Genomic DNA, 70,867 nt, shown 5'->3' with positions numbered 1-70,867 from the left:
CAGCAATTACCTTCAGTGACTGTGCCTGGCATCGCCTCCCTTCCTCCAGCAGACGCTGCCAATGAGCCACTGCTTCCTCTGGGAAACCCAGCCTTTATCAGAGCCTGTCCTTCGATCTCTGGGGAAAGGAAAAGGGACAGATGGACCATTTGGGCGGTTGCCCAGCAGGAAGGTGTCATCTTCAGGAGGAAAAGCTTGTCTAAGTCATGGATGAGATTCAGGATATAAACCAGGTTATTGGGGCTGCTACAGGGCCCACCCTCCTCCAAATATTTGCCCCTCCAGATGTGCTCATTGACTGGGAAATTGCAGGGGACCTCAGCGTGTGCATGGCCCATGATGCAGTTGGGGCTCCCTGTCAGCTGGTGCCAAATGCCTTCCTGCAGAGGCTGGGGAGAAGCTGCAGCCAGCCCAGGCTGGGAAACAGCACTGCAGGCCGTGACAGCAGCAGCAGGGCAGCGAGGCTGCCATGGATCCCTTCCTGCTCTGCTGGGCAGAGCCTGTTCAGATGTGCAGGAAAAGCCCCTGGCTGCTGAGTCCCAGGGGAAGGCTGAGGGAAATGCACCCACCTTGTCCCGTCTGCAATGTTTTCTTCAGCACTGGCTGAATGAGTCTGGATGGTTTCAGGGATATCTTGTCTGCAGTATAATGGATCTTTCCTGTCGGGGGACCTTAGAGAAAAATGTTTCAATTTCCCAGGAACAGATCCCACAAAAACAATGCTCAGCCTGTGGGGTCAACACGAACACACTACACACCCCTGCGGTGAGCGCTGGGCTTGCGGGCAGTAGCCATAAAAGGTGCTGGAGAAGTCCTCCCTGCAGCCACACCTGTAACTGAACAGCCACAGGAGCTTCTCTCATCTCTGCAGATCTGCACAGGCAGCACTGAGCCGCAGGAGCGGTGAGGGGATGGCCCAGGGCCAGGGCACACACGTGCGTGGTTCTGTCCTGGCACCTGCAGCGATGCCCCCCTGGCCGAGCTTTGGGCTCTGAGCTGGCAGCTCTCGCAGGAGGAAAGGCCTTGACCTACCCTCACCATCTCCCAGAGGCTCAGTAATGGCTGTGGGCTGGGAAGCTGCACCACCTTCACCAACAGGTTCAGCTGCAAAGAAAGGCAGGACAGAACAGCTCCCGTGATACTGTAGGAGATCCTCAGGCTGCACCCAAGGCTCAGCCCAGGGGCACAGTCCTGGGCCCGGCCCCTTCCCTCTCTGCTCTTCTCTGTGACTGCACAGAGCACACACAAGGACACTCTGGCATTGCACATGGGAGGAAGATGGACAGCTAAATCACCCTTCCTCCCACTGACAGTGATCCTGTGGGATCACTCAGGGCTCTAGAAAGGGAGCAGGGCAAGGCTTCCAGATTCTTTCAACCCTGAGGTGATGTTGAGGGAAGTGGAAGATGGGGGAGCTCTTGTCACATTGATTATTCTCTCAGAAAAGGTACACTGAAAACGTTCCTCCAACATAATCCAATAATTTAATCTCCTTTTCCAGTAGGGCTTCCAAATAATCCCCATTGTCATCCCAATCTAGAAGGGAGCACAGATGGGAATCATTTCCATGGTGTGCTGTGGTCCCCTTCTGCCTTTAGGAACTGAGCATTGGAGGGGGGCTGGTTTAGGCCGTGGGATCCAGGAGAGAATGGACATGGCCAAAGGTGCACAGGGGCTTGGGCTTGCTGCTGGTCACAGTCCATCCATTTTTTGCAGGCCCTACCAAGATCCGTGGAGGGGAGGCTGGAGCAGGCCGGGGCCCTGTGATCTCTCTTCCTCCCACAGAGGAAGCCCTCTCTAAAGCCCAGGAGAAAACTGCAGAAGGCAGTGCCACAGATATCCCTGCCTCCCTCTGTCCCTCCTGCCCTCCCACTGCTGGGACAAATCCCCCAGCCCAAGGGCACATAGCCAGGCTTTCTCAGGACACACTGCAGCCTTGCTCTCCCCCTCTGCCCTTTCCCCACCATGGGCACCCTGTGCAGTCACTCCCAGGTTTTGGGATGTGCCTCCCAGGCAGGGACCCCAGCAGGACTGCTCAGTACCCGAGTGCCCTGAGCATAACAATTCCTCTGGGCTGTGCCAGCTCTGTTTGGGCTGTGCCTGCTCTGCCAAGCAGCAGAGAGGGCAGCTCAAGGCTCAGCAGGGCTCAGGCCCAGAGGCTCAGCAATTACCTCCTGTGACTGTGCCTGGCATCGCCTCCTTTCCTGCAGCAGAGGCTGGCACAGAATCACAGCCTCCTCTGGAAAGCTCAGCCCTCAGCACAGCTTCTCCATCCATTTCTGGAGAAAGGAAGAGGTACAGCTGGATCAGGTGGGGCTGCTTCCCATAGGGAAGGGGGCATCTTCATGAGGCAATGCTTGTCAAAGACATTGATATGGATCAAGAAAAGGCTCAAGTTCTTGGGACTGGGCCAGAGCACGCCTTTGTGGGTAGCACTCCCTTGAAAACAGCTGTGCCTCCTGATCTGCTCAGAGACAGGGAAACTGCAGGGGACCTCAGCGTGTGCATGGCCCATGCTGCAGTTGGGGCTCCCTGTCAGCTGGTGCCAAATGCCTTCCTGCAGAGGCTGGGGAGAAGCTGCAGCCAGCCCAGGCTGGGAAACAGCCCTGCAGGCCGTGAGAACAGCAGCAGGGCAGCGAGGCTGCCATGGATCCCTTCCTGCTGTGCCGGGCATGGCCGGTCCAGATGTGTAGGGAAAGGCCTCGGCTGTTGAGTCCCAGGGGAAGGCTGAGGGAAATGCACTCACCTTGTATCCCCTGCAGCATTTTCTTCAGCATTTGCCACATGACTTCAAATGGTTTCTGGTATATATTGTCTGCCATCTGGTTCGTGTTTTCTATTGGAGGATCTTAACAGAAAGTTGAGCCATTTTCTAGGAATAGATCCCACAAAACCATTGCTCAGCCTGTGGGGTCAGCAGGGACATGCTACTCACCCCTTTGATGGGAGCTGAGTTGGTGCGCATCATCCAGCCCAGGAGTTGGAGAAATCCTCTCTGCAGACATGCCTGTAACTGAACAGCCACAGAAGCTTCTGTCATCTGGTTCCTTCCAGATGGTCAATGATTAGGAGACACTGAGAACATACCTGCAGGAATGCCAGAGGGCTTCAAGGCGTCATACTGCCGGGCTAATGGAGAAGCCTTCCCATCACCCGCGTCTAGAAGCAAACCAAGATGAGAACGTTTCCATTGTGTGCCAGGGCTGGCTCTGGCCCTGGGCTCGCAGCAGGGCTCCCGCTCGGGGCTGCTCCTGTGCCTTGGGCCTCTGGGCACTCAGGGCCGGCTGCAGGAGCAGCTGCAGCGGGAGGGACGTTGGTGCACAAATCCCAATTCCCCAGGGCTGTGAATGAGCTCCAGAGGCCTGGAAGCCGAGGCACTTCCAGCTTTGGCTGCTACCGGGCCGTGCAAGGGCAGGGCCTGGGGGAAGAGCTGCTGCCACACAGCCCCGCCGAGGGCTGAGCCAGGCTGAGCTGGAACAGCAATTACCTCCTGTGCCCGTGTCCGTGCCTGGCATTGCCTTCCTTCCTGCAGCAGGGGCTGGCACCAATGAGCCACTGCTTCCTTTAGGAAATGCAGCTTTCCACTGAATCTCTATGTCCATCTCTTGGGAAGGGAATGAAGACAGTTGGATCAGATGGAACTGTTCCCCATTTTGCTGGGGACATCTTCAGGAGGCAGTATTGGTCAAAGATGTAGACCAGAAAAATGCCCAGGTAATTGGAGATGGGCTGTGGAGCTCAGGCCCAGAGTCCCTCCTCCAACAGTCCCTCCTCCAAACAGCCACTCTTTCCTGATCAATCAGGGGACTGGGAAATTGCAGGGGATCTCATGGTGTGCATGGCCTGTACTGCAGTGGGGGCTCCCTGTCAGCTGGTGCCAAATGCCTTCCTGCAGAGGCTGGGGAGAAGCTGCAGCCAGCCCAGACTAGGAAACAGCTCTGCAGGCCGTGAGAGCAGCAGCGGGGCAGCGAGGCTGCAATGGATCCCTTCCTGCTGTGCTGGGCACGGCCTGTCCAGATGTGCAGGGCAAGGCCCCGGCTGCTGAGTCCCAGGGGAAGGCTGAGGGAAATGCTCTCACCATGCCCTTTGTGCAGTTTCTCAACTATTTGTGTCAGGATGTTGTTTGACTCAAGCAATTCCTTCTCTCCTCTAGCTTTGTTCTTCCCTCTCGGAGGACCTTAACAGAAAATAGTTCCATTTCTTAGGACTGGATTCAAAAACCAGAGCTCAGCCTGTGGGGTCAGCAGGGACACACTACTCACCCCTGCGACGGGAGCTGGGCTTGCGGGTAGCAATCACCAAAGGGGATGGAAGAATCCTCTCTGCAGACACACCTGTAACTCATCAGCCACAGAACTTTCTGTCACCTGGTTCCTGCCAGGTTGTCAGCAATTATTCCTTGGTGGGACAGTGAGAATATACCTGCAGGAGGCTCCAAGGGCTTCACAACTTTATGCAGCCAAGCTAATGGAGAAGCCTTCCCAGCAAGCTCATCTGCAATAGAGCACAGATGGGAACATTTTCTATGGTGTGCTGGGATCCCCTCCTGCCTCAGGGAACTGGGCACTGCAAGGCGGTTGAGTAAGGCCGTGGGAACCAGATTAGACTGGACATGGCCAAAGGTGCACAGGGGCCTGGGGAGCTCTGGGCTGGCTCCTGGTCACTCTCCACATTCTATCCCTGCCCTGTGCAAGATCCCTGGAAGAGAGGATGGAGCAGCCCAGGGCCCAGTGGGAGTCTCTCACTCCCACACTGAGGAAACCCCCCCTAAAGCCCAGGGGAAGGATCGAGCAGACAGTGCCACAGGTATCCCTGCCTCCCTCTGCCCGTCCTGCTCTCCCACTGCTGGGACAAATCCCCCAGCCCAAGGACACATAGCCAGACTCGCTCAGGGTACACTGCAGCCTTGCTCTCCCCCTCTGCCCTTTCCCCACCATGGGCACCCTGTGCAGTCACTCCCAGGTTTCGGGATGTGCCTCCCAGGCAGGGACCCCAGCAGGACTGCTCAGTACCCGAGTGCCCTGAGCATAACAATTCCTCTGGGCTGTGCCAGCCCTGTATGGGCTGTGCCTGCACTGCCAAGCAGCAGAGAGAGCTCAGCAGGGCTCAGGCCCAGAGGCTCAGCAATTACCTCCTGTGACTGTGCCTGGCATTGCCTCCCTTCCTGCAGCAGAGGCTGGCACAGAATCACTGCTTCCTCTGGGAAATGCCTCCTTCTGCACAGGCTCTTCTTTAATTTCTGGAGAATGGAAAAGAGATATCTGCATCAGATGGCAACATTCCCAACACAGAATGGGGAAGGTGACAACTTCAGGAGGCAATAATTGTGAAAGGTATGGAGAAGCATCAGAAAACACTCAGAATGTTGGGACAGTCCGATGCTGGTCCCTTCTCCAAACATCCCCTAAACCTAATCTACCCGATAACAGGGGAATTGCAGGGGATCTCAGGGTGTGCATGGCCCCTGGTGCAGTTTGGGCTCCCTGTCAGCTGGTGCCAAATGCCTTCCTGCAGAGGCTGGGGAGAAGCTGCAGCCAGGCCAGGCTGGGAAATATTCCTGCAGGCCATGAGAGCAGCAGTGGGGCAGCGAGGCTGCCATGGATCCCTTCCTGCTCTGCTGGGCACAGCCTGTACAGATGTGTAGGGAAAGGCTCCGGCTGCTGAGTCCCAGGGGAAGGCTGAGGGAAATGCACCCACCTTGTCCTGTCTGCAGTGTTTTCTTCAGCGCTGGCTGCATGAGTTTGGATGGTTCCATGAATATCTTGTCTACAGTATATTGCATCTTTCCTGTCAGGGGACCTTAGAGAAAAATATTTCCATTTCCAATCAATTGTTCCCACAAAACCTGTGCCAAGCTGTGGGGTCAGCAGGGACACACTACTCACCCCTGCGATGGGAGCTGGGCTTGTCGGCAGTAGCCATAAAAGGTGCTGGAGAAGTCCTCCCTGCAGCCACACCTGTAACTGAACAGCCAAGGAGCTTCTGTCATCTCTGCAGATCTGCACGGGCAGCACTGAGCCGCAGGAGCGGTGAGGGGATGGCCCAGGGCCAGGGCACACACGTGCATGGTTCTGTCCTGGCACCTGCAGCGATGCCCCCCTGGCCGAGCTTTGGGCTCTGAGCTGGCAGCTCTCGCAGGGGGAAAGGCCTTGACCTACCCTCACCATCTCCCAGAGGCTCAGTGATGGCTGTGGGCTGGGAAGCTGCACCACCTTCACCAACAGGTTCAGCTGCAAAGAAAGGCAGGACAGAACAGCTCCCGTGATGCTGTAGGAGATCCTCAGGCTGCACCCAAGGCTCAGCCCCGGGGCACAGCCCTGGGCCCGGCCCCTTCCCTCTCTGCTCTTCTCTGTGGCTGCACAGAGCACACACAAGGACACTCTGGCATTGCACACGGGAGGAAGATGGACAGCTAAATCCCCCTTCCTCCCACTGACAGTGATCCTGTGGGATCACTCAGGGCTCCAGAAAGGGAGCAGGTTGAGGCTCCCAGATTCCTTCAACCCTGAGGTGATGTTGAGGGAACTGGAAGTTGGGGGAGCTCTTGTCACATTGGCTCTGATTATTCCCTCAGAAATGCACACTAAAAACTAGCCTCCAAAATCCTCCAAGAACTTCAATCCATTTTCCAGTAGGGCTTCCAAATAATCCCTGTTGTCATGCCAATCTAGAAGGGAGCACAGATCAGAACCATTTCCATAGTGTGCTGGGTTCACCGTCTGCCTTTAGGAACTGAGCACTTGTAAAAGTTTCGGATAAGGCCGTGGGATCCATATGTGAATGGATAAGGCAAAAGGTGCACAGGGGCCTGGGGAGCTCTGAGCTGGCTCCTGGTCACTCCCCAGACACTTTGCAGGTCCTACCAAGATCCATGGAGGGGAGGCTGGAGCAGTCCTGGTCCCTGTGGTCTCTCTTCCTCCCACAGTGGAGATTCTCCCTAAAGCCCTGGGGAAGGCTCCAGCAGGCAGTGCCACAGGTATCCCTGCCTCCCTCTGTCCCTCCTGCCCTCCTACTGCTGGGACAAATCCCCCAGCCCAAGGGCACAGAGCCAGGCTCTCTCAGGGTACACTGCAGCCTTGCTCTCCCCCTCTGCCCTATCCCCACCATGGGCACCCTGTGCAGTCACTCCCAGGTTTCAGGATGTGCCTCCCATGCAGGGACCCCAGCAGGACTGCTCACTACCCGAGTGCCCTGAGCATAACAATTCCTCTGGGCTGTGCCAGCCCTGTCTGGGCTGTGCCTGTACTGCCAAGCAGCAGAGAGAGCTCAGCAGGGCTCAGGCCCAGAGGCTCAGCAATTACCTCCTGTGACTGTGCCTGGCATTGCCTCCCTTCCTGCAGCAGAGGCTGGCACAGAATCACTGCTTCCTCTGGGAAATGCCTCCTTCTGCACAGACTCTTCTTTAATTTCTGGAGAATGGAAAAGAGATATCTGCATCAGATGGCAAAATTCCCAACACAGAATGGGGAAGGTGACAACTTCAGGAGGCAAAAATTGTGAAAGGTATAGAGAAGCATCAGAAAACACTCAGGATGTTGGGACGGTCTGATGCTGTTCACTTCTCCAAACATCCGCTAAACCTAATCTACCCGATAACAGGGGAATTGCAGGGGATCTAGGGTGTGCATGGCCCCTGGTGCAGTTTGGGCTCCCTGTCAGCTGGTACCAAATGCCTTCCTGCAGAGGCTGGGGAGAAGCTGCAGCCAGGCCAGGCTGGGAAACATCCCTGCAGGCCATGAGAGCAGCAGAGAGGCAGCAATGCTGCCATGGATCCTTTCCTGCTGTGCTGGGCACAGTCTGTCCAGATGTGTAGGGAAAGGCTCAGGCTGCTGAGTCCCAGGGGAGGGCTGAGGGAAATGCACCCACCTTGTCCTGTCTCCAGCGTTTTCTTCAGCGCTGGCTGCATGAGTTTGGATGGTTCCATGTATATCTTGTCTGCAGTATTTTGCATCTTTCCTGTCGGGGGACCTTAAGGGAAAAATATTTCCATTTCCCAAGAACTGATCCCACAAAACCTGTGCTCAGCCTGTGGGGTCAGCAGGGACACACTACTCACCCCTGCGATGGGAGCTGGGCTTGTCGGCAGTAGCCATAAAAGGTGCTGGAGAAGTCCTCCCTGCAGCCACACCTGTAACTGAACAGCCACAGGAGCTTCTGTCATCTCTGCAGATCTGCACAGGCAGCACTGAGCCGCAGGAGCGGTGAGGGGATGGCCCAGGGCCAGGGCACACACGTGCGTGGTTCTGTCCTGGCACCTGCAGCGATGCCCACCTGGCCGAGCTTTGGGCTCTGAGCTGGCAGCTCTCGCAGGGGGAAAGGCCTTGACCTACCCTCACCATCTCCCAGAGGCTCAGTGATGGCTGTGGGCTGGGAAGCTGCACCACCTTCACCAACAGGTTCAGCTGCAAAGAAAGGCAGGACAGAACAGCTCCCGTGGTGCTGTAGGAGATCCTCAGGCTGCACCCAAGGCTCAGCCCCGGGGCACAGCCCTGGGCCCGGCCCCTTCCCTCTCTGCTCTTCTCTGTGACTGCACAGAGCACACACAAGGACACTCTGGCATTGCACACGGGAGGAAGATGGACAGCTAAATGCTCCTTCCTCCCACTGACAGTGATCCTGTGGGATCACTCAGGGCTCCAGAAAGGGAGCAGGGCGAGGCTTCCAGATTCCTTCAACTCTGAGATGATGTTAAGGGAAGTGGAAGATGGGGGAGCTCTTGTCACATTGGCTCTGATTATTCTCTCAGGAAAGGCACACTGAAAACTTGCCTCCAACATCCTCCCAGAACGTCAAGCTATTTTCCAGTAGGGCTTCCAAATAATCCGCGTTGTCATCCCAGTCTAGAAGGGAGCACAGATCAGAATCATTTCCATGGTGTGCTGTGGTTCCCTTCTGCCTTTAGGAACTGAGCACTTGTAAGGGGTTCAGCTAATGCCGTGGGATCCACATGTGAATGGACAAGGCCAAAGGTGCACAGGGGCCTGGGGAGCTCTGAGCTGGCTCCTGGTCACTCCCCAGATTTTTTTCAGGCCCTACCAAGATCCATGGAGGGGAGGCTGGAGCAGTCCTGGTTCCTGTGGTCTCTCTTCCTCCCACAGGGGAACTCTCCCTAAAGCCCTGGGGAAGGCTCCAGCAGGCAGTGCCACAGGTATCCCTGCCTCCCTCTGTCCCTCCTGCCCTCCTACTGCTGGGACAAATCCTCCAGCCCAAGGGCACATAGCCAGGCTCTCTCAGGGCACACTGCAGCCTTGCTCTCCCCCTCTGCCCTTCCCCACCATGGGCACCCTGTGCACTCACTCCCAGGTTTTGGGATGTGCCTCCCAGGCAGGGACCCCAGCAGGACTGCTCAGCACCCGAGTGCCCTGAGCATAACAATTCCTCTGGGCTGTGCCGGCCTTTTCCGAGCTGTGCCCACACTGCCAAGCAGCAGAGAGGGCAGCTCAAGGCTCAGCAGGGCTCAGGCCCAGAGGCTCAGCAATTACCTCCTGTGACTGTGCCTGGCATCGCCTCCTTTCCTGCAGCAGAGGCTGCCAATGAGCCACTGCTTCCATTTGGAAACTCAGCCTTTAGCACAGCCTCTCCTTCCATGTCTGAGGAAAGGAAAAAATACAGCTGGATCATCTGGGCTGTTTCCCAGCAGGAAGGTGATATCTTCAGGAGGCAGTGCTTGTCAAGTTCATGGTTACAAATTAGGAAGTCTCTATAAAATATTTGGCTAAACCAGGGCTCTTCATTCTCCAAAGCGGTGCCCTTTTTGATAGACACAGAGTCTGGGAAATTGCAGGGGATCTCAGGGTGTGCATGGGCCAGGGTGCAGTTGGAGCTCCCTGTCAGCTGGTGCCAAATGTCTTCCTGCAGAGGCTGGGGAGAAGCTGCAGCCAGGCCAGGTTGGAAAACATCCTTGCATGCCGTGAGAACAGCAGCAGGGCAGCGAGGCTGCCATGGATCCCTTCCTTCTGTGCCGGGCGCGGCCTGTCCAGATGTACAGGGAAACTTGCCTCCAACATCCTCCAAGAACTTCAAGCCATTTTCCAGTAGGCCTTCCAAAGAATCCATGTCACCATCCCAGTCTAGAAGGGAGCACAGATCAGAATCCTTTCCATGCTGTGCTGTGGTCTCCTTCTGCCTTTAGGAACTGAGCACTTGTAAGGGGCTCAGGTAAGGCCAAAGGGGCCTGGGGAGCTCTGAGCTGGCTCCTGGTCACTCTCCAGACTCTTTGCAGGCCCTGGAAACCCCTCTGGATGATAGGGTGGAGCTGCTCCATGTGCATTGGGACTCCCTCCCTCCCACAGAGGAATCCCTCCCTAAAGCCCAGGGGAAAACCATCCCCAGCACTTCCCGGGGTGCAGGGAGCGCTGTCCTGGGAAAGGGCAGCCAGGCTGCCGGCTCACCTGCTCCCCATGCCTGTAGCGGAGCAGCCTGGGCAATCCTGACAGGCAGGGCCATGGCCAGGAGGAGCAGGAGGAGGAGGCGCAGGGCAAGGGCCATGGTGCCTTGCCCTGTGCCAGTCCTGCTGCTCTTGCTGCCACCACTGTCCTGACACCGCTGTCCCAATGTCAGCACCGCTGCTGCCACCGCCGCTGCTGCCGAAGCAGTTCTGCTCCAGGACTGCCTGCTTGGGCGTTGTGGTGCTCTGCAACCACGGGGCTCTGGGACCTCTGTGACCTCAGAGCCTGCTGTGACCTCAGCTTGCTGTGACCCCAGAGCCTGCTGTGACCTCAGGGCCTCAGCTGTACCCCCAGAGTGTACCCCCTTCTGTACAAATGGCCTGCCCTGACTGTAAATGTTTTGTTTCATCCAAGGGCCATTGCTCAGTAAAACCTTTATTTTGCCTGCTGACATTGCTGGTCAGACTGTGTCCCTGGAGATGCTCTTGATGCTTGCAGTATGAATTTATTTTATTGTTTCCTTGTTAGGTGGTTCGTTCTGTAGTACCCCCATGTTCTCCCTGAGTTTGTTCACCCCTGGGTTTTACTGTCCCTCAAAGCTGACCCTCATGCCCTTCCCTGCCCCTTGTTCCAGCTCTTTCCCTGCCTATCCTAGCAACCCAGTCCCTTCATCCCCAAACCTTCCCTGTCACTGTCACATCCGGCCAATCCCTGATTGCAACACCCCTTTGGAATGCCCCAATTCCTCAAGGCCCCACTGGCCCCTGTGACCCATCCTCTCAACTCTCCTACCCCAATGGGTTCCAGACACTGGATGTGATCCCCTCACTCCTCCCCTGAGGATTCCCTCTTGTTGAGCTGTGTGTATGCACCCCCTGACTTGTATCTTGCACTGGAGTGCCGGGGGCTCTTTGTTTCTGCTCTCTTCACCTGAAATAAACTCTTTTTTGTGGAACCTCAAGACAGAGAGCTGCCTCCTCTCTCCTCTGCCCGGTCCCTGTGGTGGCTTGTGTGTGGCATCTTAGAACAAGTGGCTCGAAAGGTTCTACCTCTGGTAAATGCCCATAGCGAGGCAGTTCCCCACTCCTGGTGTGGTGCCGGAGTTCTAAGAGCTAGACTGAGTTCTGGTAGTGACTTCACTAATCTACAGAATGCCCCTTCTTCAGTGCCTGCGCTGGTGCTCTGCCATCTCACACACCAGAGTGGGATTCACATACTGCAGCCCAGAGTTAGGTTTTTGCACCATTGAAATGTGTGTGGTCAGCAGGATTGCTGGGGATAAATCTCTGCAGAGCTAAACAAAATGTGTGCACCATCCCAGGCTGGATTTAAATAGGCACAGCAATTTTGGAAAGATGAGGACACAATAGCAGAGAACAAAGTAAAATTTGGCTGAAAATAAAAGGAGGAAATGCTAAAGGAGTGATTTGTGCACATTTGGGGATTTATTTGTCTTGAATGCAAAGCAAAATCAGAAGGTCCTAAGTGCCCGAAAGATTGGCAATGTGAATGTCCTCCATAGCAGAGTGTTGGACCTCTGGATCCTTAATACAATTTTATTGTGCTGGAACAGTGGCAGTTTGAGCTGGTGCCTCTGGGGGATCCTGAACAAAGAACCTTTGGGCTTTTATACCCTCCCAGCTGAAGTGTGATAGTCTGGGGCCTTCCTGCTGTGTCCAAGTGGCCGGTCACGGGCTGGCACCACAGGTCCCCAGGTCCTCTGCTGAGCCATCCCTCTCCTACAGTCAAGTTTAGTCTGTCACATTTGGCTTTTCTTTCTGATCCACCACTGCCACGGTGTCTGTCCTAGAAAATGCTTGCCCAGCTCAGCTGGACACCGAGGTCAGCACTGGCCACCTTCCCAATCCTCGGGAGGTAAGGTCAGCAGCTTTGGGTTTGGAATTCCTGAGCCCCAAGGAGACCTTGGCTACAATGACAAAGGCAAGGAGTTGTCTCTTGCAGGGGTTTGTATTCCAACTTTATTTGGCAGCTCAGAAGAGCTTCTACCCGTCCATCAGTCGACATTCTGGGTAGAACTTTCTAGAAAGAAAGGAAGGGCTGCCGAGTGATGGATGGGTCCAGGGCCGGTCCTCAGAAGGGCTAAATTTCAGGGGAGGAGGGAAAGGAGGATTGACCTAGGGATGGGAGGAGGCAAGGGAGGGCAGGACCACTTACAAGGCGGTACAGGACTAAGCCACTGAACAAATGGAACAAACTCAATAGCACAATACAACACACCACCAGGACCACAAGAGCACATTGTCCTGAGGATGTAAAAATGCCTGTCCTTGCTGGAACGTTACTGTTGTGTGACACCACTGCAGGCAGAGCGGGCAGCTGTAGGGATGTTGACTCTCTTCCCTGGTGCCAGCCCTGCTGCATGCATCAGAGCTCCTGGGCCTTGGTGCTCGCTGGGACGTGGCCCGGCACCACAGGGAGTTACAAAGCATCTTCAAGGAATCACCACACGTTGAACCACATGATTTAGTCTGGGATTTTAAGTTGTTTCTCAACTTGAAGAGACCCTAAACATGTCTGTAAAAGGCCTAAGCAAGTTCCTTAGGAATTGTCTCCCTGGCAAGTTCAGTTCTGTCCCCGAATGCCCCTCAGCGTTCTCAAGGCAGTGGCAGGAGCCAGGTGCTGACCCGGAGCCCCGTTGGGCAGGGAGAGCGCGGCACAGAGCGAGCCCTTGGTGCCCGGGATGGCCACAGGCCCGGGAGAGCCGGGCGGGCAGCGCCAGGGCCCCGCTCAGGGCCCCCCGGGCTCCTCTGGCATCGGTTCCGTCCCCTCGGGTGCTGAGCGGTGCCGGTGCCGCCGCTCTGCCTGCGGGGCTGTCTGTGCCCGGCCCCGATGGAGGCAGGGCTGTGGCTGTGGCCCCTGGGCTCGGGGTGCCGCCTGCCCGGCGCTCAGCACCGCCCGTGCCGTGCCCGTGCAGCGCGACCCGGCGGGGCAGCTCCGCCTCGGCCCCTCGCCACAGCCGTCCCGGCACGGCGGCTGCCCCTGGGCCGCGGCAGCCCCGAGCCGGACGGGCCCGGCAGGAACCCGGGAGGGCTCCGTCCCCTGCGAGCCTCACAAGAGACTCCAGCCCCACTGCCTGCAGCAGGAGGGACGCAAAGCACCGGCACGCTTAGGAGAGTCCACAGCCCTCTCCACACCTGAAATGAGGCCCCAAAACCCCGTCCTGTGCTCAGCAGAGACCCCCAGCGCCCTGCACACCTTGGCAGAGATCCCAACCCCCCTGCATGCCTCACATAGGATTCCAAATATCATGCATGCCTTCAAGTGGACCCCATTGCCCTCCATGCCTCAGAGGGATTCTAAAATATCCCTGTGTGTCTCACAAGGGACCCGAGCCTCTCGTGCACCTTATGGGGTCTCCAAAGCCCCCATGTGCCTTATGGGGAAGCCCAGGCCAGCAACGCCAAGTGTTTTGACCTGGAAATCAAGTGTGGTTGCAGCTGGGTTGTTGGAGAACAATTGTTGGAACAAGGCCATGATTCTATAGAATATCTGTTCCTAAAAACCTCTGTTTGAGACCCCAGAATCAGGCTATGTCTGTCCTGGGAACAGAGCTTGGAAACCCAGCTCTGTGTCTAGGCCTGGGGAGCTGCATTGTTGTACAAGGTCTGGGAATGAGACAATAAGGACAGGCATAGCCTTGAAGATATGCTCAACAAAGATGAACTGTCCTTGGAAGACATGACTTAGAGATGAGAACTTGGCTTGAAAATCTTAGCTACAGCTGTAACATCAAGTAGGATAAAGAAAACAAAGACCTGTGTAAATTAACCAATGAGGGCTTACTGCTGATTTTGCTTGTAAAATACCTATATAAGATAAGTGACGTTTTGATTAAAGGCTAGCTTGCTATCAATCATATTTATTGTGTGCTTGTTTCCCCACTGCCCACATCATACTGGCACCTGAACTCAGGGACTTGGTCTCTGCCCCAGGGACCTGGTCTCTGCCTGGTGGCTCTGTCACGAGGATGGTGAGACCAGTACAGCGCCGAAAAGCAGCGTTTGGCAGGCTAAAAGAAGACCAATGCTGGCATAAGGAGTTGCTCTCATGCCTGAGTCTGCAAAACTCGCTGTCCAGGAGGAGCTACAGTGCTTAGAAGGTACAAAAGGCTGCACTAAAAAAGGATAGATTATAATGGAAAGCAAAGTAGCTCTTCAATTGTTAACTATTTTCTTAAAGAAACGTGAATGAGCTGATATAGATCTTGATAAAGATCCACTGGCATTATACACCTATGGCCAAGATCAAGGCTTGTTTAAAGCCTCAGGGGATCTCTTTGATGAGAAAGAGAGGCTTGAATTAGGGAACATTCTTTGGTTTAAGGTGATTGATGATGATTAGGCTGCCCGGAAGTTAATGAAGGCTTGGTGTTCAGTCATAAATTGTTTGCAGAGCTATCAGGCAGAAAAGAAAGTTGCTGCTCTCACTACTGCAACCTTGGAAAGAGTTAATAAAGCAGGAATGCATTCCTTAGGGGTAGACTACAATCCCACTCCTCCAGTAGGGAATATTATTGAGATAAGGAGCAAACTAAATTAGAAACAACCTACTGCTTTTCCTGCTATTAATCCTGCCTCTAGTTCTACTCAGTTGCCCACAGATCCCCTCCCCGGGAGTGAACAATTAGCAACAGGGAATGAGAGACTCCCAGACAGCGAGGCAGAGCAGCTGCAGAATGAAATTGCTCAGAACCACCATAAAGGAGCTCTAATGATACCTACTGGTGCTCTTTCTAAACAACAAACTTTTAAAGAATTACCAATAATACACAGAATGGATTGGTTAAGTATCCAAAAGAAAGCAATAAGTAATAAGGATTATGACATGTGTTCTGCTATTACTGACACAGATTTTCAGGCTTTCTCTGTTGTGTGTACACCAAATCCAGCAGGAGGGATGACAGCTAATTATCATCCTGTAGATTGGAATTTGCTTTCACAATTAAGAGCAACAGTTAATGACTGTGGGTTACACGGGGAGCCTGCAAAGCAAATGCTTGGTTACATAGGGGCTCAGTTTTGCTTCTTCCAGAAGACATTAAGGGTATTATGAGAATGATTATGATGCAGTCTCAGCTGATGATGTGGCAAGCTCACTGGCTTCAACTGACTGATCGTTTTGCTGGAATTCTACAACAGCAAAATGTTCCTTTAGAAGGGGTGGCAGTTGAACAGTTGATGGGTACAGGACAGTTTGCCACAACTGAGATGCAGGCACAAGTAGGGGCTGAGAAATTAATAGCTGCTGTGCAGTTAGCTAAAGAAGCATTCCTCAAGGTTAGAACAACACCAGTGTCTCCATCCTATATGTCCATAAAGCAAGGCAGAGAGGAATCTTTTGCCTCCTTTGTTGATAGGGTAACTGAAGCTATTAACCAAGGCTGTGTACAAGACTTTATGAAAGGAAATCTATTACGACAGTGTATTTTAGAACATTGTAATGCTTCTACCAGAAGTGTTCTTAATACAATGAGCATTGAAGCATCAGTAGAGGAAATGCTAGAGAGAATGTCGAGAGTTCTTGCAGGTCCACAGGCAATGTTAGTTGAGGCACTTAGGGATGTAGGGAAAGATTTGGTGCAAGCCCAAATGCAAGCCTTTTCTTCTTGGATTCCATTGCAACCTATAAATAATTCTAAGCAACAACAACCTTGTCCAAAGTGCTCCAGGTGTAGGAAAATAGGACATTTTCTTTGTAACTGCAGAGAAGGGACAGTGTGGTGTAACAAATGTTCCATGAACTCCCACTCCACTGAAGCCTGCAGACAATCGGGAAACACGATGAGGAGCATGAAGAGCTGCGGCACAAAGACCCCAACAGTGGCTCCTGTGTGGCAGGTCCCAAACAGCTACAGCCAGCCAGCTGCCTCCGGCCAGCAGCAAGTGAAAGCCTCAGCCTGGACCTGGCAACCACAATAGACATTATGTTAATTGATAGAAAGCCTGTAAAGATCCCTACCAGGATCCAAGGACCAGTGATGCATAAAGAAAAACCTTGTGGTGCACTTGTTTTGGGTCGTTCTTCAGCAGGTTTGAAAGTACTTTTTGTACTACCTGGAGTAATCGATCCTGATTTTACAGGTGAAATCCTTATTGTTGCTGTGATATTTTATCTACCTCTGATTATTCCTGATGGCGGCAAAATTGCTCAGCTTGTACCTACGCTGCAGCTGACAGAAGCTGCCTCTTCCATTATGCAATGGCAGAGGGGACCAGAGGGTTGTGGACCTACAGGAGGTATTGCTTTATTATGTTTGCTGATGGAGGAACGGCCACAAGCTCCTGTTCTTTTGGAAAATGGCCAACAGAGGCTACAGCTATCTGCACTGCTGGATACAGGAGCTGACACCACCATTGCCAGCAAGGACTGTTGGCCTGCCAGCTGGCCTCTGCTCCCAATGCTCTCTGGTGTAGAGGGAGTAGGAGATTCAGCTTCAGTTTGTAAGAGCAAGGACAAAATTCCTTTATCGCTGGATGGTCCCACTTGTGTACAATTTGTTACTGTTATGTCATTACCACACAATGTTCAAGCATTAGTTGGCCATGACATTCTCATGCAATTAGGGGCTCGCCTTGTGACAAAAGATCGTTTTTAGTAGCAGTCACTACTTGGGCTTTCCCGATCTGCCTAACCTGGAAATCTGATGATCCAGTGTGGATCCAGCAGTGGCCGCTAAAGAGAGAAATCCTAGAACAAGCTCATTCCCTTGTTACTGAACAGTTAGAGCAAGGTCACATTAAACCTTCTACTAGCCCCTGGGATACTCCAATATTTGTTATTGAGAAAAAATCAGGAAAATTTCTTCTGCTGCATGATTTACGTGCAGTCAATGCCCAGATGGAAGCAATGGGGACCTTACAGCCAGGTCTCCCAAATCCAGCTATGCTGCCTGAGGGTTGGAATCTCCTTATAATTGATTGAAAAGTCTGTTTCTTTACAATTGGCCTTCATCTAAAGGATACCAAAAGATTTTCATTTACCTTACCCTCTTTAAATCATGAAGCACCAGCAAGCAGATATGAGTGGACGACCTTTCCTCAGGGAATGCGCAACAGTCCTGTGCTGTGTCAACCTTTTGTGGGTGCTGCTCTGTTACCTGTTGGAGCTGCTTTTCCTGACATGGTGATATATCACTACATGGATGATATTCTGTTAGCACAAGAAAGCTCGTTCACTGCTCAGCAGGAGTCTTTCATTCTTGCGCAGTTGCTGAGTAACAACTTGTGTGTTGCTCCGGAGAGAGTACAGCGCTCTGCTCCCTGGAAATATTTAGGCTGGGTGATTTCTGACATGCATATTTGGCCACAGAAAGTTGATTTGCAGCTGGAGTTAAAAACCTTACATGACATGCAAGGATTTATGGAGATATACAACTGCTTCTTCCGTTGGGGTTCTAATGAGATTATTCAAGTTGAGCACAGACTTTTTGTTCAGCAGATGCACAGGCAGGGGCTTCTTGGGCCACTGCTTTGGCACCTATATTTTTAAGTAGGGGATTGCAGGAAAAAAGAAGAGAAGCTCATCAACTACTGAAGAGAAACAGCCACTGAGAGGAACTAATGGGCGAAGAAATGTCAGGGGAAAAAAGGCAGAAAACAGTAGATCAAGACAAGTTGTCTTGATTTAGGGTAAATTTGGAAGAGAACTTTTGAAGGGTTGTTTTTAGAAAGAAGATTTATTTAGTGGTAGTTTTTGTGATAAGTTTTAGGACAGATTTTAGCTCCCGGCTGTAAAGTAGAGCATGTTTTTCACATTTAGTCTTGTATTGATTGGGTTCAGGATTATTATCTTTTTAACTGCTGACTTAGGTTCACTGTTTGGTTTAGCTATAACCTGAGTAGCTGGGCTGTTGACTGCAGCTTGAGTTACTGGGGTAGCTGCTGATTTATCTCCTTGCCCCCTGCTTCTGTCTGCTGTTCTACAGTATTTAGAAGTCTGCGATAAGCAAAGGCTAGGGCCTAGCTTATTGCAATGATCTTTTTCTCATTAAAGTCATCATGGTAGCTCTCTCTAGATATTTCCCCACCTCATCTGCATTCTGAATTTGTTCATATGAAAATTTCTAGGCTGGGGGGATTAGAAAATTCTTTCAGGGTTTGACTTATTCTCTCTTATTTTCTACACTACTCAGAATTCTTCCCGCTTGGGTCTACTTCTGGGTTGGGGGACTCATCAGCCCCTCTGGACATTTTAGCCCTCAGTCTAGAGAAGCTGTGGACTATATAGAGGAACTTTTCCAGATTAGATATGAGGAAAGTGGTCTCTTTAACATTCAGGGGAAACTGAACATTTTCAAAAAGGGACGTAACATATCCAAAGGAGAAGAAGAAAAGGAAAGGCTGGAAAGCTTCATCCCTTTTTTTTCCTCTAATAAACTGGGTGTAATTTCTAATAAACTCCCAAGACATGCTACTGGAATTGGGACATCAGGTAGGATGGAGAAACTATAAATCAAATATATCTTGAACTTCAGTACTTTTGTAAACTCCCTATAAATTATTATTACTGTGCCTAGCACAATAGCTATTGAAACCTATGCACCTCTACTGTAAAAGCTATGTATTAGAACAATAGTGGAGCTATTTTTAGAAAAGAAAATAATTCTAGTGACTAGAAAGGTATTACAACTTCAAAAAGGCCTTGGGACTAGAAACACGTGAAGGCCCCCACCCCGAGAGACATTACCACTTCAAGTTACATGGTTACTGACGGCTTTGTGCCACTACAGAGTAAGCACGAAGTGCAATCATTGCAGGTTTTTCTTCTTTCTTGGGCCTCACATTGGGTGCCAAAAATGGTTGGTTTAGGGTAAAATTAGTGGTTTTTTTAGAAAGTGGATTTAATTGGCCCATCCCCCAACCAGTATGGGAAAAAATACTTCTTTGGAGAGAAGTGGCAGTAAGAGAAGGCATTAACAAGAATGCAACTTCTTTATTGCTGAAGTTCAGTATTAAATTCTGTAATCTTAGACTAACTAATCCTATGTTTTTAACAAATAATCATCTACTCAATCCTAACTTGAAGAATCCTAAGAACTTAATCTTCTTTTAAAATAAAACAGCCTGAGTTCACAGATGTTTCCTTGCTGAAGCAGACGACTGGTGCCAGGACTCCACTTGCTGCTTGCCAAATTCAGATACTCATTGCTGAATGTGGGACAGCTTTTTGTGGAGGTGCTGGCATCTGCTCTTCATCTCAGAGTAGCTGGAGCTACCCTAGGATGGAGAAATCAAAAGAAAATTAGGGCATGTCAACATTTCTGCAGAGTTTAAAATTTCATGACCTTTTCTTTCAAATAGCCTTGAGGCAGACTCAGAGGCTACCAAGCCAGGCCAGTCTGGTTTTATTCATGTAAAAAAATAAAATTACTCTCAGTTTGAGTTTGGAGGTATTTTTCTCTGTGAGCCACCATCTTTCTGGGAAATTGGCAAACTGAGGCTGTTGTATTACACACCTAAGAACAAACTCTAGACAAGTCTGAAACCACAACAACAACAACAACCCAAAGCACAGCAGCTCCTAAAGAGGGCAAAACTCATTAACGCTTGAAGCCACTCTTCAATCCCTTCTCGCTCAAATCAACAGGTGTGAGGTTTATCAAGCTCATGATACAAACCCAAGATGAAGTGGCAATGAGAATAATCGATGCCATATGCCAACACTGTTACCCCAAAGCTTCTGCTCCTCTGGGCCTGGAGATCTGGTTCTCTTTGCAATGACAAAAACTCATTCCACATGGGAATAAACACTTCAAACCATCCTGAGATAAATATTTACAAGGAATTAATTTTTAACAAGTTTAAATTCAGTACAAGGACAGACAACAACATATGCCAGTTATGCATCCCAGGCCAGATGCGCCTGACTGGTGTGCAGGATAAGTTTGAAAATAAAACTCCAGATGCCTTTCAGCATTATGAGAGGTTCCCGAGAAGCAGCAGCTTCGACTACTGGCCTCTGCCCAGTGACATTTGCTAGCAAGAGCCCGAGCACAGGCCTCACTGCACTGCTGCCCTGCAGGGCCAGGCTTGCCCTCAGCCTTCCCCAGAGCATCCCTGGCTGTACCCAGCGGGGCCCAGGGCCCTGCCTGCTCCAAAGGCCACAGCTGCCCCAGAGCCCCAGAGCTGCAGGAGCCTGCCTGCCCTTGCCAACATCACTGCTCTGAGACAAGCTGGGAGCAATTCCCAGTGTTTTATACCACACACACCCACACCCATTTCTCCCTCCCCTCCTGCACTGCAAATACGATGAGGGGATGCAGCAGCACTGCTGCAGCTGAGCCTCTGCAGCTGCACTGCAGGAAGGGAGGGCCCATCCGGGCCTGACCCACCTCGGTGTTCATCTCAGCACTTCTCCCCACCTGGCCCATCTCCTCCTTTAGCTTTCTACCTCCTTAGCTGACATTTACTATTAAAGAATGTCTGTACTATTGACTCTGGAATATGGTCTTTCTTGCACCTCAATTCATGCAGAGGCTTAATCATCAAATCTTTACTCCATTGTTATCCACACTGGAGTTAGGAAAAGCTGCACATTGATACCTTCACGGAGATCCAAGGGACACTACTGCTTCAGCCTCCTGAATTCTCTTCACATCTTTTTTGACATGGTAGTCTTCAGCACATGAGTGCTGTCATGGTAGAACTCAGAAATTTGTGTCTTTCTTGAACCTTATGGGTGCAGGGGAAATGGAGCCGACATTTGCAGACAGGTAGGAAGTAGAATGGGATGTCACAGCCAGCACCCAGGAAGAAGAGTGGCCACCAGGTGCTGGCTGGAGGTAACTGAGCTACTGCTCAATCCTCTGCATCTTGCTCATCACAGGACTGGTCAAGCCAGAAGCCCAAAGCTGTTTCTACAACAATAACAAAACAGTTCATTAATCTCTGACTCAGGTCAGGTTTTGCTCCCATTCTAAAAAAAGCAGGATTTGTGAACTGGCAAAGGCTGAAAACACATGTTCTTTAAATTAAAACAGCTGTCAAACATGGAGGACCTCCAGGTAAATATCTGTTCTATTGCATTCCTAGTTTCTCATCTTAGGACTTAGCCAGTCTTTCTCCAAGTCTACTGATAAAAGGCTTTGGGAAGCAGCCACTCCCTTCAGCAGTTCCAGCAAAACCTCCCCAAAGGGGAGATCCAGTAAGTTTTATCTGGGTCCCAATTTCTGCTTGCACACACCAGGAAAATACTCAGCTTTTGCTGTCAAACATCCACATGATTTACTGATGAGGCACTGGCTGTTTTAGAGTTTTATGTGTTAAAAATGAGATTAGTGCTTCACTCTTAGAATTCAGGAGTACAGGGTGTGACGGTTGGTTGTGAATTCTCATCAGGATGAACAAAGACAGCAGCCACATGTCAAGGAACTCTTGTGCTTTTAGGAGCAGCTGTCTTAAATCCAGCAGGCTACCTGCTGTGCAGACTCAAAAGCTGCTGGCTAACAAGCCCTTGCATTTGTACAAGAGAGTGTCACAAGTGGTTACCAGCAAGCCCTCGCTGTTGCTCAGTGCCCTTCAATCATCTCTCAGCTCCTCCCAAGGACCTTCTCACAGCTGCTGACTCACAAGCCACAACACAGAGCCAGAAGCTCTCCACACCCCCAGCAAACTTCCAACCTGAGGATGGAGTAGAACAGGACAGCCATGTGTGCCCAGGCAGAGTGAGGGAGGAGAGAAACAGAGGCAGAGGAGGGACTGAGGAAATATCACCATTCTGTAGCTCCTGTGTTGGTGCAGCCACATGGATAGTGCAGAGCTGGAGTCAGCAATGAGAGTGACAGAGAGACAGAGGGACAAGAGAGCGAGAGGGCCCCATCTGCCCCACCCTGCTGCAGCCTCTTATGTACAGGAGATTTTCCCTGCAGAGCCAGCCCTTTGAGGCCTTCTCCAGGGAATGAGTTGAGGGTGGGGACTGAGCTCAAGTGTTCAGGCAGAGCAGAAGTTTGGCTCACGACAGTGCTGCTCCACCCCTGGTGGATCCTCTCTTCTCATCACAGCCTTCTTGTCACAGCACTTGGAATGTCTGAGGCAAACCATGCTTAGGACTGGTCCGGCACATTCACATCACAGCTTTTATACCACCAGCAAGTCTGCTGAAACCTAATACAGAGTACAGAATGTTAAAAATGCACAAAATACCTGAGCAGGTCTTGCTGGAGCATCTCTCTCAGAAGGCCCTGGAGATGTTGCTTGGCTGCTGCTGGTGGGGTTCTGAGATGGAGCTGCTTTTCTGTAAGGATGGTCCAATATTTCAAGTTACAAGGCCAAAATATCAACTGTCATAGTCCTTTCCTTGCAGACCTTCAGTGCCAGGACTCAAGGAACCAGCATGAAGCTGAGTTGAGGGAGCTTTAGGCAGGATATCAGGAAAACATTCAAGCCCCAGAGGGTGCTTGAGCACTGCAACATGCTCCCCAGCCCAGTGGTCCCTGCAGCAAGGCTTCAGGAAGTGTTTGGACAGCACTCTTGGGCACCTGGTGTCCTGTGCAGGGCCAGGATCCTGGCACGTCCCTGCTGCCTCAGCATATTCTAAGAACCTAGGCTTCATTTCCCAGGGCTTTCTTTTGAAAAGGCTCTTTTCCTTCCCCAAAGGACTGAACTTACCTAGAAAGTATTAACTTCAAATTTGCTCTCTCAGTTTTGCTGTAGCCAGGCAAATCAGTCTGAAGGGTTTGAAACAGATGTTCCTTCAGCCTGAAGGAATTATCCTTTGCATTCAGGTCAGCAACTTACAGGCAGACATTTTGGAAAACAAATGTTCATTACACCTATATATGCAAACTACAGAAACCTACATGGGCTACTTGAGTTGGGATGGCAAAACGTGGCTCTCATTATATTGTGAATGTCTTCAGGGTGAAAAATCCCTGCCACTGCCCTGGGCAAACACTGCAACAAACCTCACAGGTTCAGGGAATCAGTTCCTTAAAGTCACTGTAGGATCAACTGAAAGTGTATCCATGTTGAATTGGAGTCCTTTGACTAGGTTCCAAGATGCTTTTTCCTAGCTAAAGAGGAAATAGTCCTATTCGGTATATTAATGCTTGCATTATTCAGCAAAAGCCTATGTGGATGGGGAATATTTAAGAAGGAAGGAAGGATTTACTGCATCTTTCAATGGGTGTGCATTTTATGAAAGCCTATGAGAAAGACATCCCAGTGGAACTTAACTCAAAGGAGTATTGGAAAAGTCTCTAATTTAAACAGGTGAGGAAGTAGTAAAATTATGAACGGCAGAATAGCATGATGGAATAAGTTGTGGCACAAGCTCCACAATCTCACCTCCTGAAGGATTTTTCCAAGGGAATCCTTGTCCTTTTGCCTGACTCCATCTCTCTGCAGCTGAGCAAGTAACTCTGGCTCCTTGTAATCCCTCAGAGCAAGTAAATTAATCACCCTGTCCCTGTAGGGTCGGCCGTAAACAGCAGCGCAACCGCTCCAGTCAATGTCTGCAAGTCTCACAGACATCATCCTCTTCTTCTCAGGCACAGGACCTGAATTGCTTTGCTGGGCTCCTCTGACCTCTGCTTTTTCTCCTAAAGAGAGGGAAAACCAGAAACAAATAGTTCAAACTGGAGGTTTGGAGAAGGCAAGGAAGCTGATACAAAAGGATGTACCAAGGCTTTTTGAGCCTCTATTTGATGGTCATTTACAGATCTCCAAGAATCCAAATGTAAAGCATTAAAAAGAAACAGTCATTAAAAGCTGGTAAAGGAGTGATGCTGGATGGGAAGTTTTTATGAAAAAATATTTTTATGCATTTTGCTTTTATATGATTTCCCCAGTTTGTAAGCTCAAGCATTCAGCTATGTTCTAGAATGACACTAAGTGCACCCTCAGCAAATGCATCCTCTAGAATGGATTAGGTGCACCCTCAACAAGTTTGCCAAAACCAGAGGCATGGGATGCCATCTGGAAGGACCAAGAAGTGGGGCCTTTGGAACCTCATCAGATTCAGCAAGGCCAAGTGCAAAGGGCTGCATCTTTGGGTTTGGGACATTCCCTGACACCAAGACAGGCTTGGGGATGAAGGTGGGGACGACTTGGAGATGCCAGTGGATGGGAGGCTAGATATGACTAAAAAACCATACCAATATCCAGTAAAAAATGAAATGGAAGCATATCTAAAAGTGGTCCATCAGTTTCATACCCTTTGCACTTGGACTGTGTGACTCCTTTTCTGTATGGGTCCTGCACTCTCTGTTCATCTCGTTGGCTTTGCTCATGGCAAGCATTTTATCGAAATCCAAAGGATGGGATTCTTTCCCCCTGTCTAAGTCTGTTTTCTCACCTTTGGAGCTGGGAGTCTTCCCCTGCACCCTGACAGGCGCTGGGATTCCAGACAGAGTCCGAATTTTATTTTTCTCTTCTGGCTGATGGGTGGAGGTGGAAATGGAGCTGACACTTGGAGCTAGGTTCAAAGTTGAGCAGGATGTGGAAGGCAGGTCCAAGGAAGAAGAAGAATGGCCAGCAGCTGCTGGCTGGATACTGCTGGGCTCTTGGTCAGTCCTCTGCTTCTTGGTCATCACAGGATGGATAAATGCAGAAGACAGAGGCCGTTTCTGCAAAGATGATTCCAATTAGTTTTGCTCGGGAAAAGCAGCGTTTCTGACCTGGCAATGGTTGAACATACACCTTTCTTACCTAAAACGGCCTGTCATACAAGGAGGTGCTGCAGCTCAATATGTTCTCGATTTCATTCCTATTTTCTCACCTGAGTATTCAGCAAGTCTTCCTCCAATTCTGTAGCTAAATGGCTTTGGGAGTGTTGCAGCATTTTTGAGAGAAAGAGGACATGAATTATGAGGTTTGAGCAACCCAGTCAGACTAGGCCTGACAAGCGGCCTTGATGGGGCCTCGAAGCCTTTGATGCAGTGAGAATTCAGTAGTGGCACAGTTAGAAATTATGTTAAGGTACCTACAAAGTAATCAGCTATCAGAGCATGAATTAGAGTAGAGCTGCAGTGTGAAAAGTTTAGACACCTTAAGGAAAAGGTAAACAATGTTAGTGTGCCAATCAGAGTGTCTTTGTAACTGTAAACTGTGTAGAAGCTTATATAAAATACTATCTTATCTTGAATAAGGGGAGAATGTTTGATTAACCACATTGGTTCAGATCTGCATTTGTCCTGTCCAGTTTCCCGTTTTCCTGAGATTCCCTGGCTTTTTGGGAGAAAGACATTCCCTTCAGCACCTCTATTAAAGGCTTCCCCAAAATGAGGAGCTCAGGTTGGTTTTATCTTGCTCCCTATTTCTGCTTAGACACACGGGGCACACACTCAACTCTTGCTGTCACACAGCCACACGATTCACTAAAGCGGCCCCAAGAAGCGGTCGGTGCGGTGCTGATCACAGCGTGTCCAGTGCAGAGATGGTAACAACAGAGAGAAGCCCCAGTCTGGCTGCAGGTCTCATTCCTGCTGCTCTCCAGAGGAAACCCTGGATCACAGCCTCTTCCCTACCAAGCACACACTGCTCCCACCATCAGCAGCTCAGAGCAGGACTGCCAGACACAGCTCAGTGCCAGCCTGCTGACAGAAGTGCTGTAGGCATGGAGGTAGGACATAAGAGGATGCTGGGCCCTGCAGCACTTCCTGCTCTGGCTGGGAAAAGAGCTAGGGAAACCAGGGCTGTTTAAAGAGAATTCTTTAAGGTATAGAAAATATACCTTTCATGCAGTGTTTTCCAAGATTCTTTCAAAACTTTTTCCTTGCCCTCTTCTATTGGCCATTGTCCAAGATTAAAAAAAAAACAAAACGTTTTCCTGTTTACCATCTGAGTAGGAGTTGCCTTGGGGCAGTTTTCCTTATCTGCTGTTAATAGCCCCATCAATGCCTTGCCCCACGACTCAGAGATAACACTGTCCAGGAGCAGGTGATAAAGGACACACCTCGTGACTCATAATGACCCATTGTGAGATGCTCTGCCCAGGGGGGAGGAGATAGGCATTGGAACTGCTGCAAAATACCTGCACCCCAATAAAGCCACTGGTGTGAGAAGTGCCTTCTGGCCAGGCTGAGGCAGTGATGCTGTGCGTTTTGCTGCCCTTGCAGGTGCCAGCGGGGCAGAGCGGTACCAGCTGCCTGGTGAGCTGGGGCCAGCAGGGACTCACTTTTACAAATGGATGTGGGGGTTTAGATAAGACCCTGCCCCTTGCCCAGGTCTCTGGCAGCAGGCAGGAAGTTTATTGAGGTGGCCAGCACCCCAAAACCCACTCTGGTTCACAGGTTTTTGAAGAATAGCTGACACAGTCTGTTAGAGAATGAATTCTTTCTTTAATAGACACAAAACAGACATAAGTCTTAAAACAAACTAATACTACTCAGGAAAAAAGACAAAAAGATACTACTAGTAGGTATATACAGCATTGGGTTAAAGGTACCATTCATTTCACAGCTAGGGAAGAAATAATATAACTTAGGATCCAAAGTATCTTACTGTTGGAGTCCAGGACATCCCTCTGGCTGCCCTGGATGTCTCGAGTCCCTGGCAGGGGGCTCAGAGACCCAGGCAAGAAGTCAAAAGCACCTGTGGCTTCGATTTTACTTTCTGGGAGAGGCTGCCAACACTGTATGAGGAATTACAAGCCAAAAGGGTTTGAGTAGTGTAATAGGTGAATTGACACAGGGTGAAAAACTAGAATTTTAGTGGTTTGAGTATGTAATTCTGACCAAACTGATGCCTTGTAAAGGCTGCCCTAGAACAGAGGCTAGACTGAGTTAATGAATAAAGTAGGGATTTATGAAAAGGCCTCAATGGATACACCCTGAGCAGTACAAGACTCCAGCCATGTCTACAGCCCAGGTGAACCCAAAATGGTCACAAAATGCACAACTGCTCACGGGGTCTCTCACTTTGATCACTTCTGCTCCATTTGCATATTGGAGTTAATTGTTCAATTCTAGCTTTAGCCCATGAAGTCCCATCCTGCTTGTTTTTCTCTCTTCAACCCACGTTGTTTGTGCCCTTGGGCCTGAGATTTGGATGATTTGTCCTTGGTCCCCAGCTAGAGAAGGAATTGTTTTGTCTCTCTGCTCTGTACAGAGGGCTCAACATCCCCCAATACTAAACCCAGACGCACACACTAAAGCAACCCAGAGTGTGAAAAATAGAAAAGTTAAAACCCGAGGCATCATTGGAATGCTTCACAACGTTTTTATGCAGTGAATCTTCCTAAAAACTAACGTAACTCAGGGCACCCATTGCCTTCATGGACATCCATGCTGTGGCTGGGCTCAGTGAAGAGTCTCTGAAAGCAGAACCGACTGGGTTCCTCTCACTGAACACTGCTCTTCCCATCACCAGGATAACTCCCACTTGTGAGAGTCTGAAGGACTTCTCAGCCCCAGTGTGGTGCTACAAGGCTAACTTAGGAGGCTTTGTCCTGCTGCAGAGATTTCTTGGCTTTTGCTAATAAATCTTTATTCTAGTGCACCAATAGAAATACTTTGCACTATATGGCACTTCCCACATGGAGATTCCAAGGCAACTTAATGTACTGCTTAGCCCAGACAAGAGAGTCACCACTCAGATGGGAAACCTGAAGCTTTTGTCACTCAGCTGTCCTCCCAAAGTGCCTGGAAATGAATGGCAGCATCAAAGTAGCCTTAGAGCAGATTTAGGGCTCCAGCTGTGAACTCCCTGCTAACAGCAGGTAAAGCCCCAGCTGGGCAGGTGCTCTCTGCAGTACCATTGTTACCTTCCCTTACCACAGGTGATGCCTTAGCATTTCAGATTTTATATTTTCCATCGATTTCTAACCCTGCAGTTCTTTAGTGTATAACTCCAAACTCCACACACAGTGTGAGCTGCTGCTTTCCCATTTTGGGCAGACACAGCAATTCCTCTCCAGGCCTGGCAGTCAAGGACACCTCACTGCTGCAGGACCCCAGAGATGGAAACAAAAGTGAGCTGGGGGGAGCAAACTTGGGGTAAATGATTTCATTACCTGAAGCTGGAATTGGAAGATGAACCCTCAATATGCAAATGGCCCAAACTTCTAAAAGTGTGAAAACCTGTGAGCCGTGGTCCATTTTTGGGTGCAGCCCTGGCGGGGCTTCATCTGCCCTAAATGTACCTGAAGGCCGTTCAATAAATAGAAATGCTTTTTTATTGCCTTAATTTTGTCTGGCTTCTGTTTTCAGGTAGCCCAAAAAGGTGTCTTAGATGCCAAAAAGGCATCAGAGGTACCAAAGATAGTGCATTCTGGCAAGTCAGAAAGTCAGATTTAATTTGTTTCCAGCTGTGATTTTAACTGGCAGCTTCTGCAAATGAAGGAGCAGTGAGAGCAGCTCATCAGCACATGGATCAGTGTCTCTGCGCATGCACTTGCCAAGAGCCCAGCAGCCTTCTTGTCTTTACAAGCAGTGTTTTCTTTGACCAGACATACACTGTCCCCTTTGAGCTGACAGTGGTTGAGGCCCAATGTTACTTGAAGGGAAAATAAATGGAAATATATGACCCTTAATTAAAATAACATTTTAAAAAGCAAGGTAGACTTTCAGTGATTAATAACAAGAATTGAGAGAGGGAAGAAGAGAGGTCACCCTGAGAAATTTAAGGAGACTTAAGCAGGATTTGATTTGTACAAAAGGATCTGCAGTGCACCTTGAGGCTACAGAACTATCAATCATGTTGTTTCAGGGCTCATTTATCACCGCAGTTTGCCCCAGAATTTGGCAAAGGAGGTAGAAGTCTTCCAGCTGTTTCGTACAGCAAAGTGTCATTGATAAGCGCAAGCCTGCAAAGGAAACAATAAAATATCAATTATAAGGGAGACAGTTGCAAGGAAGCTGCCTAGAATCAGGTTTCCTCTGGTTTGCAGTGCTGTCTAGATAGTGTCTTCTTGCTCACTGGTGACACAGATTCCTGCATACTGGGAGATTCCTGCATATTGGAGATTCCTGTGTATTTGGAGCAGTTCTCCCGGGTGAAAATAGGTGACCCAGGCTTCACAGTCACTTTCTCTCAGTAGCAGGTGCACAGGAGTGAGCAAGGCCAGGGGAAGGTGCAGCAAGTTTGACGTGGTGGAACGTTGGCTCTGGGGCACGTCCTGTGCCGGTCGGATTTTTTGGAGGCGGCAGCCCACTCAGGGCCCTGGACAGGCCCCTGACCAAGAACGCCGGCCCTTTTCCCTGGAAAACAAAGCTCGCAACCCCAGGTTCCTGGTGTCAGGTTGCCAGGTGAGCTTGGGACTGTCAGGGCAGAGCAAGTTCGAGGTGGTGGCAAGTTGGGGGGCCTGGGACACATCCTGCGCTGTTTGGATTTTTTGGAGGTGGCTGCCCACTTAGGGCCACAGGCCCCTGAACACAAACAGCGGCCATTTGCTCTGTGAAACAAAGATCGCCACCCCAGGTTGCTGATTTCAGTTTGCAGGGAGCACTTGGGACTGTCAGGGCAGTAGACATTTGAGTTGGTGGCAGGCTTGGTCTGGGAGACATCCTGCGCCGTTCCAAATTTTAGGCGGCGGCCACCCACTCAGGGCCACAGGCCCCTGATGCAGAATCTGCAGCGCACACAAATGAGAACTGGGATTTCAGGGGGTGGCAGGAGAAACTAAATCCATCTGCTCGCTTCCCTTTCCTGCCATGGCCACGCTGATGCAATTCAAAGAATTGCTCCTGCTCAGCAAGCTCTCAGATGATAGGAGCAAAAGCCACGTGTTTCTGAGGTGCTAGCTGCCAGTGTCTCAGATTTTCCTTCCCAGTTCTAAATGGTTTTGACTATTTTTTCCATTTCAACACTTTCTGTGCATCCCTGTGAGTTAATAGGCCCTCACAACCCTCTCCCTCAAAGCCTTGAGATACTGCCATAGCAGAACTTGTTCATGCTCGTTTCTCCTGGTGATTTTACAATCTTATGCAGACTCTGAAAGCAAGCTCATGCTGTAGACAAAAGATTGACCTGGGTAGCACAGGGCACTTTCTGGGTGTGTGTCTTTGTCTGCTTTTCACGGCCTTTGGGTGAGCACGGTGAGGCCGAGGCCTGGGGCCCTCAAGATGGCGCCGGGCAGCCCCGGGGGCAGCGGCGAGGGGCGGCACCGAGGGGGGCACAGGGTGCATTTCCCCGAGCCATGGGAGAAGCGAGCAGCAGGGAAAGGCGCCCTGGGGAGAAGGGCAGGCACAAGGGCCCAGCTCTCTGCAGGGCGGGCAGCCACTCGCCATGTGCTGCTCCTGGAGCCACAGGCAGGGCCGTGTCTCCTCCCCGCCCTGACACTGCACCTGCAGGGCCGCGTCCGGCTCTTCCCAGCACGGACAGCAAGGACGTGGACACGCTGCAGCCGCTGCTGAGGAGGGACAGCGAGATGTGCAAGGGCTGCAGCACCTCTCCTGCAAGGAAAGGCTGACACAGCTGACGCAGCTCAGCTTCTTCAGCCTGGAAAAGAGACTTAGACTTAGGCTTGTCCCAACTGTGGCCTTCCAGTACCTGAGGGTAACCTACTAGAAAGGCTGGGCAGGGACTTTGTACAAAGGCAGGCAAGGACAGGACAAGAGAGGATGGATCCAAATGGAAAGAGAGTCGCTTTAGATGAGGGATTCAGAAAAAGACTCTCCTGGAACAGGTTGCCCAGAGAAGGTGTAGATGTCCCATCCCTGACAGTGTTCATGGCCAGGCTGGATGGAACTCTAGACAAGCCAGTCTAGTGCGAGGGGTCCCCCGCCACAGCAGCAGGATGGCAACCATGTGATTTTTCAGGTCCCTTCCAAGCCAAAGCATGCCACGGCTCCGTGATTCTGGGATACTTCCCCTCTTCATCCTCTGACAGAAAAAGAAACGTGGCACCAAGTTCCATATTGCAGACCATGTCTTTTGGCAGCCTGCAACTGTCTCAACAGAGGATGAAAAGACATGGAATTACTGACGTGATTTCCCTTTTCTACTTGAAAATTAAATGCTCCACTCTCACAAAACTGTCAGAAGAGGCAATTCTTCCCCATGAAATGCTTCGTCTCACCCAAAGAAAGAAGCCACAAGCCAACACTCTTCTTTATTGCTTCCTTGATTGGTTACTTCTCTGATAGGAATTACTTTGGGTTTTTATTTGTTTGTTTCTTTCATTCATTCACGGGGTCCGCAGCAGCTCCTCCGTTGGGTTTGCAGAGGCAATGGACGAACGGCCGCCAGCTCCGGCACCTCAGCAGCAGCAGCAGCAGCAGCAGCAGCAGCAGCAGCAGCAGCAGCAGTTCTCTCGTTCGATCGGACTTGCGCTCAACTTTCTGCTCGCTCTCTGTCCCCTACTCCCGTGCCATCTCGTCCCGTGCCGTCCGTGTTCCGCCTTTCCCAGCCCGGCTCACGCCGAGTCCCGCAAGGCACCCGTGCGTGGCTCGGCCCCTGCCCGGCCATGCCCGGCCCGCGAGGGTCTCGCCTCCGCCAGGCTCTCTCCAGAGTGGCTGTGGCGCCTCCGCAGGAGCCTCTGGAAGAGTTCCTCACTCTGTTCGTGGCGGGGCAGCAGCGTCCCGTGGCTCTGCCCGGCGCGGCCTCTGGCCCGGCCCCAACCCCGAAGGAAGCCCCTGCCGCAGCTCCGCCTGGAGCCGCCCCGCTGCCGCCCGGCTCCCGCCCCGTCGCCGGGAGCTCCCCCAGGCGCTTCCCCGCCCCGAGCTCCGCCGCTCGGCAGCTCGGCCGCCGGCCCCGAGCCGCCGCAGCCCGGGGCGGCTCGGCAAGCAGCAGCGCGCCGGGCGCTCGGGCTGCCGGGGCAGAACAGCGGGAGCGCGGTGCCGCCCGCAGGGGCAGAGAAGCCTCCCCTGGAGCAGCTCTGCCGGGAGGGCCCTGCTGGGCAGCGGCGGCTGCGGCAGCGTTTGCTGCGGGACCCGGCTCGCCGCCGGCGCCCCGGCAACAGACGGAGGGCGGCGGGAGCCGGCGGGCGGCGGGCGGCGAGCTCAGCCCGGCGCTGGCCTTGGCTTGCAGGGGGCCATCAGGCGAGTGTGCCGGGATCGCGTCTCGGAGCGGGCGCGGCTGCTGAGTGAGCGGGGCCAGCGGGAGAAGTCGCGGGGCGGCCGGGCGGGGCTGAGGCCAGGCCCGGCAGGGCGGCAGCCGGAGCTGCGAGGGGAACGAGCGGCGAGTGAGCGCGGCCGCGCAGCGTCCCGGGCCGGGCAATGGCAGCGGGCTGGGGCCGGGCAGGGGTGCCCAAGGCGCGGCGCAGCATCGGCCCCGCTCAGGGCATCGCGGTCCCCCGCAGCACAACGGCGCCCTTGTGCCCCTGGAGCCGGCACTTTTGGCTGTACAGCATCTTTTGGGTCCATTGTCCCCCAAACCTGTCAATGGTGGTCCCATTGTAATACCAAGTAGCAAAGAGCAGCACAAATGACACAAAGAAACTATGGCAAAAGAATAAGAGGAGATGCCCAGCGAGGAAAGGATGTGGTGACACACTGGCACATCAAATGAGCTGCACTCCCATAACCTCTTGGCTAGCAGGTCCTGGTCTCACATTCTCCATTTGTTTATTTATGTTTAATTTATTTTGGTTTTTTAAATCATCAAAATAAAATATATCAATGTTATAAATTTACGCCACAACGGATCATAATCCAATTAGAATTTAATTAATTACAGCAAGTAGGATATGAGCAAAAACAGCACTGGACGGCCGGGAAGTCTCTGCTCCCTCTCTGCCGTCCCGATTCGTCTAAACAGTCTTCTTTTTATTCCGTTCTTTCCATGAAGTCCTGACAGGCTCCTTTGTTTGCAGTTTCCTTCTGTTTACGTAAGCCGTAATTGTGGTTATCTTTATCTTGTATCGTCAGTCCCCAGGTGTTAAGTGTTTGTGATTTTTCTTTATCTTGCAAATGTTGTGTCCGCAGGCTATTTGCGTATCCTCATTTCCTAAACAATACCTTAGTCTGTAAGCAGTCTGTATTTTCTCACACTCCGTTTCCTATCCGCCGTCTGTGGTTTCTCAGGAGTCCGTTTCCTAACCTTTATATATATATCTTAATAAACAATACCTCAGTCTGTGGTTTTCCACAAATTTCCCCATTTTCTTGTTTTATCCCATTATTGTTTATTAGACATTGCTTTCACTTTCGGCACTGCAAATAAACCTTTTTCTACAATCCCAACATTTATCATAGCACTCACAAGGTAATACTTCACAATTACAATAGGCGTAGCCCCTACGTGGCACAACACATTCACAACAATCTTCATCCTCATCAATAGATGCACTTTTCTATTTTGCCCCCGACTTCGTAGTTAAAATAAGTAGTTGAGCTATGTTAAATCGTTGTTTAACATCGTGTAAAATACAGCGCAATATACAAGGCATAAATATAAGTCCCAGCATCAATATAATCAGTGGTCTTGCTAAGGCAGACAACAAAGTGGTTAGCCAAGGTGAAACATTAAACCAATTTCCATACCATGACCTGCCCGCCTCACGATCTTTTTTACGTTGATTTAACCTTTTCCGGAGTTCAGACATAGTATCCTGGACTACTCCTGTATACATTCATTAGGAGTCTAGGTTGCTTTTATATATTTATCAGGAGCCTTTACTGACTAGCCCGAGGCTATTGTTTCACATCCCTAATAACTACAATAATAATGTCTGGGATAATTACAGTAAGACGGTCCAGAGGCCGGGCATATATAAAATGGAGGTCCTTTTTCACAATGTATTGGTACTAAATCACAAAGTTTTACTATGAATTCAGGTGGACCTGGGTTGCTAAAAGTGGCTATTGTTCTCGTTCCTTCCCAAGATATTAATTCCCATTTAAATGGTTCATGAGAATTTCCCCTTTCTGCTTGGGTTATTATCAATATCAAGACTAACGGTATACCAGGAAAAAGGGTGTCTGTCAATTTTGCCAATTTAAGTATATTTTTACCAATCCTGGGGAAGTTCGGCCGTTGCTGCCTCTGCGTCCCATTGTTCTGGTTCTTTTCTCCACGGTTTGTTCCTCTTCTGCCTCGCCCATTGACTCGGTTGCGTCGAGTCACGGGGGTTATCATCTTCTCGGCAGCAAGGGAATTCTTCAGGAGAACAGCTGTTTCGGGATTTCTGCCTCTTTATATAGGCTTCCCACTTTGCATCTTGAACTAATGGGGCAAAGCAAGACACAGTTAGTACTTCTCCTCTACACTTTATAGCCAAGATTTCAACCACAAAGGGGGACTGGTTTGTTGGAATGGTAATAATGATATTGAAGGTATCTACCTTCACAGTGTGTCCACCATTTATCCTGGCATACTTTATACCTAAAACAAGCAAATGGATAACAATTATAGTTTATATCATTACTACAAATTCATATATTTAGAGTACATATATATTATTTACATCAGCATACCTTCTATATTCACTATGGTGTGGCTACATATATTTAGCAATTTCCTTCAACACACTTTGTACGCTTCTATATATAATAAATAAAAAAAAAGAAGTAATTATAGCATATATAAACAGCAATACACACTTTATACCAAAAGGTAATGCAGCAAAAAAATCAAATAACGTCTTTATCATTATGTTATCTTTTCAGGGTTATCTTGGTGTCACCTGGGGTACTGATTACTTTCCAGTGAGGTCTCGTTACTGGGCCTTTAAGGCGGCTGGCATGAGTCCATCCACGCTCAGCAGTCCGGACGGCTGTTTCTGTTGTCAACAAAACAAGATAAGGTCCCTCCCAATTGGGCTTTAGGGTTTCTTCCTTCCGCACTTTAATCAATATCCAATCCCCAGGTTTAACGTTGTGTATTTTTAGGTCCAATGGGGGTCGTTGCACCATCAGTCCACGTTCCCAAAGCTGGTTACGATGTTTTGCTAATTGTGAAACATATTCATTAATCACACGGTCTCTAATTAAAACATTTGTTTGTGGGCTTTCAATTCTGTAGGACATTCCGTACACCATTTCAAATGCTGATATTCCTACATCTGCTCGGGGTCTGGTTCTGAGAATTAATAGTGCCATGGGTAGGCATTTAATACATGATAATTTGGTTTCTATAATTAATTTAGTCAAAATAGTTTTAATTTCTCCATTCATCTTTTCAACTTTTCCTGAACTTTGTGGATGCCATGGTGTATGGTATTCCTACTTTATACTTAAGCTTTCTGTCAATTTTTTTGTCTTAAATTTTTCTTTTTCCTACTTAACGATGGCATATCTGGACAATTGTTTACTTTCTACTATTTGTGATGACCCATCTATGAATAATACTTCTCTACATTGTAGTTCTTCTAAGTCTGACCTAATGCGTGTTTGTTGTTCGATTGTTTGAAAACAATTGTGTAATGGTTCATTACGTTTTCCTGAGTACAAAAATTCAGCGGGGTTAACTGCTCCAGTAGTTTTTAAAGATAATTTAGGGGATTCTATAAGTATTCCCTCATACTTTAATAATCGGCTATCTGTAAGCCATTTTTCTGCTTTTTGTTGTAACACTCCCCTGATGTTATGAGGCGCATATAAGACAACTTCTCTATTAAAAGTAATGCAATTTGTTTCCTCAAGCAATAGGGCAGCAGCAACAATGATCTGTAAACAACTCAGCCAACCCCTGCTCACAGGATCTAACAGCTTTGATAAGTATGCCACCGGTTTCTTTTGTCCGGCCCATTCCTGAGTTAATACTCCGAATGCCGTTCCTTCATGTATGTTAACAAATAAATGGAATGGCCGTTTTAAATCCGGGAGACTTAAAACCGGTGCTTGACTTAGCTCCCTTTTGAGATTAGCAAACTGCTCTTGATCCTGAAGAGTCCACTTGGGTATTTTGTCTTTAAGCAGTTGTTCATATAGGAATTTAACTTTAAAGCTGTAGTTCTCTATCCATTGCCTACAATACCCAAATAGCCCTAATGCATGCCGAATTTGCCTCTTAGTGACAGACATAGGTAATTCCAGAATTCCTTTAATACGCTCTGGATCTAGTATCTTCTGGCCGTTAAACAGATAATGTCCCAGATATTTTACTTTTTCCTCTGCAAATTGTAACTTTTCCTGTGATACCCGTAGTCCCTTTTGTGCAAGAAAGTTTAGGAGTCGAATGGTTTCTTTTCTTACATTCTCCCTATTATTCCCCGCTATGAGCATATCATCTACATATTGTAACAGCACATTCCCCATTTGTACTTGATATTCTGTTAAGAGCTCTTCTAGGGCCTGTCCAAACAGATTAGGGGACTCAGTGAACCCTTGGGGGAGCACGGTCCATCTTAATTGCTGTCTCCGGCCCGTCTCTATGTCTTCCCATTCAAAGGCAAAATAATTACGGCCTTCTTCTGCCAATGGACAGACCCAAAAAGCATCCTTTAAATCAATCACACTATACCAGGAGTTATGGGGTCCGAGTTTGCTTAGCAATGTGTATGGGTTTGCTACCACAGGGAACCGAGTAATAGTTCTTTCGTTTATTTCCCTTAGATCATGTACGAGCCGATATTTCCCATTAGGTTTCTTTACAGGCAAAATGGGGGTGTTAAAGGGTGACATACAGGGCTCTAAGATTCCTTGTGCCAATAATCGATCAATTTCTGGCTTCAATCCTCTTCGTCCTTCTAAGGATATGGGATATTGCCTTACCTTCACAGGTATGTGGGGTTCGGAAATTTGGATTTTAATCGGTGGCATTTCCAGTCTACTAATTGTGTCCGGAGAGTACCAGACATTTGGGTTAATTTGTTTTTGATCATCCACGGTCAAAGGATAAGCAGACACTGCCAACTCTTGATTTTTCACTTTAATTTCTAATTGCAATTCAATAATTAAATCTCGTCCTAACAGGTTAAATTCTGCTTCAGGGACGAGCAAGAGTTCACCCATTCCAAATTTATTTTCAGTTTCGAATACCACATTTTTGATTTTACTTACTTTAAAGGGTTCCCCTTTTGCCCCAATTACTTGTACTTTTTCAGGGGAAACCTTACATCCCTCAGGTATCTGTTTAATAGTTGATTTCTCAGCCCCAGTGTCTACTAAAAGGTGAACTCTTGTTTATGGGGACCTATTTTTAATTTTATCAAGGGCTTATAATGACTCCGGTCCCCTAAGATATAGAGCCCCTGACTCCCCTATTCTATTTTCAATGTTCCCTCATCCCTGATTCTTCCTCTGCAATTCCTCTTTATATGTCCCTTCTTTTCACAGTAAAAACAACACCTTTGTTCTCTCCTCCAGGTTAAGGAGTTTTTTTATTATTTACCCAGAGGTTTAACTGCTGTCTCACCCAATCTTTTTCTGACCCATAGACTGGCCAAAATACATTTTTTTGAAATCTTCTTCCCTCCCCATATCTTAGTACAATATTCTATCATTTTTTGCTTATCTTTCCCTAGGGTTCCAGGGAAATATCTCCAATTATCTAAGATATATGCCAGAGGGGTATTCTTAGGTACAGTGGGTACCCTTCCCATGGGAGTTGAAGGCTTGCTGCCCTTCGCCCCCATCTTCTGGAATATCTCCACACACACACACACTCGCTCCTCTTGTTCCTGGCCCAGTCCCTCGCGGGAGATGGAAAATGCAGTACTTAAGAGTCCACACTTGCTTGGCTCAGTATATCGAACCTCTCATTCATTATATTCCAGGAAACCCAATCCCGCCCGAACGGAAAACCCATGAACAATTTCGCCGCGAACAATTTCGCTCTGTGAATAATTTCACTACTTACGCGTCCTGCGTCTTAGTCCGGACTCCTATGCACAGAATTTTTATGGGATTTTACCGGTCTCTCCTTTGCTCATTATCCTAGACTTTAGGTTCATCGGTAAGGTGGGGTAAGCTGTTGGTCGCGGGGCCGCGAAATGTCGCGGGGCGCCTCCCCGGAAGACGAAAGCCCACCGTTCCTTATCCGAGTCATGGCACCAGAAATTGTTATAAATTTACGCCACAACGGATCATAATCCAATTAGAATTTTATTAATTACTGCAAGTAGGATATGAGCAAAAACAGCGCTGGACGGCTGGAGAGGCTCTGCTCCCTCTCTGCTGTCCCGATTCGTCTAAACAGTCTTCTTTTTATTCCGTTCTTTCCATGAAGTCCTGACAGGCTCCTTTGTTTGCAGTTTCCTTCTGTTTACGTAAGCCGTAATTGTGGTTATCTTTATCTTGTATCGTCAGTCCCCAGGTGTTAAGTGTTTGTGATTTTTCTTTATCTTGCAAATGTTGTGTCCGCAGGCTATTTGTGTATCCTCGTTTCATAACCAATACCTTAGTCTGTAAGCAGTCTGTATTTTCTCACACTCTGTTTCCTATCCTCCGTCTGTGGTTTCTCAGGAGTCCGTTTCCTAACCTTTATATATATATCTTAATAAACAATACCTCAGTCTGTGGTTTTCCACATCCAGTTAAAAAGATGTCATCAAAATTCAAAGATAAAGTCAAAACACATTATTCAAAACTATGAGAACATATGTACATCTCTAACTATACTAAAAGAAATCTATAAAAGTCTATAAAAATCTATAAAATTCTATTCAATTCTATAAATTTCAATAAAATTCTATATAGTTCTAAAAATGCTATAAATCCTATTCTTGAAACATTCTGCGGACGTTGGGAAGCTTCTTCCTGAGCCTGGAGGAAACAAATCTCTTCCGGACTGCAGGCAAGGACTTTATGGAAGAACATAAGTACATCTCTAACTATACCAGAAGAATTCTATAAAATTCTATATAGTTCTAAAAATGCTAAAAAGCCTAGTCTTGAGACATTTGTCGGATGGTGGGTAGCTTCTTCCTGAGCCTGGAGGAAAGAGAGCTCTTCTGAACTGCAGGCAAGGACTTTGTGAGAGAACATAAGTACATCTCTAATTATGCTAAAAAACTTCTATAAAATTCTATAAAATTCAATATATCTCTAAAAATGCTATAAATGCTGTTCTTGAAACATTTGTGCGATGGTGGGTAGCTTCTTCCTGAGCTTGGAGGAAAGAGAGCTCTTCTGGACTGCAGGCAAGGACTTGGTGGTAAAGGGGACATAGAAGGTGTCCAGAGAAAACTTCTTGGTATCCCTACGACCAGTCAGATCTGCAAAGTGGAGAGACCAAGGGTAACAGAGGCCACAATGCAAACCTAAAGCATATAAAGCTCCAGATTTCATGGGACAGACTCCTTGGAATCTTCTAAGGAGCTGCAGGGAAGCATGCTGCTGCTGGCAGCCCCTTGAAGCAGGCCCGGGGAAAACCCTGACCCGCTTCCACAGGGCTGCCACAGGAACAGCCTGGCCTCTGGGCTGTCCTGGGACAGCAGGGAGCCCAGAGCCCTGTGCTTTCCAGGAATGGCTCAGCTGCACATGCAGCCTCCTGCTCCTCTCCCTGCCCCACAGCTGAGCACTGGCAGAGCACAGCTGATTGCAGGGGCACATGCAGGGCACAGCTGTTCCCTGGCAATGTGCACAGGCTCTCTGGGCTGCCACAAGAGCCTTCCTCCCACCAGAGAGTGGCCCAGCTCCCCCCTCACCTTTTTGTGAGGCTGAGCCATGCTCAGCCTTCACATTGTCCTCATTGTTTGGAGTTGCTTCAGGGCTCCCATTTCATGACGATGAAGGGCGATGGAGAGAGCGGGGGTAGATGCACACCCTTCCTTAGTGTTTTGTCATTTTTGGCAGACGTAAATAAAGTCACATCCGGAGGTGTCCAAGTCAGAACTTTGTCATCTTTCCGGAGAACATGATACCTTCACCAGCCCAAAATGTCAGAGAGGTTTTCCTGCACGCGTGGAGGCTTGCTGGCTGCACACTTCTTCAGCTTGGTGCCCATCACCTCGTAGAGGGCCAAGGCAAGCCTGGTGGCCACCGTGCGGACGCTGGCGCTTCGGACAGGCAGCGCCTTGTTCTCCAGGAAGGACCAGAGCACGGGCAGGGCGTAGCGCTCGACGACTTCAGGGCTCCTGGCATAAACCCACTCCACAAGCACTGCCGGGAGAGAGGCACAGCTTCTTACCCACCAGCCTCCATGCAAACAGGGATCTACCTCTGCTTTTGCTTCTTGGAAGCCTCTCTGGCTAAGATCAGCAAAATAGCACACAGAGCCCCATGATCCAGAAACGGGCAAAGCCGCTGATCATCCTTGAAACTGAACCACCAATACCTCAGGACTAATTTCTCCAAACAGAGCCTTGTCCCTGTGGCAGACTTTGTACTTTTACTAAATTATTTCACAATTTGTTTCTGCATGAACAATGAATGAAATATCAAATTGCCTTTTATTTCCATTTAGAAGTTGTCTAAACCCACACTGAAGATTTGGAAATGCACTGTAAGGAGGCAGTTGAGTGATTTCTAATAAAGGGGGTGATTCCATTTTGTAACTTCCATGTAAAGTGCCAGAAGTCTTATCTGACTCCCCTTTGCTCAGTGGCACACAGCAAAGGGCAGTATTAGAACACACTTCAAAGCCCCAGCCCACCAGAGATGGCAGCTGCTTGACAGCTGCCTTAGAAACATCGGTGACTAGCCGGTGTCTTTGGCAGAATGCTTTTGTGCCTTTCAACACGGAGCTGTTTCAAACCTCAGCATGTCTTAGGGAATTACCCAGACCCCACTGCCATGGAATTTGAGCATCTTCATGTTTTAATGGCAGTTCCCCTCCAAATGTTAGTGGCATTTTTTCTTACAATGTGCACTGAAATAGGGGCATAGAGAAAGAAAAATGCTACACAGGGGACTGAAATGTAATCAGAAGGCAAGTGTTTTCTCACATTGTCTCTGAAATCTGCTCTCTGCTCATTTTCTGGACTGAACTATATCAAAAACAGACAAAAATTTGCTAACAACAGGCTCCTTGCATGGCAGATTTGACTGAGGGGTTAAAACCTGAAATGCTAGGGAGACCAGTCTTATTTTCTGATCAGACAAAAAGTTATCTAGTAGCTACTTATTATTCTGTGGTGGAAGAGACTTCATTTTCTCTATGCTGTTAATCCACCAGCAGTCATCAACACTGAAACAGCTCCTGAAAGTACCCAAAACCAATCCTGCTAAGCAGGAAACGGGTAATGGTCCACATTTCAAAATGAGACTTCATTTGAGTTGAAATGCAAATAAAGTCATTGGTCACGACAGAACTTCAGAAAGAGCTATCTGTTCCCACTAAACCTGAGTGAGGACATTTGCACTTTCTAAAGTAGTCCTCATTTTTGTTCATTCCTTTATTTGAAAAAGAGATCAAAATAACTGCAAAACTATATTCCCTGTTCCTGGGGATCTACTGGATTCAAATGCTCTTTGATGGTGGTTTGAAAGAGCCTTTGACATTCCCAATCGCTGAACATGCCCTGTTCAGATTCATAAGGAAGACACAAAGACTATGAAACCTTCTATTTAAAGATGCTGGCATAATTAGCAGTGCTATTAGCCCCAGTTAAAGCAAGGCTATCAGTCGTCTTCTCTACTGTATGTTGAGATTGTCATTTTTCCAATCCTTGGCTATTGCTGACACAGCAAGCTCCTCTGAGGAATCAATTCTCAGCTGCATTTGTAGCATTGTGGACAGTGCTGACACAGGAAGAGGCTGTTTGCACAGCCCAAAATGCTCAGTGCAGTGCCACTTCCACAGCACAGGCAGGCAGCCTCAGCACTCTGCTTCTGCCCCTCTGCCCCCAAAGGCTGCCTTGCACTAAATCCATGCAAGGATAAGTGTGATAGACTCTAACAGAGTATCTGATAGAGTGAGATACACTCTGTGTGGTGAGTTTTGACCTAAGCTGTGACCCCAAGGCTCCGCATGCTTCAGCCTCAAAACTTTCCAAGAGCAAAACAAGAATTCTGTGAGAACAAAACAAACTGATCCCCTGAAACAGCATTTGCCACCATTTTTCCTAAAGGCTCACAGATGTCCCTGAGGCTCCAAGAGAGGAGCCAGCTGGGCTATTTTTAGCCCCTTCCTATCCTGGAGGTGGGTTCTGAGATGTCCCTGTGAGAGCTCAGCCCCCAGGCCCAGCACCGCCCCCATCTCAGATGCTGCACAGCTCTGCAGCAGCCAGGGAAACCTGCCAGAGACACCTGCCCTGGGTATTGGGCAGGAGGGACAAGCTCAGTACCTCCTGCTGTGGAGGAGCTACTCTACTGTCCATTCCCAGGCATTCCCTGTAAATAATCCCCTAGAGGACCTCTTGGCTTAGAAGGGGAGGCCATACCTGTGATACACTCCGTGACAGCCAGCAGAGCTTCGCCATTCAGTTGGCTCCATTGGTTGCTGAGCTCTTTCATCAGTGATACTTTATCTACAAGTGAAACACACGTTTCTTCTCACTCTTCTGAGGTCATAGCAGAAAGGACAGTGGGGAGGGAAAGGGCAGGGGCAATCCCATTTTATAAAAGAAAGTCATATTCTGCTGATTTTTGAATCTTTTTCTTCTTTCCTGCCAGCCTACTTGGCAGGGTTAAAAGTTCCAAAAGAAAAGCTCTCCTTTCACATATGAAAATCCAAAGTTGTCTTCTGTACCAGGAGCTAAGTTAACACTTTTCACATCAGGCACCTCAAGAGTTCAGTCACATGTAAACAGTGAAGAGGTTTTGCATCCCACAGTAAAAAGGAAGAACTCCATCCTTGGGACACAGAAAGGCACTGAGTCAGGCAGTTCATGAATTCACAGAGCAGCTGAGGTGGAGAAGGTGGAAACACCCCTTGAAGACCTGCCTCCTCACCACTCAATTTTTCAGGCATTTTCAGAGCTGACAACAATCTGTGTGGCAAAGGAATTTAGAGCAGCCCTTGTCTATGTAGGTGTTTGCTAGAGCCACCTTGCCCCATGCAAAACAACATGTGGAACAAGGCATGATTGACAGCTGGATTTAGACCAGTTTGTTCGAAGGAAATGAACTTGGTGAATCCTAAGTTCCCCTTTGAAAAAAGAAGACAAAGAAGAAAGGTGGAAAATAGGCAGCTAATGCCTATCATGTAGAGCCTTCCAGGTGGCTGCTCTGCAGAAGCTCTGATGGGCTGGTGTCCCTTCATGCCAACAGCAAAGCTGTTCATTTGGGAAGTCAGATGGGGCCCAAGCAAACTTTGCCTCTGAATTGTAGCAAAGCTGTAGTCCAGGACTTTGTCTTCAGATCAGCAGCACAGAGCCAAGGGCTTCTGGGACTTTTGGGAATTGCTGATCACATTCAAGCCTGTTGGAGGACTGGTTCCTAAGGACTGCACCTCCAAAGCTTCTGTGGGTGTCTGCGAGAGCCTTCCACAGACAACAGCAGCTGTCAAGGCACTCAGCGTTCTCTTGTGTCGCAGAGACAGAGACGCAGTTGAGGAGAGTCCATGCTGGGGCTCAGCCTCACCTAAATGAGCAATGGATCCTTCCAGCGCTCTCACAGCTGCGGCATGAACCCCGGGATCCTTTGAGTTTAGATTCTTTGTTATTCCTTCCACCAAACGGATGATCACGGGGCTCAGGGCATCTTCCAGGAGGCCTATGATTTCTGCCAGCACGTCCAGCGCCTTCTGCCTCACTCTCTTATGCGTGTCACACAGTCTCAGGTCAAAATAATCAAAAATCTGTGAAGAGAACAAATAACATGAGAACTTGATTAAAATGACCTTGTTTGAAGAGGGGGTGTGGAAATGAGCACTCAGCAATGTCAAAGGTGAAAGTGATCCTTTCTGTCAGGTCAGCCCTTGCATGCACAATTGCAATGTTTTCCTGTGGGCCTCTCGCTGGAATGGTTCTGCAACCTCATGCTGGTTGAAAGATTTTCATCTGTTTTAAAGAGGTTTAGTTGGGGACAGGAGAGTTCCTATGATGTTTCTCCCCAGCTATAAATCATTCAATCAATTCCCTTTATTAACTGATAAGACTACCTTTGCTTTACAAGAGTGGAAGCTGATATTTACAATGCCCGGGTTTCTATACAGTTGCCTCAAGTACTGAGGGCAATTATGATTCTGCCAAAACTATGGCTGGAGGAGATCTAGGTTTTATTTTGTTTGTCTCAGAACCTGTGTCTGGAGATGGGCAGGGCTCTGATCAACTCTTCCAGGACTCAGACCATTTCTCTAACTAACAGGTAGACTTCTAAAATGCAATGTGCTGTACAACTCTCATTAGAGCAGGCTCAGTCCCTTGAAAGCCCATTATCAGGCACCAATTTCTGGAAGAAGGGGAAAAAGCATCTACTGGGAGGAGAAAGGATAGCTCTGTCCTTAACTGTTTTCCTCCTTTTCCAAAGAGAAAAAAAAAAGCCCCCCAAGAAGGGTGAGCACCATCTTTACCTAGAGGAAGAGGGACAAGGATGGAAATGAGTAGCCAGAGCTGTGCCTGTGCCAGACAAGATGGAGTTTCCAGAAGTATCCTTTAAAAAAATTTAGTTGAAACCAACCCAGCCTGAAACATCTCTTCCCCACTCAAACCCATTTTTTGTCCAGAGAATAAGTGCCATTATTGCTTTCAATGGCTGGATTCCCTTCACATAACCCAACTGGCAGTAGGAGACAGCAGCAGTTAAACCAGCAGGAAATTCTGTCATCATCTGATCAACAGCATCAATATAGAAAGCTGCCAGACAAATACAGCTGGACTGAAAAAACTTGTCCTGAAGCCTGGACCTGAATTAAATTTCTCTGGGGAAGAGGGACCAGCCTGTCCCGAAGAGCCAGGATGTCCTGCCAAGACACACTGAATTAACTTTACTTCCCCAGGCCTGGGAAAGGAGGTGATGGAATGGAACAATGAAGATACCCTACATACTTGGACAATGTTAGTGGAGATGAGCTGGGGTTTGGTTTTGGACAGGTCTAGGAGGAGTGCCACTCCTTCCATCCGTGTCTGAAACTCCTTGGCTTCCAGGAGAAGGTAAAGCTTCTGGAGCGGCTTCATCTCTTCCATAGCTGGAGGTAACGTGACCTGGGCTTTTGCACGGTGTAGGAGGCGTCCATCAGAGGTAGACTCCACCCTGGAAAATAAAACCAAATTAGGACCTGTTGGTAATAATAGCTTCAGTTAATTGTGACCAAAACATCTTGAGGAGCTTTCCTAGTGATGTCATTTCAAGCTAGAATATCATGAGGCTCTGAAGAACAACGTGAGCCTCACGCCAAGTCATTACAGGAGACAATCTGCAAGTAACATTCTCACACTGCTCACTCAGAAACACCAAGGATGAGCTGCATCTGATCTATGTTCAGATGGCTTCCAAGGCGAACTGCTCACATTGCTTTGTGGGGAAAGATAGACGCTACTTCCAAGTTTAAATGCCTCCTCATATGGGAGGTGTGTGTCTTATAATAAGGAAACACATCATTCTGGAGAAGTGTCTCTACACCAGGCATGACAATCTGGAAAAGTAGCTCAGATGCATTTGAACAGATGAACAGGGGCGTATCTGAAGGGTCCAGAAAAGCAGTAACAGAGATAAAAACAGAAGCCAGACATGCCAGAACTATGCTCACATTTTGTTTGCTTCCCTAGAGACCAGATCCACAGCTTAACAAACCCACTGGGAACAATTCTCCTGGATCAACCTGTCTCTTCCATGAGCATGGGCAGATGCAAGCCATGCTACTGAGACATGTGGTCACTTTCCTGCCACCGCTGAGCGGGACAGCTCTAAATAAATCCCCTCTGTTATCAGAGGAGAACAGGCACAAGCAGCTCTGCCACTAGCATGAAGAGACAGCAAGGACCAAATTCCTGTCTTAAACGCTGATTGCAGCACAGGGGGAAATAAACCAAACATGCTGTCCATCAAGTAAACTATATGAAGGACAGGAATATCAAGACAAAAAGTCCACATTGAGGCACCTGTTGGCCAAAGTTGCTCAGGAATTCCCTTACTACTACTACTGCTACTACTACTCAAACGTCATACTGTTTGAGGGTAAAAAAGCCATGAATCAGCCAGGCCAAACCACATGGATGAGAACTGTATCTTTGGGGAATGGCATCTTGTTTCAAGACTGGGACTTCTCATTAAAACACCCATCTACAAAAAGACAAAAGACTACGCTGGGATTTAAAAAGAACACCCTGGTTGCATTTCCTTGTCCCAAGTCAGGCAGCAGAAACCTGGCCCTCTTCGAGCCTCCACAACACTGCCCTTGCCACTGCATTGGATGGTCTGAGCTGTTACCAATGGGTGTCTTTTGTTGCCCAGTTTTTGTGGAAGCCTTCCAGAGAAGTTGTGTTCAGCATAATGCAGAAGTGGACAATTTTTATCCTAGAGCATTTGTAGGGAAAGGAAAGAATCTCTGGCACTGGTCATCTCCAGCAGAAAGATTTTCCTGAGGAAGAGGCATGTAAAGCACATGTCATGTGCTTTGTCACATCTAACAAAAGTGCTCCCATCTGACAAAAGTACCGATTGCTAGAAGGCGATGTGGCCTGGGGCTTCTTTGAGCCGTCGCTCCTCTTCTTCACCAGGTTCTTCACAGATGGGCGTTCAGCCTTCTGGTTTTCCATCCCCTACAAAGACATCAAGAAACTCCATGAATCTTTAGAATACAAAATAGGGAATTCCCGGATTAAAACACAAGTTAGAACCAGGACCACTGCTACCAAGGCTTAAGGAAACATTTCCTAACTTACAGAAATAAATGGAGCAGAGATTCAGTGATGCCAACTCTTTGTTTACAATAGCCCAAGGCAGGTTATGGGTGCTATCATACGGCAGTGAGCAGCAGTCTAAAATCCCAAATTCATTATTCTTGAGCATAAATGGGAATAATGCAAACTGGTAGGCAATGAGTGTTCTCAATGGAAGCAGCAGATTTGGACTCCTTGGGGGTTGGCCCACTATTTGGTTCAACACTTACTCTCCCTGCTCCTGCACAAAGTCACACTCCCTTCTATAATGTAGATAAAAAGAAGAAAATCCCCCCCAAACAAACAAACTATTTTCCACTGGATGCTGATGGATTCACCAAGCCTCTTCCAGCTCCACAAGGCTTGACAGCAGGGAAGATATTCCCAAAAGACCGACAGTAATTGTAGCAATTAGGTTTGACTTGGACATCTTTTGTATATTTGGAAATGTCCTTGGCACCACTACTTCCGGTGTCTTTTGCAAAGACACTGTTATCCTCAGAAGCACTATTCTCACTTAACTGCTTGACTGGGGGCAGAGTAGGGAGAGCCCGTGGGGCCTTGCCCTTGGATGTAAACCCATTTTCTCCTCTTTCCCTTTCCACTTTGTGATATTCAAAGAATTCAAAACCCCACTTTTTCCCAAATAATATCAGTTCCTCTGTGGTCTGCAGATGAACAGGCTGGGGATTAACAGCTCATTCCAGGAGCAAAATGATGCAGCAGAAGAGGAATGAGGTAAAGACACATCGAGTATGTTTGATCTCATATTAGCAGTGGCAATACTTGCACAAAGGAGACACTGCTTCTGCCAAGCACTTACTTTCTTCTTAATTCTTGCCAGGATATCTTCCAGGTCATGGGTGGAAAGAGATTGTTCCAAAAGCTTCTTAAATTTTGGATTATTCAGCAGCATCTTCACCATCTCCTGTCCATAATGCCTAAGGAAGGAAGGAAGGCAGGAAATGAAAAGTGAACAAAGGAAGAGTGTTAAGAGAAGCAGCTGATACCTTAAACTGATCAGGTGCAATCCTTGCAAGAGAAGGCATTACCTACTCAGCAAAGAGGGAGATTTGCTTCACTGGACACTGCACAGTGTTGTCAGCTGAACACAAGGGACAAGAGGAGAATGTGGGGCCACAAAAAAATACCATTTCACTCTGAAACTGTGGGTGTGCTTCTGTGGGATCAAAGGATCCCAGGGAACAGGCAAAACACATCTGCTTTGTTGTCAGAGCCTATTAGCAATGTCCTGCTGCCATTGCACAATAATTTGCCTTTCTTTCACTGGCAGGGAAGACGGAACAAAACACCTCATGCTTGCTTTGGATTATTCTATACTATATAGAATAATCAGGGGCATGGGCAGATAGTTGCTCTGGTGTCCCTGGCAGCTATTAATGGGAATTTCATCATCAAAGTAAGGGGATTTTGGTGGTTTGGGTTGGTTTTGCCACTAGGAAACCACAGATTTCTTCAAGAAGAAATTTGGAGGTCACTGAGCCACAGATAACAGCATTCTACAAACCTGCAGAAGTAGTTTAGAAAGACTGAATACATAGGCTAAAGACCTCTGAAATATTTCTAGGGAAGTCTTAAGTTAATGTGAAATAGATGTTTGGGATCCTTCAGTGATGAAGCCAACACTTTGCCTTTATCGTGTGCACCTAAGGCCAGTCAAAACTTTTTGACTGGCTAATCTGAGCTCTTTTGATCTCAGTAAAGAATCCTTCAAGTCACAGGAAGTTGGCAATGCTCTTTCTTGGTGGCCAAGCTCAGGTTACCCACTACAGTCATTTCCCCAGGCCATCCAGAGCAGTGGTCACAGCACCAAGGCTGACAGAGATCAAGAAGTGTTTGGACAATGCTCTCAGGCACATGGAGTAACTCTTGGGGTGTCCTGCACACAACCAGGAGCTGGACTTGATGACCCCGATGGGTCCTTTCAAACTCAGCATATTCCATGATTCTGTGACCCTTATCCACACTGTGAGGTAACTTAATGTTTCCTTTAGTTTCCACTCCTTTGTAGTTTTACCCTTTATAGCCAGACACAAAACCATGTTCCCGTTTTGGGAGGTGAAATGAAGATCATTACCTTGTGTCCTGGTGACAGTCCTGAGCAAGTGTCCCTGCCACGTGTGCCAGTGTCTCAGCCCTGGGTGTGCCTGCCAGCTTCGTGACTCCAATTCTCTGCACCAAGGACAGGAGGAGCTCGGCCGCGCACTTCCGCACCTGGATGTAGCGGCTCCTGGGAAGAAGAGAGCAAACCCTGGGCACAGGGAGAAGGAACAAGAGCAGCACAGGCCTTGGCCAGAGCCTGCTCCCTGTCCTTGCTGGGGGAAGGAGGCCTGGGCTCTCCCTGCAACTTCAGACACCTGTAGAAGGTTCTGTCCTCAGATAAACACAACGTTAGCAGGGAAAACACGCTGTGGGGCGGGAAGTTGCCGATATCCAGCAATGCAGCCTCTGTCTTTTGTAAAGATTGGCAAGGGATACATCTGAGTGTTTTGACCCTATTCCAAAGCTGAGGAAAGGGTGGCAGGCATTTTGGCCAGGTTGTCCTGATCTAGAGACTGTCTCTTGGGAACTGTCAGGCCCAGCACCAACACTTAAGGCAGCATTTTCTTCAGCTGTCCCGTTGCACTCAACCTGTGAAGGTGCCTGTCAAGTGATTCATCATCTCAAGGCTAAGCTGAAATATCAGTTTGAATGGAAAGTAGAGCTCTCAGGCCAGGACAGTCATACAAGCCTCCTTTTGGCAGGAGCTGCACCTGCTGTGCAGGCAGTGCCACACCCAGCACATTCTGCCCCATGTGCTGCACGCCCCAGCAAGTACCCTCCGTATTTCTCACGTTAATTGCATCATGAGGATACGTGGTTTTTCCCAGCACTGCAAAATACCCAACAGCGCTCACAGCGGTAATTGCAAATGTTTTCCCTCTTCCCAAAAAAGCACAAGGCTTTCTCCTTGGCCTTTGCAGGCACTTTCATTTCCCCAGTGGTCACCAGGTCTAGGAAAAGCTGACAGACTGGGAGAACTCCAAGAAGCAGCAGGAAGCTGAGTCAGAGGAACTTTAGACTGGATATTAGGAAAAGGTTTTTCACCCAGAGGGTGGTTGGGCACTGGAACAGGCTCCCCAGGGCAGTGGTCACAGCATCAAGCCTGACAGAGTCCTAGAAGCATTTGGACAACAATCTCAGGCACTTGGTGTGAGCCTTGGGCTGTTCTGTGCAAGGCCAGGAGCTGGACTCAATGGTCCTGATGGGCCCCTTCCAACTGCCCCTATTCTACAGATCTGTGATTCTGAGAACTAAGAGGCTGCAGCAGGGCAGAAATAGGTGACAAGAGGAAAGAAATGAGGTTGAAAGAGAATCAAGTCCCTGAGTTCACAGAAGACCCAGGATACAGGACCCTTCCCTGCCACCATTCCCATTCTCTCTCTCTCACCCCTTCCCCCACCCACACAGGAGAAGGTGAAGAATATCACTCAAAGAAGAAGAACCTACTTGGCTCCCTTGTCCATGAGAACAGTCATTGCTCGTGCAGGAGTCACCTTCTCTACCATGATGGCCAGAGCCTGACAGGCTGCCTTCTGAACAAACTCTGGGGAGTTCCACACCATGTGGAGAAGGACCGGAGCAACCTCATCCACCTCGGAATCCATGTCCTTCCTCAAGAGTGCAAACAGCTCTCCCAGAGTGACGATTGCAGAGCAAGACAGCTTTGACCGCAGGCTGGTCACCTGGGGAAGTCATGAGGGGAAACATAAGAATCACCTTGAAAAGAAAACCAGTTGCCTTAGACAAAACTCCCGGGAAATCACAACACCTCCCACTGTGTCCAGAGGAGCAAAAAAGCACAGTAAGAGCAGAAGAGCCCAAGCACAGAAAGGTACCTCCTCTGGCACCAATTTCTGCCCTCAGACCTGCTTACTACAGGCCTAAAAAATATATTTCACTAAAGTGTGCTACTTGACCCTTCTGTAATAGCAACTACTTTGATTTTAGGGCCTTTTGTTTGAAAAACAAGCAATTAACGCAAGGGCTGCGTTCAAACCATAAAGGCACAAGTCATAAAGATAAAAGACTCAGGTGCTCCTGTTCAAAAAAGCAACAGCTGTAGTTGAAGCACTCAGACAGGAAACACAAAACACAGGCTCAGGTCTACAGACTAATTTGCAGTGTTGAATTACAGCTTGGGCAGAGAAGGCACACCCTGAGCACACATGGAGATGAGCGAGCACACAGCTACTCTACACACTGTGTATGAAGTGTGGGGGACAATTCAGAACAATGTTCTCACCTCGCTGGTAACTGCCAAGCAAATCTCACGAAGTCGACAAAGCAGGACTTCTGAATGGGACTCAGCCAGCTGTTTGATGATGCAGAGTCCCTTCTCCTTCATCTCCCTGAAAGGCAAGTACCAAAAAGATGGATTTTTCTCTAGCCAAGAGCTAGGCAGCACCCTCTGAAATGACCAGGCTGGCAGCTCAGTCAAACCATGGGAGGTGCTTTTCATAGCGTAGTTAATGAAATCATAGACTCAGGATGCTGTGGCTGTCAAAAGCATACAAAACTCCAAGAGGCAAACAGGGGGGTGTCAGAGTCTTCATTTGTGGCCTTTCTGAAAACCTCTGGCACACCAAGTCTCTCTGTCACTACTTCCTAGAAGCTGTGAGGCCAGGCCATGCTGCTGTTTCTTGTCACGTCCCTGTACCTGTCCCTGAGACACAGTCCCATGGGGCTGCTCCTGGGACATTTTCCTTCTTTGTCAGCCCCAGCAGGCAGTTCAGCAGGGAGAGTCTGCGCTGCCACTCTGGAGCCAAGTTTCCACTCTATAGTCTCGGCCTGTGTGTCACCTACTCCACTGCACTGCACACTTTCCCCCAAAAAGCATCAGAGTGTCCCAGAACGGTTCCACCCCTGGGCAAGAACTGTTGAAACCCTGGCTTTTCCCAAAACACTCCTACCTAAAACAACCCCCACAACAGCAACATGTTATTTAAGAGGTGCAAACAACTCTATCTCTCAGCACTTGCTTTGCGCAGGCTCTCAGGTACAGGAAGGTCTGAGGGCTGCAGCACAGGGCTGGTGACCGATCCCACAGGCACCCCTGGGTGTCCTCCTGACCCCCACACCTGCAGGAGCTCTCTGCACCTCACAGGGCACCAAAGAGAAAGGGGAAGAGAAAGCAGAAGAGAAAAGGCAAAGCAAAGGCGACTGCACAAGGAGGCAGATTTTTCATGCTTATCCCAGTGGGAATGGAGGCCTTATCCCCCTGTGTGAATGAAGCATCCACCAGAGAGTGGATGCTAACCCAGACATCACAAAGAGAACCAGTATCACCTGGCATTTGTAGACTTATCACCTCTGGGCCTCCTTCTGTCTGTGTAAAATGTTGGGACACATTGTGAGTATTGACAAAACATCTCAGGCCCATATGAAGCAGTGAGAAGGAAAAGTTGAATTCCAAAAATGCAAGGCTCCTAGAGGATTTTCTTTCTTTTTCCTTCTCTTCTGCCATGAGCTCTTCAGAAGTAATGACAGACTGAGGGACTTGAAAGCACAACTCAGTCGGTTTCTCAGAAAGAGGAACTCCCTGAAGCTGCTTCTGGGACTGCCATGCAGGAGGTCACAGGGAGACCCTGTCACCTGCCATTGCTGGCAGCAGTGGGAGCAGAGAGGAATCTTACTCAGTCCCACTGGCCTAGTGGCCCAAGGCACCCAAACCTGCACTCCAAACTGCTGCCATCCTGCTTCTCCCTTCAGCCAGCAAATCATGTCGTTCCAGGGCCTTCTCTCTCCCCTCAAGATTTCCTTTGCAGCCCCGTGGAGCAGCAGGCAAAGCGAGGAAGCAGCACGGACCTGCTGCAGCTGGAGCACTGCTGCAGAGCAAGGCTGAGAAAAGGCTGCTCTCAAATCTTGATCCTCTCAGTGCTCTGCAGTGGTTTCACCAGTGCCCTTCGGCCCTCTGGGCTCTCGGGGCTCAGAGGCAGCAGCAAGACTCACTTCTAACCAACCTTAATGCTAAGAGGGACGCAGCGTGAACGGGGCCTTTCTTACCAGTCGTCGCTGCCGAGCGAGGACAGTGCCTCCTGCAAGGACTGCTGTGGGTCTGCAGAGGCCGTGTCCTTCTGCCCAGTCCCACGGCGCGGCTGCTCTCGGCGCTGGGCACCAGCGGCCGTCTGCGAGGTCACTGTAAGGACAGGGTCGGCCATGGGCGCTGCAGCCCCGGGCAGGGCACCCCGCCATGGAGCGTCCTGCAGCCCATCTCCCAGCCAGGGCTCCCTGGGCACACACGGGCACTGGGGCAGAGGCTTCCCTGCTGCCTGGCACCTTGGGCTCCTTGCTTTCCCCCAGCCTCCCCGGCTGGGCACAGCTCCAGGCTGAACCTGACCATGGCCCCGCAGCGCCAGCTCCCCAGTGCCACAGGGGCCACAGCCAGCGGCAGGTTCCTGCGGCCGCAGAGCTCCCGCTCCCTGCCAGACAGGGCTGGCAGCAGGGCTGGCCAGCCAGGAGGGAGCCTCTCAGGTGCCTCTCTTGTCTCAGCGCCCTGATTTCCCCCAGCCCTGGGGATGGGGCACTCTGCAACTCCCTGAGGATAAACCTGCAGCTGCCTGGCCACAGCACCGAGCCAAGGCTGAACAGCCCAGCCCTGCTGGGCCCGGCTCAATCCCCACGGAGCAGCTGCCAGGGAACAGCCACACCTGACCCTTCCCACCAGACAGCGCCTCTGCCTCCACTGACCTCAAATATCCTAGACAGCAGCCAGCTGAGTGTACATACATTTAGCCTGCTATTGGGAAGGGAGTAATTTATGGATTTGCTTCTTTCCAAGCATCATGAACCTTTACTCTTTCAGAGGTACACACTTGCTGTATTTCAAAGATGCTGAGGTGAAATTTATTTGTCACCAAATGGATGTGTTTGCATACTGTGCACTGCCTAAGCTTTCTCTTGCAATTTCCAGTCTAGATGGTTGATAAAAAAGCCTTCCAAATGCAAACTGGGGAAAAAAGAATGCGAACACCGATGCAAATTGTTGGCAGACGCACTCTCTTGATAAAAAGCTGCATGCAGAGCCGGACAGCAGCACAGGCAGAGGGCCCAGATGGTGAGTGCACAACTGATCCTGGTGGTTCTCGTAGGTGCACGGTGAACACACCCTGGCAGGCTGCCCTGCAGCTCATGCCTGCAGTCACAGCAGCCTCCTGGCACCAGTTATCCAGATGGGCAAAAGGCAGAGCTTAGGCCTTTACCCCGATTTCATTCAGCTCAACTTTCCAATGGATTTCTAGAACCAACTGCTACAGTACTACCAAGCTGGAGTAACTCCAAAGTAGATTTGATGTTCAATCTCAGGACAGGCTATGGACCCGAGGTGCCAGCTGTTCTGCCTGAGGCAGGAGGCAGTTTGTGCTCCTTGTGCAAGGAAAAACCCGTGCAGGGAAAAAGCTGCCAGGGAGCAGGCTTACCTGTGGAGTTGCGTGGGAAGCTGCCATCCCCATGGATGGTGGACGTACTGGGCAGTAAGGGCACGTTGTCCTTCACAACCTGCTTCTTCAAGTCGCTACCAGGCTGTTTTCTCTGCCCACTAGCAGCTGTGCCATCGACAGGTGGTAGCCTAAAGCCTGCAGGGACCAAAGAGGAGCTTGTAAGTGGAGGGTGCTGGGCAGGGTGACAGTCGAAAGTCCAAGGAAACTCGCTGGAGGTGGGTAACATCTCTGTTATCCCAAAGAACTTCAAGTATAACAATGGCACACTAACATGGGACAGTGATCACAGAATCACAGAATATTAGAAGAGTTTGGGTTGGAAGGCACCTTTAAGCACCATCTAGACCAACTCCTATGTACAGGGACATCTTCATCTAGATCAGAGCCCCATGTAAAGTGGCCTTGAACACCTTCAAGGATGAACCAACAACAGCTTCTCTGGGCAAACCCTTCCAGCTTTTCATCCCCTTTAATTTAAAAACAAATTCTCCCTCATATATAATCTAAATCTACCCTCTTCTAGCTTAATAGCAAATTGCAGTGATGCTTGCCCTAAGAAACAAGGAAGAGCCAGTATTGCTTTGCTTTTGTTGTCCTGTTGCAGAGGCTGTCAGGGGAAGTTCCCAAAAGAAAGTGCAGATAACCTTGCATGATGCTCTCGGGCTGAGTGCTGCCTCCTTAGGGCCCTGCTGCCGCCCTCGGGGCAGCGCTCCCAGCCCTGCAGTCAGAGCCCCTGGGCCGGGATTCAGTCGGGAACGCTGCTTGCTCCTGGGGCTACAACAGAAGCAATGGATGGGGCTTCAGCACAGCTCAGCAGTGCCAGCTCCTCAGCAGGGAGCGGCAGGAGGAGGAGCTCTGGTGTTTTAATCAGAAGGAGCTGGACTTTGTTTCTTCCAGGCTGCAGCCTGGTTGAAAAGCATTCTTTTGGACTTGCCTTCCCTGGAGGCTGCTCTCCAGGAGAGTCTGAAGCCCCAGTGTACTTTGCAAGACAGAATTTTCTACTCTGAAAGACTGCAGAGGTGAAGGTGGGAAGCTGATATTCTGGTACTGACTCAGTGAGGCTATGGGCAAGACACTTCATGCATCTGTATTTTTCTTTGGCAAACAGAAATAAATCCTATGCAAGCTTCCGCCCCAATGCAAGCCAAACAGCATCCCAGCCTGATTGCAACACTGTGCAAAGGGCAAGCAAGTGGTCAGAAAGGACCACAAGTGTAGCCAACACTTACTTGCTCCAGCTGCATCCCCAGGCTCAACTGGCTTAAGAGGAAGCTGCAAGGATGCTTGATTTTGTCTCCTTCTCTCCAACTCTTTCTCCAGAAGCTCCATTTTCTTCCTCTCCAAGTTCTTTTGAGCCAACTTGCACAATGCAGGACGGATCTAGGTGCAATGGAAATACAGCACAGACTGTAAGCACAGACACACAAACTAAACACAACATCTCATCAGGAGCACAGAGTCCACAGAGTGCTACAGGCTTCAGTGCAGCTCCACAGATATTCCAATAGTTTCAGAGGAAGGTCTCCCATCCTCACCCTGGCTATTACACACAGTGAGGTGAAACACTTCAGTGCCATAACCTTCTACTGCTGCCACTGCAACCTCTGTCAGGAAGGCCTGCTTGAGGCATGAAAGTCATAGGAGTGCCCCAAGACAGATGAAGAGCTCACATGGCAAGTGAGCAGGCAGTTCAGTTCCTACAGGCCATGGCAGGAGAATAAACACTGTGTGCAATACCCAGCAAGGAGGGGTAATGAGCTGCTGCTTAACACTCATGGCCAGGAATTGCAGCTGTTTCTCACTTCCTGCCTTCGCAAGGATTCAGCTCTGAAGGGATCTGAAGGATTTGGGCTCTGAGACCACGAGACCAAAAGGAGGAGTCATATGAAAACAAGTTGCAGAAACACTGATGTTAATGAGCAGAAAACTTGAGAAGGAGAAGGCTGTGAGATGCAGCCAAAGGTATCCTGGAAAAGTCAAACTCTCCCATTTAATTTTGCAGCCTTGCTTACACTCAACATTAGAACCTTTGCTTCTCTGCTTCTGAGGATGCACTTTGCCCACGTTCACTGATGGTTCTCTGCCATTCAGAACTTCTCTAAAAGAGCTTTTGCACATAAAGAATGCTTCTGGCATGACCTTAGCACCATCTCCAAACCAGTGACCCTTTCTGGCACCACTGGAAATAGCCAAGCAATTGCTCTGTAGCTGTCCAATAGATTCCCAAGATAATCTCCATCCCCATCTCCCAAGGGGTGGAAGATGATAATTTCCAGTGACATTTTTGGCCAAGCACTAAACAGCCACTGGAAATGAAGTCTGCTCATCCCTGTGCTTACCCCTTACCTTTCCAGAGCTGTCCCTCAGGTCACTGTCACTCATTAAAACAGGACTGGTGGGATGATCCATCTCCTTGGCCTGGCTCAGTGGAAGGCCTGGTAATGGAAGCAAAGGTTCATGTAAATCTCTGGCAGACTTCAAGCCCCCAAAAACATAATTGTGGGCAACAGGCAAGTCAGGTTGCAGACTGCAGAGCTTCCATAAAACACAGAGATTGGGATGGAGAGCAGCAAGGTACATATGCCTAGAGTGTGATGGAAGCTTCCAACTTGAAAGCATTGGCTGACCCAGATGCACCAGAGATGGCATTTTGTCTGGCACAATTCCACTTGTCAGGGATCAGGCAAGGCAGGGAGGGAGGACAAGGCAGAAGGCATCTCCTCCCCCAGCCTCAGCCTGCCACTCTGACACAGGCAGAGAGAGCTGGGGAAGAGATTTCCAAAGGACTTTCTGTTCTAGGAGGTTTCCCTATTTCTGCCAGTGCAAAACCAGGCAATGCCCATGAACCTCCTTCACTCCTCAAAGAGTTCAGCTCAGAAACTGCCCCAGGGAATGGTATTCTGCTTCAAAGGCAGGAGGAAGGAGTGGGAACATTTGTCATTTCATGCTAAATGCCTTCCTTTGCTCTACTAATTTTGACTCTCAAAAGCTTGCAGGGAGATGAAAGCCATGTGAAGCATGGAGAGGAATGTTTCCTTTTCCTGCACTGCATTTCCTGGGCCCCAAAGTACCATTCCATCTCCTGCCATTCAACACTTCATACTGGAGGAATTTTCACTGTACCACCAGAGAACACTCCCAGTGACTGGGCTTTGGGAGAGTCCACTGAGCCAATCAAGGAATTGAAATGACTTTTAAGGAATGTTCAAAAGAATTGGTTTGAACCTAGTTTTCCAAATGTTCACCTCTGAGTCTAGGTTCCAATAGTCATTTTAGGACAGACATGCCCTGTACCTACCTGCATGGTCAGAGCTCTTCCCTTGGCTACTGCTGCTGGGTCTTGGCCTGGAGGAAATGGAGGACAAAGGAACAAATGAGGAGATAGAAAGAGAAGGGAAGGAACGAGTGTGTCATGAAAGGAGGCAAACCTTCTTAGCATGGTCACTGATGAAGGAGGAAATGCAACACATAAAGATGCACAGCAAGATGGAAAGCTGATTAATTGTCCTTAAGCTTTCAGTTGCTGTTGTCACTCAGAGCTGGCTAAGCTCTGGGTGAAATAATATCCAAGCCCTGACTCCTCTTCCCCACCTCCACCTCTCCTCTGGGGCCGTCAGTGTTGGGTTTGACATTGTGCTGGCCCTTCATAGATGGGCAAAATGCTGAATACAGAGGGGTCTGCCTAAATACATGGGACACTTTGGAAAGTCACCGCATGAGATGAGAAGGGCGAGGTCAACCGCACCCTGGAGCAGCAGACACCTTGTCTTACCTCATCTCCTGGGACTCCTGGAAAACCAGCTGGAGAGGGCTTCGCACTGACCCTGCAGCATTGCCAACAGGGAGATTTTCTGCCTTGCGTATTGGGGGGATCAAAGGTGGTCCCAGTGACCTCTTCTTCAAATCCCCTTCAGTGGAATTCACCATGGAAGCCTGGAAAGAATAGAACACAGTGCTCAGATCAAGCATCCAGCCTTGGCCTGATTCATGGCCCAAGACATTTAGGTATGTTTTCAACTGGCACACGGCAGGAAACAACAGTCAAACTCATGGAGCAGCTTGGCCCAGGATGGGAAATGCAAAGGGAACTGCTGAGGGAGAGACCACGTCACACATTTGACACCTCTCTCCTCACACTCATTCCTCTGCAAGTGTGGCTACATTTAAAGGTGGCATGCAGATCTGTGACATCAAGATGTTCTGAGACATAAAGATGGTTCACAGATACATGTAGGATACTAAATGGAGAAGGATTTATCTTCCAGAGTGGACAATTTTAGCGGCTCTGACTGCTAGTTGGTGTTTTCTCCACCGTAACACAGAGGAGGAACCACGACACAGCCCAGAAGCCATTCCAAGACCTCTCCTGTTACTGACACATGCTGAGGACACGAAGCCTGCACTTCACACCCACTGCAAAGGCAGCCTGAAGTGCAGTGTCCAGCTGAGATCTTCCTTGACTCAGCAGCTTCCCTGGGCTCACACCACAGGAAGAGGTCTCCAAGTTCTGCCTACAGCACTTTAACAGAAATTCTACCATACAAGACTTATCTTGGCATTCTTACCTTACACCTTATTCCATCTGAGCTCAGCTCCAGGCTCTTTCTTCTGATATCATTGTAGGCAGTGCAAATTTGGCTTTTGTCTTTTTCTTCATTATATATCTTGCTTGGTTTGATGGAAGAAGAGCTCTCGGGGATGGGTGGCAAGGGCTTGGAGGGAAGGAGTGACATCAGATGTGTCTGGGGAAGGTTCTTGGCAATAGTGTAGCCAGTTGGGGCTGCAATGTGAAGACACAAAATATAACAGAGGCCACAATGTAAATCGAAAGGATCTGAAGCTCCATGGCACACATTTCCTGGAATCTTCTAAAGAGCTGCACAGGGAAGCATGCTGCTGCTGGCAGCCCTTTGAAGCAGGCCCGGGGAAAACCCTGACCCGCTTCCACAGGGCTGCCACAGGAACAGCCTGGCCTCTGGGCTGTCCTGGGACAGCAGGGAGCCCAGAGCCCTGTGCTTTCCAGGAATGGCTCAGCTGCACATGCACCCTCCTGCTCCTCTCCCTGCCCCACAGCTGAGCAGCCCACAGCTCCAGGGGCACTGGCAGAGCACAGCTGATTGCAGGGGCACATGCAGGGCACAGCTGTTCCCTGGCAATGTGCACAGGCTCTCTGGGCTGCCACAAGAGCCTTCCTCCCACCAGAGAGAGCCCAGCTCTCCCTCACCTCTGTGTGAGGCTGAGCCATGCTCTCAAGGGAAGAAGGGTGTTGGGTGAACTCCCACCTTTACAATCAATCCATCCAAGGCTTGATGGGGCACCCAAAGGGATTTTTAATTAATCAGGCGATAACTCTCTTTTTATTTTTCATGAAACTAGCATCACTACAATTCCTCTGGACTGCATGGAGCTGGTGAGCCAGCAAAGAAAGCTTCTACAACTTTGCTTATGTGCTGCTCCTTGCCAAATCTACTACATTCACATCCCTTTCCTTCTAAACTGTTGGCAATCCACATGGTCGCCAGAATTTGGCAATTACACCTAGGAAGTAATTGTTTTCCAAAGCTGCTTGTCATGGCCTTTGTTTCTCTAACTCCCGCTCAGTTCTGGGTTGGGTTTGGTTGGTTTCTTTTACTTCTCCTCACAACAAATGAAGTGCCAGCTCATGAACCATGGCACTTCATTTGTTAGAAGAAGCTTTGCAATCCACATTACATGTCCCCAGCATTCAAGGAGTCTGTATCTGCAGGAGAAACACTGGCCATGAAATTGTAAATTGCCAATTTTGCCCTGCTTCATTGCTCCATGGGATTTTCCCATGCTTTCTTTCCTGCAGAGATAACCAAAAGCAACATAAAACATTAACTGACTCAAAACATTTCTGATCCTGGCTAATACTGACAATTCCAAATTTCCTTACTGGAAATAGCAGAGGGCAGGTCATTCTGAAATACTCTCCAACAGAGTGTTTAGAACTAAAAGAACTAATTCTTTACATGGTTTCACAGAGGATAAAATCATGTGGCATCCTAGCAGGAAGAGAGGAATACCTGCCATAAAATAGGATTTCCTTCCCTCTCTCAAATGGTAAGGACTTTAATAAAACATGGGCAGGTAAGGAATAAGGAGATAGCTAATTCCAAGGCCAGAATAAATCCACAAAAAAAATCACCTTATTTAGTCGGTAATACTTCTCAATAGCTGCTGCTCCAAGACATTCCAGCTTCAGAGCAGCAATAAAGGAGTCATTCCAAAGGAAAATCTGACAGAACCCAGGATTTGGCACAACTAACCCTGAGCAAAGGAACCAGGGTATCGGATCCCATTTCTGCACCAGCAGAATAATTTCTTCAAATCTCACCTTCCCTATCATTGCACACCCAGAGATGGCAAAGGACCAACAATAGGGCCATGGAAACTTTCAACTTGAAAGCATTGGCTGACCCAGATGCACCAGAGATGGCATTTTGTCTGGCACAATTCCACTTGTCAGAGATCAGGCAAGGCAGGGAGGGAGGACAAGGCAGAAGGCATCTCCTCCTCCAGCCTCAGCCTGCAACACTGGCACGGGCAGAGAGAGCTGGGGAAGAGATTTCCAAAGGACTTTCTGCCCTGGGATGTTTCCCTATTTTTGCCAGTGCAAAACCAGGCAATGCCCATGAACCTCCTTCACTCCTCAAAGGGTGCAGCTCAGAAACTGCCCCAGGGAAATTTTTTCTACTTCAAGGGCAGGAGGAAGGAGTGGGAACATTTGTCATTTCATGCTAAATGCCTTCCTTTGCTCTACTAATTTTGACTCTCAAAAGCTTGCAGGGAGATGAAAGTTATGTGAAGCAATGAGAGGAATGTTTCCTTTTCCTGCACTGCATTTCCAGAGCCCCAAGGTACCATTCCATCTCCTGCCATTCAACACTTCATACTGGAAGAATTTTCACTGCACCACCAGAGAACACTCCCAGTGACTGGGCTTTGGGAGAGTCCACTGAGAACATCAAGGGATTGAAATGAATTTTAAGGAATGTTCAAAAGAATGGGTTTGAACCTAGTTTTCCAAATGTTCACCTCTGAGTCTAGGTTCCAATGGTCATTTTAGGACAGACATGCCCTGTACCTACCTGCATGGTCAGAGCTCTTCCCTTGGCTACTGCTGCTGGGTCTTGGCCTGGAGGAAATGAAGAACAAAGGAACAAATGAGGAGGTAGAAAGAGAAGGGAAGGAATGAGTGTGTCATGAAAGGAGGCAAACCTTCTTAGCATGGTCACTGATGAAAGAGGAAAGGCAACAAATAAAGATGCACAACAAGATGCAAAGCTGATTAATTGTCCTTAAGCTTTCAATTGCTGTTGTCACACAGAACTGGCCAAGCTCTGGGTGAAATAATAGCCAAGCCCAGCAGAGGGGCTGTCCTGCGGTGCTTTGAAGCCCTGCCTCCTCTTCACCACCACCACCTCTGCTCTTGGGCCATTGGTGCTGGGTTTGACATCGTGCTGGCCCTTCATAGATGGGCAAAATACTGAATGCACATAGATCTGTCTAAATACATGAGACACATTTGAAAGTCACTGCATAAAATGAGAAGAGAGATGTGAACAGCACCCTGGAGCAGCAGACACCTTGGCTTACCTCATCTCCTGGGACTCCTGGAAATCCAGCTGGACAGAGTTCCGCACAGACCCTGCAGCACTGCCAACAGGGAGACTTCCTGCCTTCCGTATTGGGGGGATCAAAGGTAGTCCCAGTGACCCCTTCTTCATTTCTCCCCCACGAGAATACAGTAAGGAAGCCTGGAAAGAATAGAACACAGTGCTTAGATCAAGCATCCAGCCCTGCCCCCATTCATGCCTTAAGACATTTAGCCACGCTCTTAGGTGGCACCTGTAGGAAAAGACAAGTCAGGCTGATGGGGCAACTTGGCCCAGGATGGGGAATGCAAAGGGAGCTGCTGAGGGAGAGACCATGTCACACATTTGATGCTTCTCTCCTCACACTCACTGAGTCTGCAAGTGTGGCTACATTCCCAGGTGGCATCCACATGTGTGGCATCAAGAAGTTCTGGGTGCCACTGGCTCCACTGGCATTTTTGGATGGCACAGGAAGGGGTTTAGATCACTGTTCTCTCCCTGTTCCTAAAGGTACCTAACAGGCAGGGCTGATCTGCAGGCCAGTCCCCACAAAGCCATTCTGCAGGATGTCAAACCCTGCTTTTCTCAAGCCCCTCTTTGCTTCTGCTGCTGCCCTTCCCTCCTGCAGTTCCTCCACAGCCTTTGAGCCCAGATGCTGCTGAGCTCTCAGGATGCTTTCTGCTCTCCAGCTCCCACACTTCCATCATCTTAGGCTCACTGGCATTTAGGAAGTTCAGCAGAGCTCCCTGTCCTGCAGCTCTCTGCAAGGTCTCAGCCTGCCCAAGTTCTTCCAGGCCCCCATGCCGTGGCCAGGAAGGGAGGTGGAGGCAGCGGGGACAGACTCACACCCATCCTTAGCAGCTCATCATTTCTGGCCCAGCTAAAGAGCCAAATCAGGAGCTGTCCAAACCTCAGCAAAAGGGTCAGTTCCTGTCAGGGAAAAGGTCTCAGAGCCCTGCCAACAGCACAGAAACTGAACATTTACCACACAGGACTTAGCTTGCTCTCCTTACCTTATGTCCTTTTCCATCTGAAATCAGTCCCTGTTGTTTTCTACTCTCCTCATCACAGCTGCTGACGTTTTTCCCCTTCTCCTGTTCTCTGCTGTAAACCTGGCTTGGCTTAGTAGATGGAGAGCTCTTTGGGATGGGAATCTTGGAGGGAAGGAGCATCAAGGGACTTGCTGCAGAAAACCTCTTGGCAAGAGGGTAACCAGTCAGGCCTGCAAAGTGGAGACAGAAAATATAACAGAGGCCACAATGCAAACCTAAACCATTTGACACTTCAGATTTCATGGCACACTTTTCCTGGAATCTTCTAAACAGCATGGAGAGGAACGTTTCCTTTTTCCTGCACTGCATTTCCTGGGCCCCAAGTTACCATTCCAGCTCCTGCCACTCAACACTTCACACTGGCAGAGTTTTCACTGCACCTCCAGAGAGCACTTCCAGTGACTGGGCTTTGGGAGAGTCCACTGTACCCATCAAGGACTTGAAATGAATTTTGAGGAATGTTCAAAAGAATGGGTTTGAACCTAGTTTTCCAAATGTCACCTCTGAGTCTAGGTTCCAATGCTCATTTTAGGACAGACATGCCCTGTACCTACCTGCATGGTCAGAGGTCTTCCCTTGGCTACTGCTGCTGGGTCTTGGCCTGGAAGAAAATGAGGACAAAGGAACAAATGAGGAAGTAGAAAGAGAAGGGAGGGAATGAGTGTGCCATGAAAGGAGGCAAACCTTCTTAGCATGGTCACTGATGAAGGAGGAAAACATATAAAGATGCACAGCAAGATGGAAAGCTGATTAATTGTCGTTAAGCTTTCAGTTGCTCTTTTCACTCAGAGCTGGTCAAGCTCTGGCTGAAACACAACACTCATTCTTCAGCTTGCATCAGAACTGCCCAATTCTGCTTTCTCTCCTTTTGGAGCCACGTGGCTCCTACAGCCTCTCTGAAGCAGCCACAGCTGCTGAGCTGACACAGGAGTCTGCATGCAGGGCAGCAACTTCTGTACTGCTGCCAGAGCCTGACTTCGCCTTCTCGTGCTACCCCAGGGACAGCCTTGTGCTACACGTGGTGAGAGCACTGCTGTCTCCTGAGAATGATATTACACCTCCTGGCTCTTTCCAGAACAAAAAGGCTCCTTCCAACTCAGCTGCTAGGCAAGGACACTCAGATTGCACTTTAAAAGCCCTACCAAAGATTTTCAATTGGAATGATAATTCTGTGATTCCCTCTTTATTATTATTACTCAGATAAGCTGGACAGCTACGTATTCTCAAACATATCCAAGCCAATATCTTTCCATTAGGTGATGTCCTATAACACTTCTTTAGCACCTTTCCATCTTTGACATTAAGCCCAGAAAAGAATATTAAACATAAAACGGATTTTAAATCTATAGACTAAAACTTGTCTGGGATTTCATTTCACAGTGGGGGCTGAGAAACAGAGAAATGACACCTGAAGTTTACAGAAGCAGCATCTGAATTTGCAGACACCTCTCCAGTAGCCAATATTTGCACAAGCCTATTCTCATGGGAGGACAATTTAACACCCAAAGATCACAACATTCAAAAGCCTGCAGGATCTAGACCCGTGCAAAACACTACCAAAAGGCAGCACAAACATTACAGAGGGAATGTGTAAGCAAGCCCAGCAGAGGGACTGTCCTGCGGTGCTTGGAAGCCCTGCCTCCTCTTCTTCACCACCACCTCTGCTCTTGGGCCCTTGGTGTGGTGTTTGACATTGTGCTGGCCCTTCATAGATGGGCAAAATGCTGAATATACATAGGTTTGCCTAAATACGTGGGATATTTTGGAAAATCACTGCATGAGATGAGTAAGGGGAACAGCACCCTGGAGCAGCAGACACCTTGGCTTACCTCATCTCCTGGGACTCCTGGAAAACCAGCTGGAGAGGGCTTCCCACTGACCCTGCAGCATTGCCAACAGGGAGATTTCCTTCCTTGCGTATTGGGGGGATCAAAGGTGGTCCCAGTGACCTCTTCTTCAAATCCACTTCTGTGGAATTCACCAAGGAAGCCTGGAAAAAGTAGAACACAGTGCTCAGATCAAGCATCCAGCCTTGCCCTGATTCATGCCCCAAGATATTTAGATATGTTTTCAACTGGCACATGGCAGGAAACAACAGTCAAACTCATGGAGCAGCTTGGCCCAGGATGGGAAATACAAAGGGAACTGCTGAGGGACAGACCACGTCACACATTTGACACCTCTCTCCTCACACTCCTTCCTCTGCAAGTGTGGCTACATTTAAACATGGCATGCAGATGTGTGACATCAAGATGTTCTGAGACATAAAGACGGTTCACAGATACATGTAGGATACTAAATGGAGAAGGATTTATCTTCCAGAGTGGACAATTTTAGCGGCTCTGACTGCTAGTTGGTGTTTTCTCCACCATAACACAGAGGAGGAACCACGACACAGCCCAGAAGCCATTCCAAGACCTCTCCTGTTACTGACACATACTGAGGACACAAAGCCTGCACTTCACACCCACTGCAAAGGCAGCCTGAAGTGCAGTGTCCAGCTGAGATCTTCCTTGACTCAGCAGCTTCCCTGGGCTCACACCACGGGAAAAGGTCTCCAAGCTCTGCCTACAGCACTTTAACAGAAAATCTACCATACAAGACTTTGCTTGGATCCTTTCCTTACAACTTACTCCATCTGAGCTCAGCTCCTGGCTCTTTTTTCTGATATCTGTGTAGCCAGTGCTAGTCAGTCTTTTCTCTTTTTCTTCATTATACATCTTGCTTGGTTTGATGGATGAAGAGCTCTCTGGGATGGGTGGCAAAGGCTTGGAGGCAAGCAGTGGAGCAGGACTTGCCAGGGAAAACCTCTTGCCAATAGGGTGTCCAGTCAGGCCTGAAAAGTGGAGACACAAAATATAACAGAGGCCGCAATGCAAGCCTAAAGTATCTGGAGCTCCAGTTTCATGGGACAGATTTCCTGGAATCTTCTAAAGAGCTGCACAGGGAAGCATGCTGCTGCTGGCAGCCCCTTGAAACAGGCCCGGGGAAAACCCTGACCCGCTTCCACAGGGCTGCCACAGGAACAGCCTGGCCTCTGGGCTGCCCTGGGACAGCAGGGAGCCCAGAGCCCTGTGCTTTCCAGGAATGGCTCAGCTGCACATGCACCTTCCTGCTCCTCTCCTGTCTGCTTCCACAGAGCTTCCTTGGGAACAGAGGCATCCCAGCGCCTGTCTTACACTGAGAACTCTTTTCCTTCATTCTCTGGCTTTTTGGTATAGACTCAGACGAACTTGTAGACCAGGTACAAGAGAAGAACTGAGTTCATTGAACTCACACCTTTACAGTCAGCCCTTCTAATGGGTGAGGAATTCAAAGTATAATTTAGTAACTGAAAAGCTTGGTTGTTTTTTTATTAGTCATGAATCTAGCAGCAGCTAAATTTCTCTGAACAATATGGAGCTCGCAAGCCAAGAGAGAAGGGTTCTACTACTTCATGTGTTGCCCCTTGCCCCCCCCTTTCCTTCCAAACAGTTGGAACTTCACCGTGATCTCTAGCATCTGACACTGGCAAGGAAGTAATTGTTTCCAAAAGTAGTTTTCAAGGCCTTTGTATCTGTATATCACTCCATTCTAGGTTGGGTTTTGCAGTTTTGGGATTTTTTATATTACTCTTTACAATAAAGGAAGTGCTGGGACACAAACAATGGCACCATATGTTAGATGCAAAAGAAGCTTTGCTTTCTCCATTAGATATGCCCAGTATTCTGTAAGCCTGTATTTGTAGGGAACAAAGTGGTCATCCAAAAGTTCCACTTTTGTACTACTAACTAGTTACTGGGGTTTATTCTCTGTGTTCTCTTCAACAGAGACAGCCAAACCCAACATAAACATGACCTGCCTCAAAACATTTCTGATCTTGGCTAATACTGACAATTCCAAATTTCCTTAAAGGAAATTGCAGAGAGCAGGTCATTCTTAAATACTCTCCAACAGAGTTTTTAGAACTAAAAGAACTAATTAATTACATGGCTACACAGAGGATAAAATCATATGGCAGCCAAGCAGCACAAGAGGAATGCCTGTCTTAAGCCTGGATTCCTTCACCCAGTAGAGTGCTTGGGTCAGTAATAAAAGTGAGACAGGTAAGGATTAATGACACAAGTCATTTCCAGTCCAGAATTATTCCTGAAAAAAAGGTACCTTACTTAGTGAGCAATACTTCTCCCTAGCTGCATTAGGCATTCCAGCTGCATATCAGCAATAAAGGAGTCATTACAAAGGGGCCATACCAGGATTTGGCAGAATGAACCCTGAGACCAGGGGATCTGATCCCTTTTTCTGCACCAGCAGAATTATTTCTTCAAGTCTCACCTCTCGTATTGTTACACACCCAGAGATGGCAAAGGAACAAGAAGAGTGCCCTGGAAGTATTCAACTTGAAAGCATTGGCTGACCCAGATGCACCAGAGATGGCATTTTGTCTGGCACAATTCCACTTGCCAGGGATCAGGCAAGGCAGGGAGGGAGGACAAGGCAGAAGGCATCTCTTCCCCCAGCCTCAGCCTGCCACTCTGACACAGGCAGAGAGAGCTGGGGAAGAGATTTCCAAAGGACTTTCTGTCCTGGGATGTTTCCCTATTTCTGCCAGTGCAAAACCAGGCAATGCCCATGAACCTCCTTCACTCCTCAAAGGGTTCAGCCCGGAAACTGCCCCAGGGAAATTTTTTCTACTTCAAAGGCAGGAGGAAGGAGTGGGAACATTTGCCATTTCAGGCTAAATGTCTTCCTTTACTCTATGAATTTTAACCCTAAAAAGGCTGCAGGGAAATGAAATCCATGCGCAGCACGGAGAGGAATGTTTCCTTTTCATATTTCCTTTTCCTGCACTGCATTTCCAGAGCCCCAAGGTACCATTCCAGCTCTTGCCATTCAACACTTCACACTGGAGGAATTTTCACTGCACCATCAGAGAGCACACCCGTGAGGGAATTGAAATGAATTTTGAGGAATGTTCAAAAGAATGGGTTTGAACCTAGTTTTCCAAATGTTCACCTCTGAGTCTAGGTTCCAATGGTCATTTTAGGACAGACATGCCCTGTACCTACCTGCATGGTCAGAGCTCTTCCCTTGGCTACTGCTGCTGGGTCTTGGCCTGGAGGAAATGGAGAACAAAGGAACAAATGAGGAGGTAGAAAGAGAAGGGAAGGAATGAGTGTGCCATGAAAGGAGGCAAACCTTCTTAGCATGGTCAATGATGAAGGAGGAAAGGCAACAAATAAAGATGCACAACAAGATGCAAAGCTGATTAGTTGTCCTTAAGCTTTCAGTTGCTGTTATCACACAGAACTGGCCAAGCTCTGGGTGAAATAATAGCCAAGCCCAGCAGAGGGGCTGTCCTGCGGTGCTTTGAAGCCCTGCCTTCTCTTCAGCACCACCACCTCTGCTCTTGGGCCATTGCTGCTGGGTTTGACATCGTGCTGGCCCTTCATAGATGGGCAAAATACTGAATGCACATAGATCTGCCAAATACATGGGACACTTTGGAAAGTCACTGCATAAAATGAGAAGAGAGATGTGAACAGCACCCTGGAGCAGCAGACACCTTGGCTTACCTCATCTCCTGGGACTCCTGGAAATCCAGCTGGACAGAGTTCCGCACAGACCCTGCAGCACTGCCAACAGGGAGACTTCCTGCCTTCCGTATTGGGGGGATCAAAGGTAGTCCCAGTGACCCCTTCTTCATTTCTCCCCCACGGGAATACAGCAAGGAAGCCTGGAAAGAGTAGAACACAGTGCTCAGATCAAGCATCCAGCCCTGCCCCCATTCATGCCTCAAGACATTTAGCCACGCTCTTAGGTGGCACCTGCAGGAAAAGACAAGTCAGACTGATGGGGCAACTTGGCCCAGGATGGGGAATGCAAAGGGAACTGGTGAGGAAGAGACCATGTCACAGATTTGACGCCACTCTCCTCACACTCACTGAGTCTGCAAGTGTGGCTACATTCCCAGGTGGCATCCACATGTGTGGCATCAAGAAGTTCTGGGTGCCACTGGCTCCACTGGCATTTTTGGATGGCACAGGAAGGGGTTTAGATCACTGTTCTCTCCCTGCTCCTAAAGGTACCTAACAGGCAGGGCTGATCTGCAGGCCAGTCCCCACAAAGCCATTCTGCAGGATGTCAAACCCTGCTTTTCTCAAGCCCCTCTTTGCTTCTGCTGCTGCCCTTCCCTCCTGCAGTTCCTCCACAGCCTTTGAGCCCAGATGCTGCTGAGCTCTCAGGATGCTTTCTGCTCTCCAGCTCCCACACTTCCATCATCTTAGGCTCACTGGCATTTAGGAAGTTCAGCAGAGCTCCCTGTCCTGCAGCTCTCTGCAAGGTCTCAGCCTGCCCAAGTTCTTCCAGGCCCCCATGCCATGGCCAGGAAGGGAGGTGGAGGCAGCGGGGACAGACTCACACTCATCCTTAGCAGCCCATCATTTCTGGCCCAGCTAAAGAGCCAAATCAGGAGCTGTCCAAACCTCAGCAAAAGGGTCAGTTCCTGTCAGGGAAAAGGTCTCAGAGCCCTGCCAACAGCACAGAAACTGAACATTTACCACACAGGACTTAGCTTGCTCTCCTTACCTTATGTCCTTTTCCATCTGAAATCAGTCCCTGTTGTTTTCTACTCTCCTCATCACAGCTGCTGACGTTTTTCCCCTTCTCCTGTTCTCTGCTGCAAACCTGGCTTGGCTTGGTAGAAGGAGAGCTCTTTGGGATGGGAATCTTGGAGGGAAGGAGCATCAAGGGACTTGCCGCGGAAAACCTCTTGGCAAGTGGGTAGCCAGTCAGGCCTGCAAAGTGGAGACAGAAAATATAATAGAGGCCGCAATGCAAACATAAAATTTCTGGAGCTCCAGTTTTCATGGGACAGACTCCTTGGAATCTTCTAAATGGCTGCACAGCATGCTGCTGCTGGCAGCCCCTTGAAGCAGGCCCGGGGAAAACCCTGACCCGCTTCCACAGGGCTGCCACAGGAACAGCCTGGCCTCTGGGCTGTCCTGGGACAGCAGGGAGCCCAGAGCCCTGTGCTTTCCAGGAATGGCTCAGCTGCACATGCACCCTCCTGCTCCTCTCCCTGCCCCACAGCTGAGCACTGGCAGAGCACAGCTGATTGCAGGGGCACATGCAGGGCACAGCTGTTCCCTGGCAATGTGCACAGGCTCTCTGGGCTGCCACAAGAGCCTTCCTCCCACCAGAGAGAGCCCTGCTCTCCCTCACCTCTGTGTGAGACTGAGCCATGCTCTCAAGGGAAGAAGGGAGGTGGGTGAACTCCACCTTTATCATCAGCACATCTAATGCTATTGGTACTTGAGGATTTTTTTAATTGCTGAGAAAATTGTTTTAGTTTTATTTTTCATGGAACTAGTCTCTCTTTAATTCCTCTAAGCAGCATTGAGTTAGCAAGTCTAAAGTGAGATGTGGTAGGCTCCAATGGTAAGAGAGGAAAAAAAGATTCCTTCTTCAGGCTGAACTTCTGTGAATCTCCAGGAAAAACCAGCACAGCTGTGTCTGCTCTTTCTGCAAACCACAAAGACCTCTCTGCAAGCAGCAGGCCTTGGTGGTGTTTCTATAGCACTGCAATACCACCCTCAATGCTGGACCCAATCAGCAAGGAGAGGAAGAAGGGGAAATTTATCTGTCATGAGACCCAACATTGATGGCAAAGAAAGAAACAGGACTTGCACCTATGACCATGTCCAATCTGTGGTCAGCTGTGGCCGCAGTCCCTGTCCTGGCTGACAATACGAGTGCTTTGGCTACTGTCAAAAAGGGGAAAGCAGAGTAGAGTAATGATAGAATGTTGTGATGCCATGGGCATCCTTGCAGGATCATCTGTAGCT

At 49.1% G+C, this 70,867-nt stretch overlaps 1 protein-coding gene and 1 pseudogene across 1 annotated transcript; one reads left to right on the top strand and one right to left on the bottom strand.

Annotated features, from left to right (window-relative positions):
* Nucleotides 1-30,768: 30,768 nt before the first annotated feature.
* On the top strand, nucleotides 30,769-32,658 carry LOC146764958 (uncharacterized; annotated as a pseudogene).
* A 6,564-nt stretch (nucleotides 32,659-39,222) lies between these two features.
* On the bottom strand, nucleotides 39,223-53,092 carry LOC144247280 (TOG array regulator of axonemal microtubules protein 2-like). The gene is made up of 11 exons (XM_077787692.2): nucleotides 52,938-53,092; nucleotides 51,178-51,283; nucleotides 50,382-50,617; nucleotides 48,970-49,122; nucleotides 47,695-47,812; nucleotides 46,648-46,751; nucleotides 45,039-45,243; nucleotides 43,633-43,849; nucleotides 42,492-42,578; nucleotides 40,042-40,269; nucleotides 39,223-39,383 (listed from the first exon to the last, which is right to left on the bottom strand). Exons 1-11 carry the CDS (start codon nucleotides 53,090-53,092, stop codon nucleotides 39,223-39,225), a joined length of 1,770 nt encoding a protein of 589 aa, XP_077643818.2.
* Between the last annotated feature and the right edge of the window lie 17,775 nt (nucleotides 53,093-70,867).

This window comes from Lonchura striata, chromosome 30, assembly GCF_050655825.1.
Source record: "Lonchura striata isolate lonStrDom1 chromosome 30, ASM5065582v1, whole genome shotgun sequence".
NCBI classification, from domain to species: domain Eukaryota; kingdom Metazoa; phylum Chordata; class Aves; order Passeriformes; family Estrildidae; genus Lonchura; species Lonchura striata.
Note: the sequence above shows the minus strand (reverse complement) of the source record. Positions and strands in the feature narration are given on the sequence as shown.

What these genes read in the sequence shown, in the direction of transcription:
- LOC144247280 (XM_077787692.2), bottom strand. Translation starts at nt 53,092, where the DNA reads ATGGCCGACCCTGTCCTTACAGTGACCTCGCAGACGGCCGCTGGTGCC. An exon ending in TGGCAAGAATTAAGAAGAAA is followed by an intron (nt 46,752 to 47,694) that starts GTAAGTGCTTGG and finishes ATGTCTTTGTAG; the next exon opens with GGGATGGAAAACCAGAAGGC. An exon ending in ACATCGCCTTCTAGCAATCG is followed by an intron (nt 45,244 to 46,647) that starts GTACTTTTGTCA and finishes TTTATTTTCCAG; the next exon opens with GGTGGAGTCTACCTCTGATG.